At 39.9% G+C, this 72,089-nt stretch overlaps 3 protein-coding genes across 3 annotated transcripts; 2 read left to right on the top strand and 1 right to left on the bottom strand.

Moving 5' to 3' along the window:
* The first annotated feature begins 33,512 nt into the window (after positions 1-33,512).
* Positions 33,513-35,253, top strand: LOC311080131 (uncharacterized protein). The gene is made up of 3 exons (XM_084109902.1): positions 33,513-34,007; positions 34,102-34,258; positions 34,473-35,253. Exons 1-3 carry the CDS (start codon positions 33,863-33,865, stop codon positions 34,978-34,980), a joined length of 810 nt encoding a protein of 269 aa, XP_083966028.1. The 5' UTR covers positions 33,513-33,862; the 3' UTR covers positions 34,981-35,253.
* Positions 35,254-35,541: 288 nt separating this feature from the next.
* On the bottom strand, positions 35,542-37,308 carry LOC311080481 (uncharacterized protein). The gene is made up of 2 exons (XM_084110467.1): positions 36,864-37,308; positions 35,542-36,768 (listed from the first exon to the last, which is right to left on the bottom strand). Exons 1-2 carry the CDS (start codon positions 37,178-37,180, stop codon positions 35,847-35,849), a joined length of 1,239 nt encoding a protein of 412 aa, XP_083966593.1. The 5' UTR covers positions 37,181-37,308; the 3' UTR covers positions 35,542-35,846.
* A 3,679-nt stretch (positions 37,309-40,987) lies between these two features.
* On the top strand, positions 40,988-48,296 carry LOC311079850 (uncharacterized protein). Its single transcript, XM_084109578.1, has 4 exons — positions 40,988-41,201; positions 43,637-43,966; positions 45,676-45,761; positions 47,818-48,296. Exons 1-4 carry the CDS (start codon positions 41,135-41,137, stop codon positions 47,956-47,958), a joined length of 624 nt encoding a protein of 207 aa, XP_083965704.1. The 5' UTR covers positions 40,988-41,134; the 3' UTR covers positions 47,959-48,296.
* The last annotated feature ends 23,793 nt before the right edge of the window (positions 48,297-72,089 follow it).

The raw sequence follows: 72,089 nt of genomic DNA, 5'->3' as shown, positions 1-72,089 counted from the left end.
TGGTCAGTCCTTCGCGTAATGACAAAATATTATGTATGCATTTTGAGCTTCGCCAGTTTCTGCACTTTCTGCCAGATTTGTAAGATAATTTTGAGGAGAAATACATCACACTTGTTAAATGAAAGCCTGTTTTTGTGGTTTAGTTACAGCAGATGCTGAGCGATCAGGACGTCACATTTACATGGAGGAAACAACCGGACGGAAAAATCTTCCAGAAGAAAAAGACCACCAGTAATGCCAGTAATGCCAGTGCTCCAGTTTGCTGAAGTCATGTTCCTCCATGGAGTGAAACTTCTCAAACCAATGCTTCATTTCATTCTTAGTTACAGATATCTGTTACAACTTACAAGTAATTAGTCAAAAATAAATGTAGATCTATTCGTTTAGCATTTCTTCATTTAGCAGACAGATATGTACACCTGAATATGAGCTAACAAATGTAAACACTGTAAAATCGTCATGAAGAATAGCCTAAATAAAGGTCTTTGGGATGATATAAAAAACTGCATCAGATCTTCTCACAATAAAAAGCACTATTGAATTAAACACTAGTGAACTTCACACAAATGCACTGTATACAACTGTACGCTAATAAACACAGTCCTTTGCATTTGTTCTCTGATTCAGATACACGTGTGAATGAGCATTTGCATTTACAATAACAAGAGAGACTATTACGCCACAGTGTTGATTCACAAATGTAAGTGGTTTGATGGTTCTGACACAGTGACTGTTACCACAATTACTCCATAGCCTACTCATTAGTTTATTCAAGCCATTAGATTCATCCGTACTGAAAACTGGCACTGAAGAACTACTACAGCTAGTAGAGCATATTGACAGTAGCAAACTTATCAATTCTAAACAGTTTGGATTTAGAGCAGGGTACTCTACAGAAATGGCTAACTGCTACCTTACCGAGAACATTAAGAGTAAGTTGGACAAGGGTAATGTCGTGGGAGCTGTGTTTATAGACCTAAAAAAGGCCTTTGACACCATGAACCACAATATACTCTTGAATAAACTCACCAGCTTCAACTTCTCTGAACATGCTATCGGCTGGTTTGCAGAATATCTGGAGCATAGAGAGCAGCGTGTTAAAATAAACACTGAGCTCTCAACACCACTACAGTTCATAATGGGTATCCCACAGGGCTCTATTTTGGGGCCTCTGCTCTTTAGTTTATATATAAACGATTTACCAACATGCTGTCAGTCAGCCAACTGTCTAATGTATGCTGACGATACAGTAATGTATGCATCAGCCAGGACACCAAGTGCAGTGGCAGAGACCCTGACCAAGGAAATGGAGGGTATATCCCAGTGGCTTAAAGACAACCATCTGACACTCAACGTCAGAAAGACTGTATCTATGTGCTTCTCTATAAGAGGGAAAGCTAAGTGTACTATCAAAATAGATCAAGAAGCCATAGAGGAAGTTGAGGAATTAAAATTTTTAGGTATTATTCTGGATTCACAACTCAAATTCAATAAACACATTTACAAACTCTGTAAGACTGTCCGGACAAACTTGAACTGTTTCAGAATGATAAGGTCTCATATACCTGTCAAGGCAGCTTACTGTTTTTTCATGCCATGATAATGTCACATTCACCACCTTCACCGTCTGTCTTCACTTCACTACACTTCCCAGCATCCCTCGTGTCTTCACACCTGCACTCACTCTCCCCTGAGTAATCATCTTCACCTGTACCTCGTCATCTCACCCCTTTATATTCAGCACTCACCCTTCAGTCATCGTCTGGTCTTGTCTATACACGACAATTCAAGACTCACAGACTCCCTAAACACTTACCTGAGACGTGAACGCCTTCCATCTGTCTGCCAGTCATCTTCATCGATCCTCCATCGATCCTTCATCTTCGTCACCTGCAAGAAAGAAAGAGACTTTACCATTCAGCTAAGCATATTCTGATTATCTGGGTTGCTGTTACTCACCTATTGTCTTCATCTCCGATTCATTCTGCAATTAAAGCATTAAACTTACCATTTTGTCTGCATCATCTGTAAACCCTGACAGATACTCTCTCACTTATCTTATTGTGTTACTGTATGGAGCCAAGCCTCCCAGACAACAGTCAAACCCATAATATCAGTATATAAACAGGCACTGAAAATAATGGATCAGAAACCAACTATGTGGCACCACTGTTTGATTGCACAGAAATACAAGCTTTTAGATTTTGATAGTTTTATTAAGTTCTCTTTTAATAAACTGACTTTTAAATGTGCAAATAATCTAGCTCCAGCCGTACTCTGTCCTTTTGTGACAAAAATAAACAGAAGGAGAGAGGCCACTAGGAGAGCAGTGGGTGGCGACTGCATAGCAGAGGAGCGCAAAACCACTTTCGGCCAGTTATGTTTTTCAGTGATAGGGACCCATTTTTGGAATGATTTACCAACTGAAATAAAAACACAAACCGAACTGAAAACATTTAATAGAAAGGTGAAATACTGGCTGAAAGAAAACCAAACATGTGGCCACTGTGTCAGTTTTGTTGTAATGTATTGTCTGTGCTGGATGCCTGGTTGTTTGCGCATGGCTGCCAAGGATCACCCCACGGGGCGGGGTCTGGGTCTGGGTCTGGGGCTGGGGCAGGGTCTATGAGCACTCACTCATACAAAACAATATAGTCATTTAACTTTTGTAAGACACTTTTAGTGTCAGAATGGCTGTATGCGGGGAGGCGTGAAACATCATGAATAATGCAGTGATTTACACCTGAGGAAACAAAGACCCTCCCCTAGGAATATCAATGAGGAATGTGACAGAGGGAACTATAGAGAATGAATGTGAGGAGACTTAATGATTGAATGTATCGTTTGAAGTTTATTCAAAAAAGCAAGTTTAAGTTAAAAGTAGTAATCTGACTGTACATTTTCTTTACATAAAAACTTTACTCACCAAGGCTGCTCACCAAAGCTGTATTTATTTTAAAAAGACAGTTCAAAAGAAACATTCGGGCCAAAAGTGCAAACAGAGACAGTGCAAAATTAAATAAAAATAATTAAAGTGTTCAGTGCACACAGAGAGAGACGAGAGTCTTACTGAAGATGGATGGTTTGTATGAGCCCACTCATCCACCTATGTGTATAGCCTACTCGCTCACATAGTATTGCACATAAGCTTTGTAAATTTTGAAGAGAACAGTTCACAGCACACAGTTTTGAGATAAATAAATAATCAGTCGGCTATAAACAAAGCAATTGTGAGCGATAAATAAAAGTAAAGGCAGGGATCTCACAGTAAATGCTTATGCCCCGTTGATGCGGGCTCTAAGCAAATCAAATGTGAGCAAAATAAACAAAAGTAAAGGCAGATCGCTATCCTCGCAGACCACGCCTGCTATGCTAGCGGGCTAAGGCTAGTAGCGGAAGTTCGGAAAGGTGGATATAAGTAGTGAAATCAAAGCAATCCGATTGTTTTGAGAATACAGTTACATGTCTTTTGGTGCCATTTTTGAAAACAGTTCCTGTTCAACTGAAGACACAAGTGAACATCACATGCCTGGCATTTCCAAGGTGTGTCCTGCCTTTTACCAAGCTGTACTTTGCAAAGCACACAGCAATTGCGACCAACTGTGGAAATATTCTTTGCATCTGAGGTCAGCTCAGCTCCTGGAACGGGTATATGGTCACTGCTGGTTTGTTGTATGCAGTGTGTTTGTTGTAGGCAGTCTCAGGTGCAGGACATGGAAATGGCATTGTCCTCCATGTATCTTGTGTTTTCACCCTCCTCTGCACAGTCTCACCAGTATAAGCAGATTGAATGGTGGAAGAGACAGATACCTCTCATGTGTCTATCCACTTCACAAATACAAGAGGACCATCTCGAATCCACCTGATGGATCCCCTGGCAGATTTTTTGGAGAGTGAATTAGTTGCATCACGTTGGCAGTCCTTCCTGTTGTCCCTGTAAGTCCCACATGCACCAAACTTCATTGCAAAGAAGTAATTTAGGAGCTTTGGGCTTGTGTAGAATTTGTCCATGTACACATGGTACCCAGAGCCTAAAACTTTACAGTCCAAAAGAGATGTTACAGCATAATATGACAATCCATTGGCCTGTGGGAAAGTTGTTCTTTCCTGTGTACACAGAAAAGTCCGAAGTGTATCCATTCGATGAGTCTGCAAGAACAAACCACTTGAAACCCCATCTGGTTGGCTTGGCTTTCATGTACTGTGTCATACCTGTGTGTGCTTTGCATGCCACCATTCTTTCATCCACAGCTAAGTTTCTTTTAGGATGATAGATGGATTTACAAGCATGACGGATGGTGTCCATGAGAGGTTTGACCCTGAAAAGCTGGTCATGTTCAGGTGTGCCCCTCTTTCTGTCATTCTCCTTATCTGCATCTGGGTTACTCATGTGCACATTCCATGAAATGGTGCGGTATCTGTCCCGGGACATGATTGTGGCAGGAAAAGGCAAAGAGAAAATGCTGTCTTGCTGCCAGTAGTCGCTGATGGAGCTGATCTTCACCATAGCCATGTAAAAAAGCAGCCCAATGTAGTGGTACATCTCACTGATGCTGACATCAGTCCATTTATATTTGCGGCCTTTTGCAATTGCACCAGCAGCCTGAGCATTGGTGTTGTGGCACAGAGTTGACACTGCATTCTCAGAAAAAAACATTTTGAAGAGACTCTGTGGAGTGTGTGTGTCAGCAGGACTCAGCTGTGGGCCAGGTTTCCGTGCAGGCAAGAATCCCAGAGTCTGTGGAACCATATCAATGTTAGTCTCTGTTTTCCATGACAGAGTAGACTGCTTGTTGCTTGTCTGAATGTTTGTATTGGCCACAAAAGGTGTCTGATGATCACCATCATTTTTATAGCAGTAAAACAAACAAACAACTGTGAGCATGTTTATTACACAAAATACAACAACTGTATTTCAATCACTAAAGGTAATATTGGCCAGATATTGAAAAGATATGGATGGATGGATTTATTTTTTTTTTCAAAGCCATACAGACACATAGGGCCCTATCTTGCACCCAGCGCAATTGACTTTGTACACCGACGCATGTGTCATTCATATTTTGCACCCGCGCAAAGCGCGTTTTTCCCTCCACAGAAGCACGTTGCTAAACTAGGGAATGAACTTGCGCTCATTGGGCGGTTCAGCGCAAAAAAGGAGGTGTGTTCCGGCGCAAACGTTCCTTCATGCTATTTTGCAGGTTTAGAAAACAATTGCGCCACTAACCAGGAAAAAATAGTTTAAAGTCAGTGGCGCGTTGCGCATGTTATTCATATGCTATTTTAAGGGCGCATGCTTGGCCATAATCAATGAAGCGTGTGCACAACGCGCATACACTTTGATTCTCTCATCTACACAGAAGCAGCAGTTTTCATTTTTGCAAATCATTCATTATTACGATAGATAGATAGATAGATAGATAGATAGATAGATAGATAGATAGATAGATAGACAATTTATTATAAAAGCATACATATAGCTTACACATTTACCCAAATTATCATACGCCTTTTTAACCGAAGTTAATTTAGTTGGGTTTCTCCATCCCTAACCTCCCTGACGAGAGCGTTGCTCTCCTCGGCTGTGAACCGCTCCTGGCGCGCGCCTGGCAAATCCGCCGTTATGATAGGAATCCGCTTTAGAACAAGCGCGCCTGCTCTTAAAGGGAATGTGAGATGACGCTCTGATTGGTTTATTTCACGTTACGCCCAAACCACACCTATGAATAATGAAGCTGCTTCAGACCAACCCATTTTAGATTTGCGCCTGGCGCAAGAGTCATTTATCCCGCCGGGAAACTAGCAACAGCGCCAAGACCCGCCCACAAAGTCACTTGCGCTTTGCGCTTTGACACTTGCGTTTCAGATCGTTAAAATAGGGCCCCATAATGTTTGTATGGACTATGTAAAATCGGAATATGTAAACAGAATTATACTAATATCTGAAAGAAAGGGAATAAGTGTACTTACTTTTCAGTTGTTCTCAAAACTGAACGACACCTGTCGTGTGCATAGTCAAAATATAATCTAAACATACATAATATTTTCTAAATTAATTTCCAAATTCTAACTTTCATACATACTAGGCCTATGATCTAAACATATCATTTGACATATTATACAGCATAGCCTAGACCATTTAAATATAACTAAAACCTGCCTATTAAGATATATTTTAAATGTCAATAGGCTACTCTGAATTGCAAGTATGGAAATGGTCCAACCAGTAAAATATGTACATGTTTATATAAAATAGCTTGTCAACTAATGCAAGTAAATTTAAAAAAACGCACTCATCCAAAATTTTATCCACGGCTGGATCAAGTCACTCTTCAAAATGCAAACCTTCGTCGTCAGAGTCCCGCTCTTTTTTTGAGGAAAATGTGAACTCTTCGTCACTATCCAGGACGAGCTGAAGGCCTTCTTCACCGATGTATCGTGTCATCTTCCAAGCGCGCAGGAAAGTGAATGAATGAAACTTGCTGGTTTTAAGGCATTTGCCTGGGGGCGTTTACCTATTTTGCATAGATCACCTCAACACATTATCTTATAAATAGCGCACTCTGCGAGTGGGTGTGAACACATTAAAGATAATTAGCTGAGGCGGGAGAAACTGTACTTCTCTTTAGTTTCATACAGATTACATTGCATGAGAATATTTGTTTTAAATGTGAATTGTTTTATTTAAAAAGTAGAAATTTAAAGCTTTCTTTAGACGTATGTTTCATGTTTGTGTGTTAAGTATTAGCTGAGTTTCAGTTCATTTTCCAGACTTGTTTCAGAAAGATTTTTGCGGAGACAGAGTGAGCTGAAAGCGCACCCTGTTTATTTTATTTATTTATTTAAAAAAAACAAGGTTTTGATGTTAATGTGAGTGTACACAAATAAAAGAAGTTTGTAATGTTTGTTTAGAAGTTTAAATGTTTTCATTTACATTGTACATACTGTAGCTCACGCACTGTATCTAGTGGCTTCGGCTTTTTGTAATAAATGATCACGTTTCCAACACCTTGTATTCTATATGGTTATTTTTGTTGTACCCACCAGCAGTGTGATATCTGAATGTTGCGTTCCCTCTCCTAGACCTTTAAAGATCGAGAGAGAGAGAGAGAGAGAGAGAGAGAGAGAATTCTGCATTAGTAAGGTCTGAAATGTTTGCGTCCTTTTCAGGATGACGTTTCACCCGTGTGTTTCTGGATGTGGTCAATATCTGCCACCGGTTGATAGTCATGATCGCTGCCTCTCGTGTTTGGGCCTTGTGCACGCTGAGGCAGCATTCGTGAATGAGTCATGTTCCCACTGCGGGAACATGACCATCGCGATGTTAAGATCGAGACTGAGAACCCTCAGACGAGGGGGAGTCCCTTTGGAGATTCCCCAGATCTAGTTCTTCTTCTGGTTAATTTCAGAAGAAGGCTACTTCGGCTAATCCCATTGGTGGTCTGAGGATCACAGTGAGGAATGACCCGCTGGGAGAAAGACCCCCACGGGCTCCTCACTCCTCTGCATCGCTGCCATTGGAGCCTCCGCAGGAGACCGCTGGGCCATCTCGTGTGGCTCCGGTTGTTTCCTTCGGAGCTCCGCTGGAGGACCAGATGTCGATCGCTGCATCAGAGGGAGAGCGGTCATCTTCTGGGGATGACGACCCGGCTGCATTGCCCCCTTCGGGTTTGGCAACATTGTCCGAGCCGGACCTGGAAATGGCCGCAATGCTTGCCCGGACGGCCACAAGTGTCGGGCTCGTGTGGAACCCTCCAACGTGTCCCGAACCCTCGCGGCTCGATGATTGGTATCGGTGCCTGTCTTTCCAGAGGTGCATGACGAGGTGACGAGATTGTGGACAGCCCCTCTGGTGGCTTGACACAGATCAACTCCCTCCTCCTCCCTTACCACTCTCGATGGCGGGGCAGTGAAGGGATACGAGGGCATCCCCCCAGTGGAACGGTCTGTGGCGATGCAGTTGTGTCCCAAGACCGCGTCCACCTGACATGGGTAACCACACGCTCCCCTCCCGCACATGTAAACCCGGGATTGGTTTGCAGCGATCGACCTGAAGGACGCGTACTTTCATGTCTTGATTCTTCTTCGACACAGACTGTTTCTACGTTTTGTAATCGAGGGTCGAGCATATCAGTACAAGGTCCTACCTTTCGGGCTGCAACCGTTGTGTACATCAACCACCAAGGTGGTCTACGCTCACGTTGTATGTAGCGACTCGCCCGCCATCTCCTCCTATGAAGTCAGAAGCATCTGAGGTCGCTTCGAGCCATTCACATCCCTGGTGTGCTCAACCGTGCAGCCGACAAGCTCTCACGGCAGCCGCCCCTTCTGGGAGAATTGCCTCTCTGGACACGACCCATTGCCAGTTGTTCTATTCCCTGTCCGAAGGAACCCTTGGCACGGATGCACTGGCACACAGCTGGCCCCAGGGCCGTCGCAAATATGTGTTTCCCCCAGTGAGCCTTCTCGCACAGACTCTGTGCAAGGTCAGGGAGAACGAGGAGCAGGTCCTGCTCGTTGCGCCGTATTGGCCCAACCGGACTTGGTTTGCTGAACTCATACTCCTCGCGACAACCCCTCCTTGGCCGATCCATCTGAGGAAGGACCTTCTCTCTCAGAGATGGGGCACCCTATGGCACCCGCGTCCAGACCTCTGGAAACTCCATGTCTGGTCCCTGGATGGGACGCGGAGGTTCCCATCATTTCCACTAGAGCCCCCTCTACGAGGCACCTCTATGCGTTGAAGTGGAACCTGTTCGTCGGTTGGTGTTCTTCCCGCTGGGAAGACCCCCGAACTTGCCCGATCAGTGTCTTCCTGTCTCCCTCCACCCTCAAAGTATATGTTGCCGCAATAGCCGCTCATCATGATGCAGTAGAAGGTAAGTCTTTGGGAAAGCACGACGTGGTCATCAGGTTCCTCAGAGGTGCCAGGAGGTTGAATCCCCCTCGTAATCCGCACCCCATACCCTCTTGTGATCTAACTTTAGTGCTCAGAGCACTCCAGAATCCCCCGTTTGAGCCCTTGCATGCAGTCGAATTAAATATTCTGTATTAATATGGCCCTGATATGTCACTAGACGTTAAGAAATCATGTTCATTTCAAATACTTATATCACTGACAACAGTAGTCCGGCCAGGATATTGTCATTTAACCCTCTGGGGACCAAGCTGTTTTTGGGGTCCTTGAGATGTTCTGACATGCCTTGACATTTGTGCTTTTTTCAGTTATTTATAAACATGTTAATGGAAAACGTGTAAATTCACTCTATATAGCACAAACAGGGCTACCATAATATGCGAGCAACGTGTATGTAGATGTTTGTATTTTTAAGAGAATAATGTTTATGCGTGGTTATTGGAAAAAATTAAAATGAAAGTTGCTGAATTAAGACCACAAAACACATATTAAATATGTGTCCACAAGACTTTTGACTAATGGATGTTGTCCCTTTGAGTTCTAGCTTCAAAATGATGTAAAAATAGTCTTGCTTTATCGTTCACAAAAAAAAATACATTGATTTAAATGGTGTAAAACAGGTTTTGCTTGGAAAGCCAATATGCGAGGGGGAGGAGTAGTTTACACCTTAGATTATGAATGTCCCACCCACTCTGCATAATGAGCCATTCACTCAGGTGTGAAACTGACTGAGCCACAAAGCAAGGACAAAATATGTATTTAGAAGAAGACTTATATTGACCATTTAAGATTTCGCTTACATCTCTCTTGTAAATATGTTTTGCTATTTTATTAAAAATGTTACAATTACAACAATAATTACAATTTCAACAATATTTCAAGTGTACTCTTTCTTTGTAAAAAAAAAAAAAAAAAAGATTATAGGCCTACATTTTATCATATGTATTCATTAGTTTGAATATAGCCAACATTGGAACATCTAACATCTTAGTCTATTAATTTATTTTTGACAAAAATAGTATTTTTTTAGCAGTTTAATACGTTGCTTATACAAATACATTTTATTTCAACATATTCCAGTCGATTTTTACTCATCTCAGTAGGCTATAGCAAAGCAGTTTATTCTTTCACACACAGACGCGCGATTCATATTTAGGCTAAACAGTCTTTACAAATATGTCCCCTTCATTCATCTCACAGAAAGGCGAGTCATATTATAGAAATGCGATTCATCTTTTTGCGGTTTACATAGGCCTACACTAACGTTATTCCATAACGTTATTCCACACGTGAGAAAAGAAAACAGCCTACCTCACTCCTCAGCGGAATCTGCTCCTCATTTCAGGAGATATTGCTCCTCATCAGCACTGTTCTGAGGAATCTTTTCTCCATAAGGTAGGCTATAATGTCTCACTCGCGAGGAGTCGCGACGCGCTTTGTTTACAGCTGATGTGGGCGTTTCACAGCTCTGAAATAGTTCTCAGAATTTGCGTTTGAATAGCACGCGCTCTCCGGGGAGTGGTCACATTACTGTGAATGAGCTCGTAATGAGCTCGACAGGAGTCGCTCTCTTTTTATACAGATTACAGAAGCTGAGAATATTTGTTTTTTATATAAATGACTTCATTTAAAAGATGCGATCTCAAGCTTTATGCCCGTGGGTCTGTTTGCCTGTTTGACTGAATTTTCGCGGAGTTATAGATCATTTTCGAACGCGTTTCAAATGGGAGTTTACTGACAGAGAGAAGGCAGAAATAGCATCATGTTAATTTTTCTTTATTTGTCAAAAAGCAAAACACTTTATTTTTATTGTGAGTATACAGAAAAAAAATAGAAACTGAACAGGATCGATTGATGTATTACACGAAAATGAAAGATCAAAATTAACAGAGCATTTAGTGTTTATTTTCATTGCTAAAAAAAAAAAAAAGAGCAAAACGCACGGGCGCGTTTGTGGTCCCCAGAGGGTTAAAAGTGAAGTTGCAGCCCTCAACTGATGTTGATGATTAACAATCTTACATATGGTACCTTTAACTAGTTTTTCTATCATAAAACATGCATAAAACAGAATACAATACAAAAGACACTATACAAGTATACGGTAATAATCATACACATGTCCTGGAGATATGCATGTTCCTTCATAGAAGGTTTGCCTATAAATTAATGGAAAGTCTTGTTTTATGAGTTATCTGCTATGGTCCTGTTGCATGTTGGGTATACCTTATTTCATATTTATTTCATGCATTCAGGCAACTTATTTCATTATATATCACAGTATCTATTTTTTTAGATATTTCAAAATGGTATTACTGTAGAAATGTAGCAAATTTTAACAGTTTTGAAGAGTATGTAAACATGCAAATTGTCCTGTAGGTTCATTGAGTTTTGGCTGTGTTTGTGTTTGAGTGGTGTGGTGAGATCTGGTATTTATCTCATCCTCCTGAATAACCCCTAGTATCGAAGTAGCTAGGTAGTCTTTTGCTGTCAGGTCAGAATAGGATTAAATCCTCACTAGCTTGTTTAACTTATACCAGTAAATCTAGGTGTAGGTGTAGTCCCTACACTCTCATGAAATGATGTTTTATTAACAAGGTTCGGGAGGAGCACGTTCAGATAATTAACACAAGTGGAGAGCACTCAGCAATCAATGGTAAGAGGTGTATATATACTCAGCAGTCTCACCTCATTCCCTTGACAGTTTTGCAGCATCCCTCCACCACCCCTTCTCCACGCTTCTAGTCCTAAACACTTACATACGGGGGAGTACTCTGGGTTCGGGCCGAACTCCGAGCTCGGAGCCCTCACTCCGGACAGCACACCAAATACGCATTAAACTTTACCCCTTCAAATTATATGTAAGTGTGAACTCGTGAAACAATAATAATCATTGGTAAACATATGGATCAAATTCATGCTTACCCTCCAGCAGAATCGTTCCTGGAACCTTTGTGGTCCTTGGTCTTGCAAAAATTATTATAATGCTCTGTCTATTACTAATAGAACTGTCTTTGTAAGCTGAAGTAAAACTTAACAGTGTTTGTCTTTATGAAATAAAAAAAAATATTTAAACAAAAGACAAAATATTGGTTACACAAGGATTAATATTTGTAGCAATATTTGTATTTTTTCTGTATGGGTCCCCAAAAGTGTCAAAAATATATGTGGCATATGTGACGGATGTTAATATTCATGAGGAAATATTCAAAATAAGAATTAATGCATTTCACTAATAATCCTTCCTGTCAATTTTTGTTTATTTACTTTATACTTATTTGTCTAAGAAAAGGCAATAATTTGTTTTTTAATATCATTTGTATTAATTTGGGAAATAAGTTTTGTGTTGTATTTTTGCTGACGTCGTGACGTCATTACCGTTCACCTCGCGCTGCGTCCTCAGTCTGCTTTGAGTGAGTTGAGGAGAGGTAAGCAGTTAGAGGTGCTCTTCCGATTTAAGTTTATAAAAGTTCTCAGAAGGTTGATTAAGTTCATAATATGTGGTAATATTATTGTTAAGACTGTTATAAATGTCTCAGGAAGTGTTTTATGAATGGATGGATAGGATTCGATAGTTTTATTACTGAGTACAGCGATTTTGAGAATGTGTGTGCGTCAATAGAACGTGGTGATTTTAATTGATTCATTTTCTGGTCTTTAATCTGTAGGTGATAAAATCACAGAGAAAACACTTTTCATTGCTGCATTTTCTCTTTAATCCATCCAGGTATGGTTTATTTCTGTTTAATTTTCCAATGTCTTCATTTTGTATCAATTTGTTTCTTTACTAATTTATGATTGACTTAAAATTAGCTGCAAGAGAATATAATGTATGTTTGGATAAATTGTGACAATTCATTTTGCACTTGTTTGCAACATGTTTCATTCATAGTATTTTTGATATGTTATTATCATTGTATGTGTACTGAGTCTGCTTTGAGTGAGTTGAGGAGAGGTGATAAAATCACAGAGAAAACACTTTTAATTGCTGCATTTTCTCTTTAATCCATCCAGTACCATCCACATCCTCCATGATAATAAATTCTCCATGAGCAGCAGTTCCAGTGTCCGGTGTCTTCTCTCAATAAACCAACACAACGCAGATCATAACAGTGGGCAGAATTAGGCCGGTTACACATATATTCCAAATACATTGAAATATATTCTGAAATATAACAAAAATATATGATGTTAAGTGTGAAATATATTTATTGGGCCAATTTCAAATATTTGCATATATTCCAAAATATATTCTGAAAATCTATTTCAAATCTATTTCTTTTGTGTATGGCCACATTGGCATTAAACAGCAATTAATGCATGAAAATTCGTACATATTGCCCCTTTAACATGTTACATTGCACTTTCAGTGTACAAAATGAGATACAAAAATGTAAAAAAAAACAAACAAAAAAACATTTTTTAAAAGAGGATTAGTTTCACAGAGATGTAAAAACCTTCAGAAAAAAGAAAGAAAGAAGCTTCTTGAGAAACATTAACTATTTTGGCAGGTTCATCTGTGACTTTCTGGGATACTGAAACAACTCATACAAATTTGTGTAACAACTTCCAGGGCCCTATTTTAACGATCTGAAACAAGTATCAAGCGCGAAACGCAAGTAACTTTGTGGGCGGGTCTTGGGCGCTGTTGCTATTATACTGGTGGTATAAATTACTCTTGTGCCCAACGCAAATCTAAAATGTGTTGGTCTGAAGTAACTTCATTACTCATAGGTGTGGTTTGGGCGTAACGTGAAATAAACCAATCAGAGCGATATCTCACATTCCCTTTAAAGGGGGGGAGTTTTTTACACTGTTAAAGAGTTGGATTCCCATGCTAAACATGGACAAAGTTTCAAAAATTAAATTGTACGTTTGAAGGAGTATTTCTGTGCCAAAAATGCTCCTTCCGGTTTGTCGCAAGTTTCGGAAAGTTTTTTTCGAGTATGGGCATGTGTGACGTCAGATAGGGCGGAATTTCCTTATATGGGTCCTAAGGGCACTTCTATCGGAAGAGCGCGGGCGTGCGCGCAACCGTAGACCAGAGCAAGAGAGTGGAAAGCAGTTCGCCCATCATCACAGCGCTGTGCTCGGCTTTAGGGAAGTCAGTGTCACCAAAGAAGTGGGTTTTTAGTTGCCAGGGCAAGACATCTCTGCACAGATTCCCAAAAAACCCGGCGTTAAGGGACCAGTGGATGGAGTTTGTTTTTCCAGAGCATCAACGGAGTTGATGCAAGACTGTTTGTTCCCTGCATTTCGACGATGATTGTTTTATAAACAAAGCCCAGTTCGACGCTGGATTTGCAGATCGTCTAATACTTAAGGATGCAGTCCCAATGATAAAGGTTCACGGTCGTGCGTTGGAACCGTGAGTAAAACTGCTTGTCTGCTTCAAATGTCTGTGTGTTGTTAGCTATCGGCGCGTAAGCACAGCCCACACGGCACGCCTCCAGCCACTCGTTTTTTTCCGGAAAGACTCGGAACTGCCTATCTTTCTTTTATAAATATAATAAAACTAAAGACTTTTTGGAGATATGAAGGATGCAGTACTACTCTATAGGTACTCAAGATTAACATGAGATTGACTGAAAATGAGTGTTTCACCCCCCCTTTAAGAGCAGGCGCGCTTGTTCTATAGCGGATTCCTATCATAACGGCGGATTTGCCAGGCGCACGCCAGAGATGGGCACAAATACATCAAAAAGTATTTAATTACAAATTACAAATACTTACTCATCAAATGTATTTAAATAAAATTCAAAATACTGCTGTGAAAAAAGTATTTAATTAAAATACAATTAATTTGTAATTTGAAAATACAAAAATACAAACAAAATTTACAGTCTTCTGTAGTGTGAGAGTAAGTGTGGCGTTAGATACATGTAAGAGTCTAGAATATTGCAATATCATTGTTTAGTGCAGAATATGCGCTTTTAACGTACGTTGCCACATACTGTCATAATAAAAGATAATTATGCATATAACACTATATTTATATTATATTACACAAAAACTAGTTAACGCTGCTGTGAGGGTGTTTCTAATAGCGCGGCTGTGACAAAGTTGACAACTTTCTCTCTTCCGACTGCCATTTTTTTACTCTTTTTATGAAAGTTGTGAAAACGATGTTGTGGCGTTTTTCTTTTGCTATTTGAGTAAATTGGAACACAAAAAATATATTTAATGTAGTCTTTCATTCACTGCTGTAGAAGTTAACCCAACTATGACGCCTTCCACTTCTGAGAAACCCAGAAATGTGAACAGGGTCAATAGGATGTGTCACATCATGTGATTTACTTGCCAAAAACTGTGATATGCAATTTGGTAGTCCTATTTGTATTTTATGTCTATGGTCCTAGGGATAGTTCACCCAAAAATGAAAATTAGCCCATGATTTACTCACCCTGATGTCATCCTAGGTGTATATGACTTTCTTCTTTCAGAAGAATACAATCAGAGTTATATTAAAAAATGTCCTAGCTCTTCCAAGCTTTATAATGACAGTCAATGGGTATATATTTTTTAAGTCCATCAAAGTGCCTCTATCCATCATAAAAGTGCATCTATCCATCATAAAAGTGCATCTGTCCATCATAAAAGTGCATCTATCCATCATAAAAGTGCTCCACAGGCTCTGGGGGTTAATAAAGGCCTTCTGGAGTGAAGCGATGAGTTTGTGTAAGAAAAATATCCATATTTAAAACTTTATTGACTAAAATAACTAGCTTCCGGCAGACAGTCAACACACGTTGACTTGCGCCACAAGAGTAACACTTGACGATGTATGATGTAGATGTAGGACTAGCGTCAAACAAACAACAAACTCAAGCTCCTACATTTCTACATTTGTTTTAGACTTCTAATTCGTGACTGGTGTTTTGTTTTGCTCTATCCTCTGCGCTTGTGCGTTCATCATTGTGTCATGCGTCGTGTCAAGTGATACTTACACTGTTATTGTTTTTTTATAAAGTGATGAAAATGTCCTGGTTTTCATTAATTTTCATTGGGCCATTAATCGTGTACTTTAAATACACGCTTGCCTTTGCACACAAAACATATGAAACCAACTTAGGCTTTGCCCCGTCTTGTTATAATCAGCGTGTTCCTCAATCCGCAGCGGCAAGTAGAGAGCACGTCAGAATACAGAGGCCTGTGTGTGTGTGTGTTCATTAAACATGGACCTTTATGTTCATTAAAAATACTTTTTATGCTATTGTATCTCATTTTTTTAAATGTAAGCAACTCATTTAGACGTGCAAACTGGGTGCGGGTGTGGTGAGAAGTTCGAGCTCGGCCAGATTCGGCTCGAAGTCGTTCATCTTCGGATGCGGCGCCGCGCGTGTTGTTACAAAAAATGTTGCGCACACCGCCAGGCGAAATTGGGTCTTGCGAATCCAACGCGCACGACCGCCCACACTGCAATGACGTCATTTTTGCCGCGCGCTCGTGCGGACGCGTCAAGTATAAACCAGGCTTCGGCCTCATTGGACTTTACGTTCACAGAATTTTATCAGCGTGACTCGACGCTTCAGTTTACGGCCAAGTGCGAGATAAGATGTAAGTAGCTAACAGCTTAAAAAAAAGCCCAAATGTAAATTCACAGATGATTTACAGAGAAAATTCCCGTGTTTTCGTTTCGGTCGGTGTAAAGCAGAATGCATGAACTGCAAAGCTGGTACATACGTGTCAGTGTCAAATAAAGTTGCTAGCGGCCTAGAAGCCCACATAAAGAAAGTATAGGCTACAAGAGAACATCAGGAGGATTGACTTTTTTTTCTTTTTTTTTTACTGAAATAGTGTAGTAGATTTGTTATTTTAGTAGTAGATTTTTAACCTATGCTATGACCATGAAAATAAATAGTGTCATGTAAAAGGTTTTAAAAGCTAAACTTTTTAATAGTATTCTATTGTTGCGGGCCAAACATTGAATGGAAAGGATGTTTTACTTTATGTATTAAAGTTGCAAGGTTGTGAATGCATTTGTCAAGTATTTTTTGATGCATTCACCCCAAACCACACCCCCACCCATCAACCACGCCCCGTCCTGTTTTCTGAAAACTAAAATATGGTCACCCTAGTCTATCTATCTATCTATCTATTGTAATAATGTATAATTTGCAAAAATGAAAACTGCTGCTTCTGTGTAGATGAGAGAATCAAAATGTATGCGCGTTGTGCACACGCTACATTGATTATGGCCAAGCATGCGCTCTTAAAATAGCATCTGAATAACATGCGCAACGCGTTTTTATACAGTTTTTCTGAAACTGCAAAATAGCACCAGAGAAATGTTTGCACCAAAACACGCCTCCTCTTTTCACTGAACCGCCCCGGGGAGCGCAAGTGTATTTTCTAGTTTACCGACGTGCGTCTGTGGAGGGAAAAGTCTGCTGTGTGCGGGTGCAAAATAGGAATGATACATGCGTCGGTGTACAAAGTAAATTTCGCTGGGTGCAAGATAGGGCCCACAGTGTTTTTTACTTGTTGGAACTTGAAAAAGTTCAAGCTGTTCAAAGTCCAGCTGTTCTTGCTTTATACAGGAGCTCCATCTGCTGAATATGAGATAGAAATGTTTTCTTAACAGAGATTGTCAATGAGACTTTACTTTATAGTCTAAGAGTTATACTACGTACAGTGTTTAATTCCTTAAAAATGCCTCCAAATGTGCAAGTCACTTTAGAAAATACTAATTGTAAAGTTAAATTATTGTCTAAACATTTAGCAGTCGCCAAATGTATGTTGCAGGTCACTTTACAAACTTCTCTTGCTTAAACTGTATAAAGAGACATTTGCCATATTTCAAAACACACACTCTTAGAAATAAAGTTTCCATGAATAACCTTTCAGCGATCAGTTCTTAAAGAACCTTTTTGTATGTGAAGAACATTTTTTTTTAAACTCTTTCCACTATAAAGAAGCCTTTGTGAAATGGAAAGTTTCCACTGATGTTAAAGGCTCTTAATGGAAATAAGATTCAAATAAAGAACCTTTATTTTTAACCATAGAATAAAAAAATAAAAAAAATGCATGTTATTTGTCAGGGAATCGAGGTAAGCGGTCGCTTTAAAGTGACTGACAGGATTGCATTAACAGATTCCTCCTGAACTTACATTTAAAAAGTTCATAAAATATATAGCTGCCATTTTACTAATCATAAACTAATAAATATCCATGATTCCTATCTTAACTATTAAGATTAAAACAACGTTTAAAATAAACAAGAATTCAAAGGTGAACTCTTGATAAAAATGACTTATTATTGCATTTTTAAGGTCATATGATATGGATCACACTTTGCAGACTTCAAAAACATATGTCTATAGTTTTACACATTTTCTGTTGTCTTATTGTTATAATGTAATTATATGTGTTCCAGTGCAGTTCGTTTGGTTGTAAACAATATGACCAATTCATGCAAAACCTTGTGTTGTTTTAAAGATGCAAAATGTTTCCGTCTGGACACACAGACACTGATTTCCATTCGACTTTGGTTCTGTATTTAAATGGCATCGCTGAGTATGAAAATAACCAGTAACTGAGCTCGTCCAGGTGGCGATGTTAACTATATTGCTTTTGTCTATTGTAATATTTGCTCCGTGTATCAGCTTTTTTGTACCCTGGTAATCCAGAGTTCTCGCGAGAGCACAAGCTGAATTTGCTCAGCGAGTTACTCTGGTGTCGAGCAGTGGAGCTCATTAAATATGCCCCTCGATCTGAGCTGCACCAATCACAGCGGGTTATCTGATATAGGCGGGCCAGAGGCGAGATGACGACAGCGCTGTGACGTCGAAGTCATTAGTAAACATTGCAAGATGCCTATGGATGAACACCAGTTGTTTGAAATGGCTTTGGCCGCTACAATGAGCGAGTTAGACTTGGCTTTTTCCCTAAAAGAGGAACAGAAGACGGCTCTCGGGTCGATTTTCATTGACCGACGACAGAACATTAATCTTTTAGATTTAGGTCTGGATTTCCAGGCTAGCTTTTTTGATGAATGATCAGCTGTTAATGGTTTATGTTTGCTACACCCTGAAGTGACACAATAGTTACAAGTACAGAAGCAAAAAGCAATTCAATGTTTATACTTTTATAGTAAGATCGTGACCAAAAAAGCAACGTTTACAAAAAACGTTTTGGTGGCACATTTCAGCTTCCTTGATCACAGTAGCTTGTAACAGTTTAAAGTTTGTAGTTTCTTAAAGGTCGAGATATATATACAAACAATACATAGCATAAAGGACATCTTCAATTTCGCTTTACACTGCAAAAAAATTGTGTTTTCTAGTACAAAAATCTGTTTTCCTTTTGAATGAAGTTTATTGGCAGATATATATTCTTGTTTTGAGCTGAAACTAAGATTCCCTTCAGAAAGGGAACTCGCACTGCGTCCTGAGACACTTTGGGGAACGCCTCAGCGTGACTGATGGCTGGAGTACTGCGCTTCTTCTCTGGCCATAACCCACCAGCTCTTCCATAGAGCCTTCCATTCCTTCCCGACCTCCACTGTGAGGAAAAACCCGTATTCCTCTCACATTCACCGCTTCCAACACTCAAACTATGTGAATGTGGAGGGAATGCGCAAGCATGGGTGTGTGTGTGTGAGAGAGAGAGTGTGAGTGTGTCTGTGAGTGAGTGAGTGAGTGAGTGTGTGTGTGTGTGTGTGTGTGTGAGAGAGAGAGTGTGTCTGAGTAAGTGAGTGTGTGTGTGTGTGAGTGTCAGTGAGTGTGTGTGTGTGAGAGAGAGAGAGAGAGAGAGTGTGTCTGAGTAAGTGAGTGTGTGTGTGTGTGTGTGTGTGTGAGTGCAAGTGAGAGAGTGAGTGAGTGAGTGAGAAGGAGAAAATAAGCCATCTACATCTGAGTTTGCTTCAGCTTACTACAAGACGACAGCGAGTGAAGCCGCTAGGAGACAGAAATGCACATATTTCATCACAGGAATAGCGGTGAGACTTCGACTCAGATCGGCACAATGCGCAATGACTTGTTTGCAATTGATGAACCGCCTTCACAACCAGTGATGACCACATTTCCTGTATAGCCTATATCTGTTGTATATGAAGAGTTTGGTTTCAAAACGCGATAAATCCATTATGATTGATTTGAGTAATAATGTGTTTTCTTTACCAAGAGAGTGGCAAGATGAAAACCACTATTTTTTGTTTCAAACTTTCACATAGCATATTTAGGTTATAATAACATAAAAATTTCAAATCCAGATTTTGATTTTCAAAGATTTATTATAAAAAAGGATTATTTTTCCCCCAAAATGCAATAAATTCATGACACTTTTTTTTCCCAAAATGCAAATAATCCATTGAATCAATATAAAAGTTATTTTCATATTTTAACTATTGAAAATACACAACAAAGTAAGTTGATCCACATATGACAGCCTCTGAACTTGGTCAATACTAATCTTATATACAGGCACTGGACTAAAAATAGCCGACATTAAATCAGCCATCGCTAAGAAATAACTCCTGAACTTATCAGCTTTAAAATGGCTTGGTCCTGCTCGGTTTTTGTTGACTTTGAGTAAAACAATTGAAAGTTTTTCAAAAGATCCCCTGGGGTCAAAGTGTCAGCGTGACAGAAGTATGATGCTGTCGTGTGAGAACAAGCAACAGTCGGCATTTTTCCTCCCGCGTGCCTCACCTTCTTAATCCCCTTAAGTAGCTTAAATGATTAGCTTTCGATGGCTTACGTTTCTTCCCCACCGCAGAAACCACCACAGGGTCACCAACGCCATCAAAATTATTATTATTATTTTTCTTTTTTTTTGTGGATCACAAAGTAGACAAAGTAGAAGGAAAACTAGGATACAGGGTTTATTCAAAGCGCCGCCGTTATGGTTTACAAAGCGTGGAATGGTGCGCTGTGATTAGTTGAGCGGATCGCATTCTGCAGAGAAAGGGAAAAGAAAAGGGAGAAAACATGACAGAATAACACGGCGGATATCGCATTTTACGTAAAATTAAAAATGGACTTTTCAACACCGACCAGATACAATACAGATTTTTGCGGGAACTAAATATATATATGTTTTGGAACCAAACACTTCATATATTTGCTGAGTAAGATGACATCGACACTTTTTATAATCGCCCTCGCAGACTCATGTAAAAGATCATAATCGCCGAGCTATGTCGTAGGCTGCTATAGCCTAGGCTATATATATATATATATATATATATATATATATGAGTTATTAGTTATAGTTATATAGTTATATTAGTATATTAGTCCCATTTTAAGATGGGACCCCCCCAAAAATAAAATTCTGGCTACGCCTCTGGTGTGTGTGTGTGTGTGTGTGTGAGTGAGTAAGTGTGAAGTGTGTGAGAGTGTCTGTGAGTGAGTGAGTGAGTGAGTGAGTGTGTGTGTGTGTGTGTGTGTGTGAGTGTCTGTGAGTGAGTGAGTGAGTGAGAGAATGAGTGAGTGAGGGAGTGAGTGAGTGAGTGTGTGAGTGAGTGAGTGAGTGAGTGAGAGAATGAGTGAGTGAGTGAGTGAGTGAGTGAGTGAGTGAGAGAGAGAGTGAGTGAGAGAATGAGGGAGTGAGTGAGTGAGTGTGTGAGTGAGAGAGTGAGTGAGAGAGTGAGTGAAAGAGTGAGAGTGAGTGAGTGAGTGAGTGAGTGAGAGAGTGAGTGAAAGAGTGAGTGAGTGAGTGAGTGAGTGAGAGAGTGAGTGAAAGAGTGAGAGAGTGAGAGAGTGAGTGAGTGAGTGAGTGAGTGAGTGAGTGAGTGAGTGAGTGAGTGAGAGAGTGGGCCGCAGCTGTTGGTCGATTGGTAGAGCGATGGCGGCTATGGTGGCCACAGAGAGATGTGGGTGAACTTTGCGAGAATCGGGGAGAAAGAGAAGGCCTTTCTCCTCGATCCCCCAGTTTCACCTTCTGAACTTTTCGGGACCTCTGTTGGGGCCTTAAAATTCAGGGAGCCGAAGGCGTGCTCGCCTACAAATCTTATATACCACGCCGGGTCGAGTCCACACACAGACAGCCTGAGTTGTGGTGTCCAGGCCTTTGAGCTGGCTCTGGGTCAAGTCCTTCGTGTGAATCTCAAAGGTGTTTCCTCATTAAAGCATGAAGCTCGGGCAGTGGCCGTAGGGTGTAGTACCAGTAGGGGGATTTTACTCTGTGTTAAATATTTTTGTGCTTGTCACAGCCATTATTGGCAAACATCCCCTTAGCATGGCAGCGTGGGTATTTCGTTCCTCAGTGTCTCAGGACGCACTGCGGTTTTAAATACAATGACCAAAGCAATACAAAAACTAAAAAATAATGACTTGTTTCAAGGTCCTGAAATAATCAGGCCTCTTAACATCACAGACCCCAATGGAAGAATTGAGCAGGGAGATGCTGTTATTACAAGCATGTAAAAATGATCCATTTCCATGAGGAAGATATCAGTTACTGGTTATTTTCATGCTCTGCGATGGCATTTAAATTAGGATCCTTATGATGCAGCAAAGTCAGAACGGGAATCAGTCTCGGCGTCTCCACACTGAAGTTCTGATCCGCAGGAGGTTTTTTCATCAAAGGTAATGAATAAATAAACATTTATGTTAGGAATAAAGTGAGAATGCTGAAAATAAAAGCTTTGAAAGAACACAGAGGCTTAAGAAATCTTCAGTCTGTTACTGCAGAAAAATCCAAATCTGCTGTGATATTTATCATATTGTACTCGTTTGTCTCTTGCTTTATTTGTCATTATTCAAGTCAAGATTTTTGATCTGACCTTTAAAATTGAATTGGTTGCACAAAATGTTGTTACAGATCCATTTTTTTTAGATAAATTGTCATAACATACTGCACATTTTGTTACATTATTATGCTATATTAATCTTATTAATTGCTAATTGCACAACTTTTTTAACATGGCACTTCATTCCTGATGTCTCTTTTATTATTAGGGCCCGAACACTGATGGTGTGAGGTACATATTGAGGTACAGGTTACATATTGTGAGTACAATATGTAAACCAATTAAAACGTTGCAGATGATACCAATAATGTCACAGAGATTATTCTAATGCTGAAATGTGTCATTTATTTATAAACAAACTATATTATGCTCAGACACACTCGGTCTGTTCAGCGCACTCGCGGCTTTCACCTTGCAGCAAGGTGCCTCATAAACACACACACACACACACACACACACATACACACCAGAGAAAAAAACAGGTCCTATGGCTGAGAGAGTGTCTACTCGGATGAAAACCGCTTCAGTGAACTCAATTATAGTAATGCCGCATTTTATTGTCAGTAACGGTAACGGCGTTGTAACAGAGGAAACAGTAATTAGTTTGATTACTCATTATTGAAAAAAAACCCTATTATTTATTTAATAGTTTATTCTATTATTTATTCTATTATTTATAACGCCATTATTCCCATTACTGCATGGTGAGTTAGGGAAATGAGTTAACTAGCAAACCAAAACATTTCTGATGACATCCATTACCTTTAATGATGTTCGCCTGGTTTCATTATACACAAATGTTGCATATCAATATAGCTCTTAATGTTGTCATTTTATTGATTACATTACTTCACATTACAAAAAATGTCCTGCCTTACTTGCTGCACTTGGTCTTTGTCCCTGAGGCTTGCGTTGTAACATCTGCCCAGGCTTTTGACAGGTTGCTCAGACACTGTTGGTATTGGGTTGTCACCAATGCAGAACTTCACGTTTTTTACCTGTCCTTTGACAAGAACAAATTACATATGGCACAGTTTCCGCGCAATATACGACATACATAATTCAATTCTATGCCAAGGGTCCAAACAACCGCGACACATAGGGAAATATATGTGACGCAGATATTATAAAAACCATTCAAATAAAACACTTAACACTGATATTTTATTGATATCAGTGATATCAGTAGTTAAGGATTAAAGACTTGAGTCATTTAAAAAATATTCACGAGTCCTTTGGTCGAGTCAGAGTCAAGTCTGAAGTAATTTCAGGTCGAGTCCGAGTCAAGTCTGAAGTCTATTAAAATGCGACTCAAGTGCGAGTCTCTAATTCGAGTGCCCATCTATGAGTGAACGATATATCCTGCATCCTTATTATATCTTTTTTTCTATTATTTTGTTTTGTCTGTATGACAAATGTCAAGGAGAAGCGCCCAGCATGCACCTACTTGTATTTGCATAGGTAAATAACTGCAGAAGAGTCAAAAAAAACTTTTGCATGATCATACTCTGTTGCTAATCACAAACTCAATGTCATACTAGTGAAAAACAACAATGCAATAACTGCAAGTTAATTTGAGAAGTAGAACTTTAAAGGACAATGGATTTCAGAAACATCTGTAAATGATGAATAAAGCACTTTCTATCTTTCTGAGGCGACACTGATTGTTTTGCATAGACTTGTGAATCACTTTGTACATTTACATTTACATTTATTCATTTAGCAGACGCTTTTATCCAAAGCGACTTACAAATGAGAACAATAGAAGCAGTTAAACTAACAGTAGGACGACAACAAAATGCAAGTGCTATGACCCTTCTCAGTTTAATCTAACGCAGAACCTTTTTTTTTTTTTTTTTTTTTTTTTTTATAGAACAGAATAGAATAGAGTAGTAGAGAAAGTGTTAGTATTACTGGATCAAGTGCTGTCGAAAAAGAAGCGTCTTCAGCCGTTTCTTAAAAGTGGCTATAGACTCAGCCGCTCTGGTTGGGATAGGCAGATCATTCCACCAGCAGGGAACAGTCATGGTAAAGGTCCGAGAAAGAGATTTTGTGCCTCTTTGAGATGGCACCACAAGACGTCGTTCACTTGCAGAGCGCAAGTTTCTGGATGGCATGTAAGTCTGAAGTAAAGAGTTAAAGTAAGAGGGAGCAGAACCAGTGGTTGTTCTGTAGGCAAACGTCAGTGACTTGAATTTGATGCGAGCAGCAACTGGCAACCAGTGCAATTTAGTGAGGAGATGAGTGACGTGTGCCCTTTTCGGCTCGTTAAAGACCACTCTAGCTGCGGCATTCTGGATCAGTTGCAGAGGTTTGACTGTGCAAGCTGGAAGACCGGCCAGGAGAGCGTTACAATAGTCAAGTCTGGATAAAACAAGCGCTTGGACAAGGAGTTGAGTAGCATGTTCTGATAGGAAGGGTCTGATCCTCCTAATGTTGTACAAGGCAAATCTACATGACCGGGCAGTTCTAGCAATGTGGTCTGTGAAGTTCAATTGATCATCTATTACCACACCAAGGTTTCTGGCTGACCTAGATGGAGTTATGGATGACGAGCCTAGCTGAATGGTGAAGTTGTGGTGAAGTGTTGGTTTGGCCGGGACCACGAGTAGCTCTGTCTTCGCAAGGTTTAGTTGAAGGTGGTGGTCCTTCATCCAGCCAGAAATGTCTGTAAGGCAGGCTGAGATGCGAGCAGCTACCGTCGGATCGTCGGGCTGGAATGAGAGGTAGAGTTGTGTGTCATCAGCGTAGCAGTGATAGGAAAAACCATGTTTCTGAATCACAGATCCTAGTGATGTCATGTAGATGGAGAAGAGAAGCGGTCCCAGCACTGAGCCCTGAGGCACTCCAGTAGCTAGATGCTGTGTCTTAGACACCTCACCCCTCCACGACACCCTAAAGGACCTACCTGAGAGGTAAGAATTGAACCATTGGAGTGCGGTTCCCGAGATGCCCTTCATCTTTAGGATTGACAGGAGGATCTGGTGGTTAACTGTGTCAAAGGCAGCAGACAGATCCAGCAGGATGAGAACTGAGGATTTGGAGGCTGCTCTTGCCAGTCTCAGAGCTTCAATTACTGAGAGCAGGGCAGTCTCAGTTGAGTGTCCGCTTTTGAAACCAGATTGATTGTTATCCAGGAGGTTGTTCTGTGTAAGGAAGGAAGAGATCTGGTTGAAAACAACTCGTTCAAGTGTTTTCGCGATGAATGGAAGGAGAGATATCAGATATCTGTTTGTCCTTCATTTACAGATATAATAAGATTACACACATCACAAAGCCACCCAAAACAATTAAAGTTTATCTGTTTATCTCTTCATATTAATTTTTTTATGTCAAAATTATAGGAAATATTTACTCTGGTTGTTATTATAGTTATGGAATCATGGCTATTATTATCTGTTCAATGTTTAGATGCTAATTTATCTGCCACTGAAAATCAATCTAAGATCAATCTGAGATTGATACTCTGCAGAGGTATCCCGCCCGCAGGGTGGAATATTTCATCCTCGTGATAGCAACAGAGGTCTTGCAGGAGACTTACCACTTATCATGGAAATACACACGTGGGGGTTGCCCAAGCGGGGAACCATGCCCATGGAGGCACCTAGCCAATCACGAGGGCTGACCAACCAGGCATGAACTCTGGTGATGGCATCAACTGTGCAGGAGGAACTCAGGATCTATGGAGAACTGATTTGAGTAAAATAGCGCACATATCCAGTCCATGGAATGGAATGGTGCAGCAAGCGATGACACCGAGCAGGTCCTACTTACTGGCCACTGGGAGCGAGTACATGAGAGGACACTGGCTCTACACTGAGATTGTAGAATCTCGCGAATATGTTAGGTGTCGCCCAGCCTGCAGCTCTACAGATGTCTGTTAGCGAGGCGCCATGCACTAGTGCCCAGAAGGAAGCAATGCTCCGAGGGGAGTGTGCCTTCACTCCTAGGGGGCATGACAGGCCCTGCGCTTGGTAAGACAAGACAAACCACTATCCAGTGAGAAAACCTCTGCTTGGAGAGAGCCTACCCTTCAGCTTCCCACTGAAACAGACAAAGAGCTGGTCTGAGGTCCTGAAACACCGTGTTCTGGCGTACTGGACAGATCAGTGCCAAGGTTGGGTCTGCCTCCTCCAAGGGCAGCGCTTGCAGGTTCACCACCTGATCCCTGAAAGGAGTGATGGGAACCTTGGGCACATATCCAGGCCAGGGTCTCAAGATCATGTGAGAGTTAGCCGGCCTGAATTCCAGACATGCTTCATCAACCGAAAATGCCTGCAGGTCCCCTACTATGGACTGCCACTATGGATGCCATATGCCCCAGGAGCCTCTGAAACAGTTTCAGTGGAACCGCATTCTTGCCCCTCGAATTGACTCAGCATTGATTCAGTAATGACTGTGCGCACTCGCTCGTAAGCTGCGTGTACATGGCGACCGAGCCGATTTCCATACAGAGAAAAGGGATCCTCTGCACGGGGGAGAGTTCGCTTTTTTCCCAGTTGACCCGAAGGCCTGGACGGGAGAATCAGCCAGTCATCGAGATAATTCAGAATGCAAACCCCGTGTTGCCTGAGTGTCACAAGGGCTGCCTGGACGACCTTCATGAAGACGTGAGGAGACAGGGCTAAACCGAATGAGAGTACTGTGTACTGATATGCCTGCCCCTCAAAAGCAAATTGTAGAAACAATCTGTGTCAAGGAAGAATGGAGACATGAAAGTACGCGTCTTTCAGGTAGATCGCTGCAAACCAATCCGACGGATGAACGCATTCTAAAATGCGTTTAGCTGTCAACATCTTGAATGGATGCAGTGCAGGGTTCGGTTCAAGACACGCAGGTCCAGGATTGGTCGTAACCCACCGATTTTCTTGGGCACAATGAAGTAAGGGCTGTGGAAGCCGGACTTCATCTCAGCTGGAGGGATGGGCTCGATCGCACCCTTGGCCAGTAGGGCGGCGACCTCCGCACGCATGACAGAGGCAATGCCACCCACCACGATAAAGCGGACTCCCCGAAATCAGGGAGAAGACCGTGTGAACTGAATCGTATAGCCAAGGCTCATCCTTCTCACAAGCCAGGTTGGGAAGCTCTAGCAAGGCTCCCAAGGATTGAACCAGCAGGGTCATTGGAACTACAGGCGTACCCACGATGGGGCAGCGATGCGGAACGACTGGCCCAGACATGGTAGGGCATAGCGTTCCGGTGTGGTCAAGTTCAGCGTCCTGACAGAGGAGGCCAGGGAGGGACGTTCCGCGGTGGCCTGCTCTGACAGGAGTCTGGTGACAGAGGGGGACGAGAGTGGTGAGAGATAGCGTTGCACACCGTCATCCGCGGCCTTCTTGCTTTGGCCCGGGTGAAGGCTGCTGCTTGGGCCGAGCAGGAGGGACGGGAGCCGCAGGAGGCCGGCCTCGGTGGTAAGTAGATTGAGGGGGCTGCACCAACGGCTGGGTGGAGGCAGCAGCTGGCCGTCGGGGAAGGATATGTTTTATCGCTTCAGTCTGCTTCTGGGCTGCCAAGAACTGTTGGGCAAAGTCCTCAGCAGCACCGCCGAAGAGCCCAGCCTGGGATATGGGGGAGTTGAGAAAACGGGTTCTCTCAGCCTCCTGCATATCGGCCAGGTTGAGCCACAGATGGCATTTCTAGACCACACATGTGGAGATCACCTGGCCTCTGATGGACTTCCAGGAAGAAAGGCACTGGGGGCGGGTGCCCACAAAGGTCATTGAGTCTTGATCTAAGCACCACGATACCCATTTTCCCACAATGAGAACATGACTCATCCATGAGTGCTGCCTGAGCGTGATTAAAGCCCAAACACGCGAGGCAGCACTCCTGACCGTCAGGCGAATGGACCATGCTCCCACAACCAGAAACACACAGACTAGACATCTTTAAAAATACGTGTCCATAAAGCTCTTTTGGAAGAAAAGCTCCTTAGTAGGGGAGAAACACGAGCCGAGTGCAAGCCACTGCACAGACCAGCAGCAGGATCGTGAATCAGCTGAAATGCGCCATCACACCAAAATATGGTTTTGTCCATCTGTCGAATTAACAATGGTGTTGTTGAATTTTTAAAATAAGTGCATTGTTTATTCCTACCTTAGTTACACATGAGCACGAGTTTTGATTAGTAATATACACTCACCTAAAGGATTATTAGGAACACCTGTTCAATTTATCATTAATTCAATTATCTAATCAACCAATCACATGGCAGTTGCTTCAATGCATTTAGGGGTGTGGTCCTGGTCAAGACAATCTCCTGAACTCCAAACTGAATGTCAGAATGGGAAAGAAAGGTGATTTAAGCAATTTTGAGCGTGGCATGGTTGTTGGTGCCAGACGGGCCGGTCTGAGTATTTCACAATCTGCTCAGTTACTGGGATTTTCATGCACAACCATTTCTAGGGTTTACAAAGAATGGTGTGAAAAGGGAAAAACATCCAGTATGCAGGAGTCCTGAGGGCGAAAATGCCTTGTTGATGCTATAGGTCAGAGGAGAATGGGCCGACTGATTCAAGCTGATAGAAGAGCAACTTTGACTGAAATAACCACTCGTTACAACCGAGGTATGCAGCAAAGCATTTGTGAAGCCACAACACGCACAACCTTGAGGCGGATGGGCTACAACAGCAGAAGACCCCACCGGGTACCACTCATATCCACTACAAATAGGAAAAAGAGGCTACAATTTGCACGAGCTCACCAAAATAGGACAGTTGAAGACTGGAAAAATGTTGCCTGGTCTGATGAGTCTCGATTTCTCCAATTGGGCATCGTTTAAATGCCACGGCCTACCTCAGCATTGTTTCTGACCATGTCCATCCCTTTATGACCACCATGTATGTACCCATCCTCTGATGGCTACTTCCAGCAGGATAATGCACCATGTCACAAAGCTCGAATCATTTCAAATTGGTTTCTTGAACATGACAATGAGTTCACTGTACTAAAATGGCCCCCACAGTCACCAGATCTCAACCCAATAGAGCATCTTTGGGATGTGGTGGAACGGGAGCTTCGTGCCCTGGATGTGCATCCCACAAATCTCCATCAACTGCAAGATGCTATCCTATCAATATGGGCCAACATTTCTAAAGAATGCTTTCAGCACCTTGTTGAATCAATGCCACGTAGAATTAAGGCAGTTCTGAAGGCGAAAGGGGGTCAAATACAGTATTAGTATGGGGTTCCTAATAATCCTTTAGGTGAGTGTATGTTTTATAGGTGTACTTGTGGTAACTGTGACAAAATGCCAACGGAAGTTGAAAACATCTGCTGCAAAGAAATACAAAAAGTACTGTAACACCTTCTAATTAAATACTTTTTTTAATAAATAATTTTTTGTTGTGTATAGTTCTTTTGAAATTGTTTTCATCCAAACAACTTTATATAAATAAAGCTGCCATGTTGTGTAAAAGAAATCGTTGCCATGCATTACAATAATTTATTTATTAAAAGTTGAATGTTACGTGACTGCACATTAAATTATGGATGAAAATAACAGCGTCTCGACGACATGGCGACAAAAACACTCTACAAACGCAACTCTTCCTCTTCTCCGTGGGAGCGCAACAAGACCACGCCCCCTTTTTTGTGTATTCCTGTGGGCGGAGGTTAGTCAAAAAACTGTTCTAGTGATGTCATTAAAGAAGGAAGTAGAGGGATGTTGTCCAAACCGGCCGTTCGCTGTAGGCTTTGAAAGGGGACTTCTGTTAAATAAAATATCTCGCTTGGCATTGAACTTTGAGCTTTATAATTTTACAGGTATTATTTATGCTCTAACAGCAAAATTACACACTAACTAAAGTTTGAAAAATGGGATCACGAAGAACAGGACCTTTAATTCAAAAGAGAACTGGTAATTATTGCTGTACTTTTAAAAGATGCAAGTTTACACTTTCTCCTCTGATTAATAATGTTGTAATGACAATTCCATTAACAGATTTTATGGATGTTTTGTTATTAATCTACTCTCTTTTCTGAGCATCACCTCTTCTTGTTGTAGATAGACATGCCATTTTACTATTTTATTTTCTTGTTCTTGTTTATTTTCACGTTGATAAAACATGACATTATGCACTTTTCCTCATACAAATTGAGATGGATTATCACGATTAATACCGTTCCAAATTACCCTACATCCTATCCAGGACATATAGATAATCCCACGGTAACTAAAGAGCCTATCCTTTAGTCGTGTCCTCAAGAGTTAGGCGATCAGTCTATACAAATTCGTATTCTATTATAAAGATAATAGATTTCCCCTTCGTATTATAAGTCTACCTTTTTAGGTACTCTTCAACCGTGTTAGCTATACAACAATAACCCTGTCGTAAACTGCCTCTTGGCTAGGCTTTGTTAATCAATCAAATCTCACAGTGATTATTCTTATATCAAAAGAATGCTCACCCTCTTGTCGTTTCCTCCAGTTAGGATCTTCCTGATCCAGATAGAAGAATGTGACACGTACCCAAGAATCCAAGGTCCAGTCAGATGATTATAATAAATGTTTAACAATATTTATTAAAATAATCAAATGAAAAGAATACTTGTTAAGGTTACAAAATAAGTACTAACTAACAGAGAGATAATAGCTAGGCGTAAAGCTTCTTGCATCTGATAACTGCTGGCGTATCAGACTGGAGATTGCAAGGAAGAGCGAAGAGTCCTGTCCAGGTCTCCTCTTTTATAGTCTGAATTCAGCCGTCTTCATCATAGTTGATATAAGACGCATGACTGCTGTTTCAATATCATGCGTATGACTGCTATTTCTGTGCAAGCATGACTATGCCTAGCCAGCGGCTTGTTCTCCAGCAAGCAGTTGAAGATCAATCAATCAATCAATCAAGTATATTTGTATAGCGCTTTTCACAATACAGATTGTATCAAAGCAGCTTCACAGTATTAAATTAAAATAAAATAATACAACAAGGTTTGTTTCTAGTGGAATTTATTGATTGATAAAATTAAATTAAATATCCCCAAAATATCCCCAACTGAGCAAGCCAAAGGCAACAGTGGCAAGGAACCGAAAAAACTCCATCAAGTGACCTAATGGTGTCCTAAAACTCCATCAGGTGACCCAATGGAGAAAAAAAACCTTGGGAGAACCCAGGCTCAGTCGGGGGCCAGTTCTCCTCTGGCATTTATGAACTAGAGGCCGGATTGTAGTTTGAACAGTAAGATTTAAAATGTTATATGAATGCCTGGCCGAAAAGATGCGTCTTTAATCTAGTTTTAAACTGGGAGAGCAACGAACAGTCTCAGGAAGACTATTCCAGAGTTTCGGAGCCAAATGTGAAAATGCTCTCCCTCCTTTGGTTGATCTGGATATCCTAGGTATGACCAAAAGCCTCGAATTTATTGATCTTAAAGAGTGCGATGGATTATAGGGCGATAGAAGATTCGTTAAATAGACTGGATCTAAGCCGTTTAGGGCTTTATAAGTCAGTAGCAATACCTTATAATTAATACGGAACTTTATAGGTAGCCAATGTAGTGATGATAAAATCGGTGTTATATGATCATATTTTCTTGATCTAGTAAGAACTCTAGCGGCTGCATTTTGGACCAACTGTAGCTTGTTTATTGAGGATGCAGGACAACCAGCTAATAAAGCATTACAGTAATCTAGTCTCGAGGTCATGAATGCATGAACTAACTTTTCTGCATCAGAAACTGATAGCATATTACGTAGCTTAGCAATGTTTCTAAGGTGGAAAAAGGCTGTTTTTGTAACATACGAAATATGATTTTCAAAAGACAGGTTACAATCGAGTATAACACCCAGGTCTTTTACTGTAGAGGATAAAGTAACAGGACATCCTACGATGTCAAAGTTGTATTGTGAGAGGTTCTGTGGGCGGTTTTTTGAACCGATAAGTATTACCTCTGTCTTGTCTGGATTTAATAAAAGAAAATTACGCGTCATCCAATCTTTTATATCTTTAACACACTCTGTCAATTTGGATAATTTAGCGTTTTCATCCGGCCGTGATGAAATATATATATTTGAGTGTCATCAGCATAACAATGGAAACTAATTCCATTTCTGATGTTTTCTATTTTCTCAGTGAAGAAGTTCATGAAATCATTACTACTAAACTGTAACGGGATATTTTGTTCGGGTGACGTCTGTTTATTTGTTAGTCTAGCCACGGTGTTAAATAAAAACCTTGGATTGTTTTGGTTATTTTCTATTAGTTTGCAGAGGTACTTAGCCCTGGCCGCTTTTAGGGCCTTTTTATAACGTGACATACTGTCTTTCCACGCGATTCTAAAGACCTCTAAATTAGTTTGTTTCCATTTACGCTCTAAATTACGGGTTTCTCTCTTTAGAACATGCGTAGTATTATTGTACCATGGTGCTTTAATTTTCTCTCTGACCTTTTTTAATTTAATGGGTGCAACAACATCCAATGTTCTAGAGAGAATGGTGCTCATAGTGCTAGTTAGTTCTTCTAGTTCATCTGTTTGTTTGGGTTCAGGCAGCAGCTGAGACAGATTAGATAAGCAATTTGAGAAATTATCTATGGTGGATGGAAGGATTAATCTGCCTGGTCGATAACGCGGCGCAGCATGACATATTACAGCAGTACGTAATATGCAAGTTACCAAGTAATGGTCAGTGATATCATCACTTTGTGGAATGATATCTATATCGGTTGGATCGGTTCCATATGATATAATTAAATCGAGTGTGTGATTAAGACGATGAGTTGGTCCGGTGACGTTTTGCTTGACCCCAAAGGAATTTAATAAATCTACAAACGCAGCCCCTAACGCATCATTTGAATTGTCTACGTGTATGTTAAAATCTCCAACAATTAATGCTTTATCGACATTGACCAATAGATCTGAGAGAAAATCTGCAAACTCTTTTAGGAAATCAGCGTAAAGGCCTGTTCACACCGGGACGAATTTCGCGCGCGATATTCGCCGACGTTTAACGCCTCGTAACTAAACAAAGGGCGCCAATGTGAGTGTGCACACCGACGCGAAAAACGCCACGCGTAAAAGCGTCATTTTTTTTAAAACGCCTCGGGTTCGTTTTTTTGGTTTGACGCGCCGCGTCAAAAACTATCCGACCAATGAGATTGGCGCTTTTGCTCACGTGTCTGGAGCTTCTAAAGTTACAGTAAAACACAACTTGGGGGCGCTCAAACACAAAACGGTCTTGCCGAGCACACATATGTAACGGCGAAGAAGATATACGCCAAGTAGCGTCTACACTGCGGGAAGAGAGGAAGATGCAAGGAAAGATGAATGTGGAGCTGCTGGTTTCCTTAGTTTCGGAACATAAAGCACTTTATGACAAACGTGACAGCGACTACAAAAATATTGAAAAAAGAGAACTGCTATGGTGTGTAATTGCAGAGCAAATGGGCCTTGATGGTGAGTTTCATTTCACTTAATTGTCTTTCATGTACATAGGCTTGTAACTTTTTCCAACAAACGTTTGACAATCGCCATCGTTTGTGTGATGTAGTGGAGGAGGTAAAACAGAAATGGAAAAGCCTGCGAGATACATATACACGAAAAAAGCGCGAAGATGACTGCCGAAGTGGACAGGCTGCTAAAAACAAGAAGCCGTGGAAATTTATGAAGGTCATGGAGTTCCTAGCAACATCAACTGAATTTCGAAGGTATTATCATTAGAACATTACAATACATAGCTGTGTGAGCTACACTATAATGCATTGACATTAAACATTGATTAACATGATATAATTGCATGTTCCCTGTTCACCATACGATCACAGCTCTAGTTCAGTATATTAGTTTGTGTTCTGTGTATAGGTAACCTCTGCTGAAATTTGATGTAAAAAACTCTGATGTAAACTGAATTTGTCTTTACAGTGTTCACAGCAATATTTCTCCTGAAAATATGGATGAAGGGGTTGACCAAGTGGTGGTCCAAAAAGAAGTGAGCGACAGTGAAGAAGCACCAGCAAGCACGTCTCCAGGATCATCCTTCTCCAGCCAAACTGTGACAAGGTCTACTGTAAACAAAAGAAAACGGCCAGAGACACCAGACTTCTTGGAACGGTACCTCTTATCCAAAGAAGCCAGGGAAAGTGAGAAAGAGGAACGCAGAAGAGAGAAAGAGGAGCGCAGAGAGCAACAAAGAGAGCAACAAAATGATGATAATTACTTGTTTGCTCTTGGCTTGATACCAGCACTAAGGAGATTGTCCCCTGCCGTACAGTCTTCGGTCAAAATAAAAATACATCAGCTGTTACATGATGCTGAGTTTGGCCAGGCCTCTTCTGCTTTTTTTCCTCAGCAGTCGCCGGTGTCCTACCATCAGGTCACCCCGCAGACCCCAACAAACTATGGCTGCTCTACAACTTCTTGGCTACCCTAATAGATGTTTATTATATGCGTTTTAATTCTGTATTTTTTAGTTGTTGTTTTTTTACATTCAAGAAATATAGTTGTAAATAACTATTTCATACATTTTTTTGCACTATCGTTCACTTGAACTATTGTTATTGTGACTTATTTGCACTGCTGTTTTTTTGCATATATATGTGCAAAACCCCCCCCAAAAAACCAGCAGTATAATTGTTGAATGTGTACGTGCACTACTGTTTACTTGCACTACAGTCATTGTGACTTATTTGCACTACCTTTTCTGACTCCCTTTTATACTTTATGTTTGTGATTGTTATTGCAACTTGTAGTTCATTAAAAAAAGTTTAATTTTTCCAAAAGAAATTGTGCATAAGTGACTTTTACTTGAAAATAATATAACATATTTTGGGATTTGGCATATTTGTACATAAGTATTCTTGACCTCTTATTGAAATAGCTATGTGCCTAAATACGGAGTCACTGCATTTATAGGCAACAGTTATCAATCTACAGGAACATAACCATTTTGGGCATAGCATTATGCAGGGAATGAAAACATTTTAAAGAAAATGCTTGTAAAAATGTTTATTAAAAATACACATTTTCAAAATCACAACTTAAATTTAGCTGTAAATAAGTATATGTTGAAGTGACAAAATAGTTTACATTTTGCAAAAAACTGCTTTAACTTTGATAGAACATGTTACATCAAAAAATATGTAATTTGCTCTGATGAGTACTGGCATATTAATGAAGAATCAGATGCAATAGATTTGATAGTGTATTCAAGTTCACAGAAATTGTATATATACACATACGCTAGCGGTTTTCACAATGGGAAATGTAATGAACATGGCACAAATTTACAGTTTGATTTTATCTGTTCCCCAGACCATGGTTCACATGGTCATACTGCCAAGTAACTTCTCCTGCTGGTGAGTTGAAGTACTCTTTGTACAGTTCTCGGACATTTTGTGCCTCCACAGATGCCCGCTGCCCCCTACAATGGTCAAAACCTTGTAGTGTTTGCTCACAATCATGGTCATCCTCTGTGGCATGATTCTGGTCATTTCCGTTCGGGCGCAAATAATTGCACAATACACAAGCAGCTTTGACAACTTTGTCAACCACACTTGGTTGAACCTGTAAAGTTCTTTGAAAAACCCGGAAGCGTTGACTGAGGATGCCAAATACATTTTCAGAGATGCGCCGTGCCCGAGACAAACGATAATTGAAAATTCTCTTCTCTGTGGGGAGGCGGCGTCCAGGGTATGGCCGGAGGAGATATGGTTTCAGCGGAAAAGCTTCATCCGCCACAATGACATGGTTAACTTTTCCCAGCTCAGGAGCACCTGGAAGTTCACTTGGTGGGGGAACATTCAGAGTTTCATCTCGGAGTGCCTTTCCCAGCACAGAATTGGCAAAGATGCCTCCATCACTGTTGCTGCCATAGCTCCCCACATCAACCACCAGGAAGCGGTAATCTGCATCAACTAAGGCCAGCAATACAACGGAGAACGTACCTTTATAATTAAAGTAGAGAGAACCAGAGTTTGCAGGGGCCTGGATGTATATGTGTTTCCCATCCATGGCTCCCAAGCAGTTAGGGAAATTCCATCTTTCATGGAACCTCCTGGCTGTACTCCTCCACATCTCTTCAGTAGGCACTGGCAAATGTTCATCTCTGAGGCAATGCCACAATGCATCACAGGTTTCACTCACTATCGAAGCCACAGTTGACACACCAAGTCGAAAGCTGGACGCAATAGTGTGGTACGAGTCCCCAGTGCTTAGAAAACTGAAATGGAAATAGACAAATACTAGTTTTTAACAACGCTTCACTTATGTTTTTACAACATTCATTTAAGTGAATAACAATGTAAACGAACTCACCGTAAACACACGGCCAAACGCTGTTCTGGGTCGATTGGTTTACGGAAGTGTGTCTGTTCTTTTGTCAGCGAGGGAGCCACTTGTTGAAGTAAATTTTCGAACTCACTGACGGACATTCTAAAATACCCCCGAAAACGCTCATGATACATTTTCAGCTCTTGTACCAGTCGATAAAACTCCCCATGTTCTTCTCTTCTCGTAACTATGGGATGTATCCAATATCGGCGTCTTTTCTGGCGTCTTTCCTCATTCAACAGAACAATAATTTCTTCATCGCTGGAGCTGGAGCTGGAGCTACTGGTGCTTGAAATATCCATGTTTTCTTTGTATGATTTTGGACAAGCGCGTAAATACTTGCTCTCTTCTTCTGAGTGACAAGCGAGTGTCAGAAGCGTAAAGTTGCGCAGCGCCACCTTGTGTACTGGGGTGTTTCTGTTTTACATTAAGCGCCATCTAATGTCAGGGAATGAATTTGCATGTTCACTCGGCTTATCGTCAGTGAAAATCGCTTGGGTGTGAACACAAAAAACGCGTCGAAAAACGCTGGCGAATAACGCGCGCCGATATTCGTCCCGGTGTGTACGAGCCTTAAGGCCCAGGCGGTCTATATACGGTAGCCAAGGCTAGAGATAATATGGATTTTTTTTCTAACATCTAAGAGCGTAACATTTAGTACAAGTACTTCAAACGAAATAAACTTATAACCCGTTTTCTGAGTAACATTGAGAATATCTCTATAGATTGTTGCAACACCGCCGCCACGACCAATCAGACGGGGCTCATGCTTATAGGAGTATCCAGATGGAGTAGACTCATTTAGACCGAAATAATCATTTGGTTTAAGCCAGGTTTCAGTAAGGCAAAGTACATCAAAGCTATTATCTGTGACTATTTCATTTACAATAACTGCCTTAGGTGTGAGTGATCTAATGTTTAGAAGACCTAGCTTTAAAAATTGTTTTTGTTTACTAATAGCAACATTTTCTGTTTTAATAACAATTAGATTTTTCCTAGATCCTGCAGTAGAATTATTATTTGATCTCACTAAACGAGGAATAGACACAGTTTCTATGCAATGTTCTACACTAGTATTTATATCATTTAAATTGGTGCAGGAGAGACTATGATTTGGACTTTTGGTTACTAGTCATCTAATGGTATTTAACATTTTGGAGATGTTATCCGACAGAAGATCCACTCCGAATCTGCTTGGGTGTAAGCCATCGGCACGGAAAAGCCTAGGACGTTCCCAAAACAGATTCCAATTATTTACAAAGAGCAGTTTCTGCTCATTGCACCATGACATTAACCATTCATTTAGCGCGAATAGTCTACTAAACTTTTCATGTCCTAGTTGGTACGTGGGAAGCGGTCCTGACACAATGATCGTTATTTCAGGCGATGTGCTGCGTACCGTATCGATCAGATTCCTGAAGTCTTTCTTCAGAACCTCTGTCTGGCGCAGTCTGATGTCGTTCTCTCCCGCGTGCAAGACCACAGTTCCGACGCGCTTGTCACTGTTCAGAATCTCGGGAACGCGAGCAGCAATTTCAGAAACACGAGCACCAGTGCAAGACTGTGCACCTTACTTTTACCTAACGTAGCGTGTACGTGCCGAACGATGGAATCGCCGATGATCACAGCATCGCGTTCGGTTTTGCGAAGAGGGGAGAAGCGGTTTTGTGTGGATAACTCGAAAACCGGGAGGGGCGGAGAGAGTCTTGGTCTAGACCTGACTCGCGTCTTCCGCTGCGGAACCATCCAGGCTTCGTGGTGGCGTGTTGGAGCCGGAGTGAGCGAGACCATGGCTGATCGCGACCTCGGCGCTCGGGACCGATGCTGAGTAACGCACGGAGTAGACGAGGTCGAAGTCAGCGGGTTAGTAACGTTAATCACTGATTTGTGTGCATCGGCGCGTGATGTTTCAAGAGCTAACCGCCGGTCTATCAGCTCGGCCTGTCTTACTAAAAGGTTGTGGATCTGTTTCTCAACAGCTTCCAGCTCAGACTGCAATGCGTGCAGTTCAAATGTATCTTCACCTGCACCAAGAGGTAGACTACTTACATCTAATATATTCGCCATGTTTGTTTGTAAGTGAGTGTGGAGAAGACGCGTTCAGCCGTGATCCACGGACGTAACCTATAAGAGTATCCGGCGTTGGATCACCAATAGGCTTGAGACGCGTCTGCTCAACAGTCCGCGTTGTAACTATGAGGTTTGAGCAATAGTGCTTCTCAGTGAGGAAAAGTAGAAAATGTTCGTTGTAAGTGAGTTTAAAGGGAAAAATCAAGAATTATAAATCAAATCGATAGAGCTCCAAAGACAACAACGCGTTCAGACGCGACACATGCGCATTCGAATTCCGGAAGAGGAAGGCAATACAAAGGCAATAGTTCCTTTGTATTTGTGGATAATGACTCTTATCACTGCTCTCTCATGTGGTTTGAGAGATGCAGAGATGAACAGCAACCTCTTTATTCAGCAGAATATTTTTAGATGGTTATATTCTTTATTAACCAAGACAGCTCGTTGGCTGCATCATTAGTTACAGATTTCTTATTGTGACCCTTTCTGCGTTGACGTCGAGTTGGAGGTGCAAATGAAGCGAAGGAAGTGCCACTCTCAGGTGGACCTCCTTCAACACCCCAAACAAAATACATAAAACCTAAGAAAAATCAAGTCAATTTGTTAACCTAAATGCAAGATATGTATATTAGTGAACTACTGTAATTCAATGTTTTGTGTTTGTACTTTTTTCCAGTGACAAACTCTCTGGCAAGATGATGGACCAAATTTGTCTTCATCTGCTTTCTCTTTCAGGTAAAACATTATGTAAAACATTAAACACCAAATGATTTGCATATTTGTTCCATTTACGTAGTGATATTACAACAAACTGTTCTGTGAAATATCCTACAAATCTTTGTAGAGGAAAGTGAGATTTGTCCGCATAGAGAATTCATGTCTATGTAATCAAGCCAATAATAATTCAGGTTGTCTAATATCAACTGACAGTTAAAGAAAGCATCTATGAAAGAGAGCCAAGGAAAAATTACTTCTCAAAAATCAAAAAGCTGTCCAGACAAGATCCGTCACTAGCGGCCGATTATTCTGAAGGTTAATCAAGTAATAAACAAACTTAAATGAACAACAACAACAAAAAAGAAGCCTTAACTTAATATATACATTTATATTAATAAGATATAATATTATTGAACAACACTGTTAAAATACAATGTATATTGCAAGTTATATAGTTTATGTTATTTTAAGTCATTAATTGTTATGATTGTTTATTATAATAATAAAACTGTGGATGGACTTCTTAACCAGAAAACATTAACACACTGTAATTGTTGTTTTACACTTTAAAGAACTATATTAAAATCAAATCCTTATTTAATCGTGGAAAAAACGTCTATTATGCTATTTTAATTTCCTCATAATACACGCAGCTCTTTTCTCTCAATGAGAGCTGCTCTGCTCTGATTGGTCAGATTACTTTTAAAGATCCCTAAATCTCGTATATTAGATGTTGTACTACACTGGGTGTTTTTAAATCACGGTTGAGGGCACATTTACTTGCCCAGGCTTATGGTTAAGCTAGCGGTTTAGTATATCTTGTTTTACTGTTGTCTTGCATTTTAGTTGTATTTTGGTTTGGTGTGGTGTTTAATGTTTTTTTTTTTAAATATATGTTTGGCTATCCTATCTATGCTGTCCAATATATTGCCTGTCTCCAATATTTTAGCACTGCTTTACAACAGAAATACTACATATACTACTAATGCTGTAATTTCGAAGATTTCGAAAAAATCGAAGACAACAAGAACTTGTTCAACAATGATAATAAAATAAAATAAAAATCCAGCCAAATAGAAACAAATACATTGAGTTGAACCTTTAAGAAGGACACTGGGGAAAATAATATATACAAATCTGGAAATGAGTGTATTCTGTCGACAGGATTCCTGTCACTGACTCTGTGTGATCCACACAAGTATGTTCTGATCCAAGAGTCGATGCCGTGGGGAAAAGCTCAAAATTACTGCAGGGAAAACCACATCGACCTGGCCACGGTTCAGAGCGATGAAGACTGGACCACTCTGCAAGAAGTCGAACATGAAGAAGATTTTTATACATTTGCCTGGTTGGGACTCTACAATGACATCAACAGCTGGCGTTGGTCTTATCAAGACGAGAGTGTAGTGTTTCAGTACTGGGACTCTGTCGAGCCGAATAACAACGGTGGGCACCAGGAGTGTGTCGCAATGTATAAAACTGGATACTGGTATGATGACAACTGTGATCACACTAAATATTTCGTGTGTAGTGACGGTGAGAAACACTCTTTATTGATGCTCATTATTTCAGTTTATGCATTTATTACATATCTATCTATATTTATTTATTTAGCAGACACTTTTATCCAAAGCAGATTTCAAATGAGGAATATGGTATGCATGAAGACATTAATATAATGACATTAGGGGTGGGCGATAGAAGTAAACATTTATATCTCAATTAGGCAGGATCATGAATTTTGTGCAGATGAATAACTGTAAATAATTGTGATTAAAGTGCAACAACCCAATAGAAGGATGTGCACAATCATATTTAGACTGCAATTACATTCACAAATCGAGTAAATATAATTTTTAATGTTGTGGCGCTGGAGATTCAGCATCGCAGTTTTACATATTTGAATGGTTTATCGTTTTATCCAGTCACCCACCCTTAAATTACATTGTCATAGGATTTAATTATAATAAATTAATAAATTCATAATCAGTTAAGAACACAATGACCTCAACTGGAACTCTAGTGGCTGCATTGGGATTTCAGTCCATGTCAAACAAAAAATATATAAATTTTATTAGGGATGCATGATATATCGGCCACCATATCGGTATCAGCTGATATATGTCCTTTTTTTAATGTTATTGTTATCGGCCTGATTATAAAATTTTGCCGATATATTAAAGCAGATAAATAATGGATTACTTCCTTCAGCTGAGACACTTCAGATGCGCACTGTTTGAATTACGTGAAATATGATTGGAATCACTTCAAAAAATTAAAATACAGTTAAGTGCCACAGTAGTCTGTCATATCGGCTACATAACAGTATTATGAGAACTTTAAAATTGTGTGTTTGGGACATAGTGAGACTTTTGTTTTTGTAATCAAGCTCTCAAAAACTTTAAAAATTTGGACTTAGATTTAACAGCCAATATATCGGTTATCGGTATTCAAATATAAAGAATTATCGGTTATCGTATCTGCCAAAATGTTCATATCGGTGCATCCCTAAATGTTATACTTTAAATATTCTCAAAATAGACATATAAAACTCAAAATGGGAGATTAAAGGGATACATGTAGTTCAACCAAAAATACAAGTGTTTGTCAATAACTGACCATCATGTCATTTCAATCTTGTATTAACGCTTTCATGAACACAAAGGAAAACATTATACAGGTTTTAACACTGAAAATATTCGGTGTAAGATTTACAACTTTCAATTCAATTATTTTTTATTTATTCATTTATTTGACATGGACATTGCAATTAAACATAGTACAAAACAAGTTTGTAACTGATGCTATGCAAAAAGAGTTTATAGCTAGTGCTAATTTACAACTCCAGTCCCTGGTTGGGCCTTTACACTACAACATTTTCTATTTCATCATAAAAACGTATCTATAGACACACCATATAAATCACTTACATACACAAACTAGCTATTTACAAATGGGTACATTCCTGTTTCGATTTCATCCAAGACTTAGCTCGAGAAGTGAACATTCTAAGTCATGGTTTTATATTCAGTGGGTAATGAGTTCCACAACTTTGCACTTTTATATGAAAAAGCAGACTGACCAAATGAAGTCTTACGGTACGGAACTATGCAGTTGTTATTGATAGAGCCTCTGGAATTCAATTCAATTCAAATTTATTTGTACAGCGCTTTTCACAATACACATTGTTTCAAAGCAGCTTTACAGAAAGTGCATTTCAGAAATGTACATAGAAAAATAAAGTTAGTTAATCATGTATTAATTTAGGGCATAACATCGCTGGTGTTGAGTCGTCTCTTCACGGGTGTTGGGGCATCTGTAGTTTCCATGGGAGGCTGGATACAAACTGGAGCTGACTAGCGTCCCGAGATAACAACAGAAAAGCAGATGGGAAATAATTAGCATAGCTGCTGTTCATAATATTAATGCATTTGATCCGATTTAACTGTAGTATAAAAGGTAATCATTATGTGAATGCTTGGCTAAAGAGATGCGTCTTTAATCTAGTTTTAAACTGGGACAGCGAGTCTGAGCCTCGAACAATATCAGGAAGACTATTTCATAGTTTTGGAGCTAAATGTGAAAACACCCTCCCTCCTTTAGTGGACTTAGATATCCTAGGAATGACCAGAAGCCTCGAATTTAGTGATCTTAAAGAGCGCGATGGATTGTAGGGTGATAGAAGTGACATTTTTTTCACTCAAAAATTGCTAGTAAATTTCACAAATAATTACAAAGAAATGCCAAGTAAATTAAACATGATATTTTGAAGTAGAATAACTGAAATGGAGTATAAAGGGGAAAAAACTCTCATTTTATCCATGCTGGGTCCATATAAACTATGGAAATATAATAAAAAAATTGACTTCTGGAAACAAATTTTGGCAGGTTTAAGAGGCTCACACTCGTTAAACTGGAGAAAATGATTTAGTCTTGTCATGCCTTTGATGTCTTGACTCTGTTTTTTACAGAAAGAACCAATGCAACAAAGAAAATGGTTTTAGTCAAAACTTTAAAGACGTGGCTTGACGCCCAGACGTATTGCAGAGATCATTACACAGACCTGGCCACTGTTAGGAGTCTAGAGGACAACAATCAGATCGTCAGCTTGTATCAGTCCTGGATTGGACTGTACCGGGACTCGTGGAAGTGGTCAGATCAGGCCAGCTTTACTTCCTCAACCCAACTCGCTGCTCAGAGACTCAGCGGGACGGGACAAAACTGTGCCGGTGTATATTATTATAGTAATTCTATTACCGGTTACAATTGCACTGGACTTTATTACTTCTACTGCAGCACTGGTAAGTCCTTTACTTTCCTTCTTATAGTTGTTTGTTGACAAAAACTGAATATGACTGTTCATTTAATAAGAGTTTCCCAAACTGGAGGTTTATGAGAGAACTGTCAAATCAAATCAAATCAAGTATATTTGTATAGCGCTTTTCACAATACAGATTGTATCAAAGCAGCTTCACAGTATTAAAATAAAATAATACAACAAGGTTTGTTTCTAGTGGAATTTATTGATTGATAGAATAAAATTAAATATCCCCAAAATATCCCCAACTGAGCAAGCCAAAGGCAACAGTGGCAAGGAACCGAAAAAACTCCATCAAGTGACCTAATGGTGTCCTAAAACTCCATCAGGTGACCCAATGGAGAAAAAAAACCTTGGGAGAACCCAGGCTCAGTCGGGGGCCAGTTCTCCTCTGGCGTTTATGAACTAGAGGCCGGATTGTAGTTTGAACTGTAAGATTAACAATATTATATGAATGCCTGGCCGAAAAGATGCGTGAACCAGAACTGTGAAAAGCTAATAATTACTTAAATCATAAAAATATCAATATTTAATATTATACATATATTTTTTATAAAAACACAAAAGCTAAAATGTATGAATATAGGGATGCACTCCAAAACCATCTGAAACACGAAAATAGCTGTTTCGGCCGAAATGTTTCAGTAGTCGAAATTTCGGTGCATCACTATTTATATATATAATTTATAATAATAAAACAACACATTCACATATTCACAGTTCTCTGATGTTGGTTAATGGTCATGTGACATGCAGATAAACAACTAAAATATTTAATATTTTTCTTAGTAAGTGTTTTATTTTAAAATCATTCATTTTAATTTGACACTTTCATTTTAATTTGATTTAATTATATACACCCATCTTAAAGTCAGTTCCACATTTTTGGTTAGGGGAGCTCTGATTGGTCGTCCACTGAATGCTATCGGCCGATAATGGCTTTGGGAAGTTCATCTTCACATCAGCACATCGTCTGCACTATAAGAGCTTGCTCAATCGAGGCAGTGTTGCTTCGTCACTAAACAGAATTACAGAATTAGAAAGTTGTGTATCAGTATATTGGATCTGTGCAGCTCTTAAAGTGACAGCAGCCGAATAATCCTGCCACTGTCTCTGATTATTTCTCAGTCTTTTGTTGTTTGATTAACATTAATGACACTAACTGCTCTTGAATGACACATTTTTGTAACCTTAATTGTAATGATTAATCTATGTTTATTTTTAAAAGATCATCCAGTATTATTTTACATTTGATTCATTATTAAATTTGTTTAGTATTCTTCCCTACTGTTACACCTACCTGAAAAAAACTTACAGAACTGTTTATTTTACTAATCTTTATTCTGTTTTATTTATTTGTGCTACTGCTAGTAATTTGTTTATTTGTTTTTTTTTTTGTTTGTTTTTTTTTGCAATTCAGTTCATAGTTTGAAATCAGGCTTGTTCTGTGTGTGTAAGCTATTGTGCAATTGCCCCATTTTAAAAACAAAAATGCACTGCATAATCAAACATTTAGATCATTTTAAATATCAAAAAATGTTAAATATATATTTATATTATTATAAATATATAATATTTGGTCTTATCAAGACGAGATAAGATCCGACTGACAAGAAGAAGTTTGGGAATCCCTAATCCACATTGTCATTTCAGTAAAACACAAAGTAAGATATTACGTGTGTTGTCCTGCAGTGATGAGAAAGCAGGTGATCCGAGTGCAGGTCAAAGCCAGTGAGAATGCGGACGACGCTACACTGAGTGCACTCGTCTTAAACAAGGTGGGTTTTATAACACTCAACAGACTCAAATTAACCCTCTGGGGCTCTTCACTCATTTTTTTACAGACAAATTTTACACTTGTTTTTGTGTTGTTTTGTTTATCAGAATGGTACGAAACTTGGCAAAGGTTTTGGCACTTGCAGTGTGAAAAAAATAAAAAATCATGGACATCATTTGAACAGGTTAAATGGTCCTGAAAAAAATAGTCACACTTGTGCTCCTTGCGGTCAAAAATGAGCGCATTGGGAAAATAAATGGGAGACGAATTTCCTCTAGTGGAAGCGTCTGGAACTGCAGCCGAACACAGTCTCACTGAAAGCTCATTTTTTGAGATATCAAACTTGTTTAGATTTATAGCTTTGATTTTCTCACAGTTTTAGAATAAAACATGTACATAAAAATTTTAAATAGTATTTTTGCACATTTTTCATAACAATAAACGTAAAATTCTGTAACTTTTTTAAAAACTTTAAAAACTTTAAAAAGAGATCAAACTGAAGTCTGTGCTTTAAAGCACTCAAGATTTACCACAGTTTAAGTTGGAAATTGAATTGTCAGGTCTATGCTCAAAAAGTGAATAAATGGATTATAAATACATCATAAATATAATTAAGTGCCATAAAATCCCCTAAAAAAATAAATAAATAAAAAAATAAAATAAAAAACATTATCGAACTAAAATATAGTAGGGGAGAGCCGGGACAAACACTTTTCAGATAAATGTCGTTTTCTAAGATAAGGTTACAGATAGATTTTTTATTGTTTCTGATTAACAACTCACATATGTGTTCTCCTATTAACATATGTGTTATTCGGTACAAATATAGAATGATTTAAGTAAAATTTGACTTTGAACGGTAGTTGTGCTTTGTTTCAATTGCAACACAGGGGTGGGACGGATGAAACATAAGTTTAAACGGCACCTATTCATCTAAAGCTTATTTTTTGTGAACAATACCTGACAAGTAACTTGTGTACATATTGTTACAAACATATTTTGTAATTTATTTTAATTTAAAGGTTCATATTAACCATTTTTGTTATGTCGCCCAATAAACAATAGGCGATAAGCCTATGCGCATTTTGTAATCTTTCTAATGGGCTATTTTGACGAAGATAGACAAATCCGTTTACAATTCATTTTCTTACTTTCTTCCTTGAGTCATATTGAGTGTTTGCCAGTTGAATAGCCTGTTATTATGAAGAAAACAAGGTCAACCGGAAGATGATAAATTTAATTTATTGAAGATTGAAGATTGGACAATTGAAAATTAATTTGCATTAAAAGAAACACAAGCCTAGGAACAGTATATGAATCTATGAACAGTATAGGCTATGACCAGGTTTAACTGGCACGAAGCGCTGTCGGGATGGTTTAAACACTTGTTTCAACCGTCCCGACAGCGCCTCCTGTCATTTAAACCTCTTTTGCCTTAAAAAACTCTGATATTGCACACTTAAGGCTGTGTTTCAGTACTAATACACCTGCGGTATTATCATTACAATGGCACATGAAACAATAAATCCAATTTGTCAGTCAAAAAAGTACCGCACAAAAGAATTCACTTACCGCACTCAAAAACAGCTTGGCGGCTTTAACTCCAAAACGGCACGACGTAAAGAAGAAATGTTTTCGCGGGTATGGTAGGCATTGCGCGCTGTACATGCTAACGAAATTTGACGTATATGACGTGATTGAAAATAAAAAATACATTTCTGTCATTTTGACCGACACGTGAAGAGCTCCAGTAATGTATTAAAATGATGTGCTGGCTTGATGATTTCCATTCATGTATGACAGTAATGAGCGTCTAATGAGAATCATCACACATGTATTATTTATTAAGAGCTTTTGCGACATTTGCTTTTGGTGACGAATGTGTTCAGATTTGTAAGCATTTGTTCAATGAGTTGGTCAGTCCTTCGCGCAATGACAAAATATTATGTATGCATTTTGAGCTTCGCCAGTTTCTGCTCTTTCTGCCAGATTTGTAAGATAATTTTGAGGAGAAATACATCACACTTGTTTAATGAAAGCCTGTTTTTGTGGTTTAGTTACAGCAGATGCTGAGCGATCAGGACGTCACACTTACATGGAGGAAACAACCGGACGGAAAAATCTTCCAGAAGAAAAAGACCATTCGGAAAACCAGTAATGCCAGTAATGCCAGTAATGCCAGTGCTCCAGTTTGCTGAAGTCATGTTCCTCCATGGAGTGAAACTTCTCAAACCAATGCTTCATTTCATTCTTAGTTACAGATATCTGTTACAACTTACAAGTAATTAGTCAAAAATAAATGTAGATCTATTCGTTTAGCATTTCTTAATTTAGCAGACAGATATGTACACCTGAATATGAGCTAACAAATGTAAACACTGTAAAATCGTCATGAAGAATAAATAAAGGTCTTTGGGACGATATAAAAAACTGCATCAGATCTTCTCACAATAAAAAGCACTATTGAATTAAACACTAGTGAACTTCACACAAATGCACTGTATACAACTGTACGCTAATAAACACAGTCCTTTGCATTTGTTCTCTGATTCAGATACACGTGTGAATGCGCATTTCCATTTACAGTAACAAGAGAGACTATTATGCCACAGTGTTGATTCACAAATGTAAGTGGTTTGATGGTTCTGACACAGTGACTGTTACCACAATTACTCCATAGCCTACTCATTAGTTTATTCAAGCCATCAGATTCATCCGTACTGAAAACTGGCACTGAAGAACTACTACAGCTAGTAGAGCATATTGACAGTAGCAAACTTATCAATTCTAAACAGTTTGGATTTAGAGCAGGTTACTCTACAGAAATGGCTAACTGCTACCTTACCGAGAACATTAAGAGTAAGTTGGACAAGGGTAATGTCGTGGGAGCTGTGTTTATAGACCTAAAAAAGGCCTTTGACACCGTGAACCACAATATACTCTTGAATAAACTCACCAGCTTCAACTTCTCTGAACATGCTATCGGCTGGTTTGCATCATATCTGGAGCATAGAGAGCAACTCTCAACGCCACTACAATCCATAATGGGTATCCCACAGGGCTCCATCTTGGGGCCTCTGCTCTTTAGTTTATATATTAACGATTTACCAACATGCTGTCAATCAGCCAACTGTCAAATGTATGCTGACGATACAGTAATTTATGCATCAGCCAGGACACCATGTGCAGTGGCAGAGACCCTGACCAAGGAAATGGAGGGTATATCCCAGTGGCTTAAAGACAACCATCTGATGTTTAACGTCAAAAAGACTGTATCTATGTGCTTCTCTATAAAGGGGAAAGCTAAGTGTACTATCAAAATACATCAAGAAGCCATAGAGGAAGTTGAGGAATTAAATTTTTTTGGTATTATTCTGGATTCACAAATTGAGCGTCAGCGTCAGTTCTGGCAGGCCAGTTAGTCAAGACGCTGCTAATGCTATTGCTTCAACACTGTCCCGCCAGCTGATCTGCTTCAGCTGATCTGCTTCAGCTGAGCTGCATTAGCTGGGTAACTCCCCTCGCTGCTCAATGGCCAAGCTCAAACAAGGCGCCCTATTTAAAGCACATTCAGTTTGCTCATACATGCTTGCTGCTCGCTACTGCTGCCCGCCACCTCCCCAGCTCCTCCTTATGCATAACGTGGCATTTTGCTATGTCATGTTGCCTGCTCTGTTCACAGGGGGGATATTTTAGCTCTCACAGTCCTAAACTGTGTGAACGTTCCCTAATGCTGCTGCTGCTGTCCTCTGACTCTCTGCTATTTCATGGTGCTCATGAAAGGTCAGAGGACTCCCTGAACAGAGCCATACCGCCAAATTTCAATTCAGGAACATCAACCTGTTTGCAATCTATTCAATAATGGACCTGACAGAACTCAAATTCAATAAACACATTAACAAGCTTTACTGTTTTTTCATGCCATGATACCCTCTCACTTATCTTATTGTGTTACTGTATGGAGCCAAGCCTCCCAGACAACAGTCAAACCCATCATATCATTATACAAACAGGCACTGAAAATAATGGATCAGAAACCAACTATGTGGCACCACTGTTTGATTGTACAGAAATACAAGCTTTTAGATTTTGATAGTTTTATTAAGTTCTCTTTTAATAAACTGACTTTTAAATGCGCAAATAATCTAGCTCCAGCCGTACTCTGTCCTTTTGTGATAAAAATAAACAGAAGGAGAGAGGCCACTAGGAGTGTTTTTGGACGGAATGTTGTGGTTGAACCCGGAGTAAACAATCTTTCTACGGGAGCTTCGATAGATGTAGCGGGGGCGACGTAGAAGACCGAGTTTTTTGATGATGGTAATACAGAATGGAGATATAGGGGTATTCAGCTTGTACAGTTGTAATATAGAGTATGTAAATGACATAATTAGTTAGGAAGGGTGAAGACTACAGTCACAGAGGATGAGCAGGTCGACAGTGTAAGCCACTGTCAAGTAGCCGAACCTGCCGAAGCCAAAACTGTAGTTCGGTTGATAGCGGCTAGCAGATGCTAACTGGAGGCAGCCGTCCCAGGCAACGAAGCCTAACTGCACCCGGACAGCAGCAGACTGTCCAGGGGTCTACCTCGCAGTAGCAGTGCTAGAGAAGGAGATGAAGTGGTGAGGAAATCCAGGTTGTAAGCGTCAGGCAAGCAGCGGGCGATTTAAAATGGCGATAGCTGAGCCAGCTAGCGTTTCCCGTTGAGAAGGGCAAATAGTTTGTGGAGTTACCCAGAGATGAGCTGCCGGTGGCGTTTCCACAGAGAAATCCGGATGGCAGCAACACGAGTGCTGATGGTGTTGGTCAAGGGTAGAAGCCGTCGAAGCTGCCGTAGGATGAAAATGATGGAAGGTAAATTGACATCCAAATAGATATAATCCATGTACAGATGAAGAGGTACCGGATTACAGTTGACAATCATGGTCAGTAGAATTGAAACGATAATGCCAGTTTAGCATAGGAATAGACTAGAATAGATGGAGAAGCGGCGAACAAACAACGCCAGCGTCCTCTCACATCCGGTGTACGCCAAAGCGAACCCCCGCTCCCCAACGGCCCGCTGCAGGGATGAATGAGGCATTTATATAGCGCTTTCATATGTACTACTGTACACCCAAAGCGCTTTACAATCATATCAGGGGATCGCTCCTCAACCACCACCAGTGTGCAGCATCCACTTGGATGATGCGACGGCAGCCACAGTACAACGGCGCCAGTGCGCTCACCACACACACACACACACACACACACACACACCAGCTATAGTGGAGAGGAGAGAGAGTGATAGAGCCAATTCAATGTAAGGGGATTATTAGGAGGCCATGATTGGTAAGGGCCAATGGGTGGAATGTGGCCAGGACACCGGGGTAACACCCCTACTCTTTACGAGAAATGCCATGGGATTTTTAATGACCACAGAGAGTCAGGACCTCGGTTTTACGTCTCATCCGAAGGACGGGATAATCTCTCGCAGATGCTGGAAGAAAAGTTGTCTTTGGAATGTTGCCAGGGATTCTGCATTCCGGATGAGGGTGGGGAGAGCAATCCACCAGCATGGAACTGTGAATGAGAATGTTCTGGAAAGTGATTTTGTGGCTTTCTGTGATGGAACCATGAGACGTCGCTCGTTGACCGATCGTAGGCTTCTGGTAGGGATGTAACAACACAAGCACCCAGCCGCTCGTGATAGCGACCCATTTTTGGAATGATTTACCAACTGAAATAAAAACACAAAACGAACTGAAAACATTTAATAGAAAGGTGAAACACTGGCTGAAAGAAAACCAAATATGCGGCCACTGAGTCAGTTTTATTGTAATGTATTGTCTGTGCTGGATGCCTGGTTGTTTGCAGATGGCTGCCAAGGATCACCCCATGGGGCGGGGTCTGGGTCTGGGTCTGGGTCTGGAGCGGGGTCTGGGTATGGGAGATAATCTTGTAGCGGCCTAGGCCCTCACTATCGGGGTGGGTATAGGTGAGCAGGTGCGAGCGGCTGGGTGCTTGGGGCTTGTGTTGTTACGTGATGTGCTGTTTTGTGGTCACGAATCTGTGAAATGCTGATGTTAGTATATAATGTATCTGCTGCATGATTGTGTAACTCACACTATGTAGCTCTTTTAAAAATTATATATTTGGATTATCTTTTTAGAAAGGTCTGACCAGGGACTGGGGTTGCAAATTAACCTATTGGCTAGAAACCTTTTATGCAACACATCTACACATATTGTTATGGCTCTGACTGTGATAATTTTGTATGTAATAATATGCGCTGCATTGTCCCTGACAAATAAACTAATAAATAAAAATAAAAATTGGCGCGCGGCGCGCTCTTGCTTCAGTCTGAGCAGAGCGAGGAGCGGGCTTGATTACTCAAACTTGATTATATGCAACGGTTTAACTGCATTTTCCCAACTCATGCAGATAAGAGAACCACTGAACCAGCACTTCGACTCCAGTCTTTATTCAGCATCACACCACCACACAACACAACGCAGAGGGGTTGCTGAGACGTGGCGAAAGACAAATGCGCGCGTCCAGACCGGCTACATGTGCGTGCGTGTGTGTGTGTATGTTGCGTTCTATACGTGTTTGTTGTTGTGTTTTTGTTTTCCACTCCCTCTCTTGTACGCCTCTCTATTCGCTCTCAGGTTCCTGTGATAGGCCGTGTCAGCTGTCAGTCATCAGGGCGGCTCTTCTGCGTCCAATCGGCTGTCGCCCCGCTGCTTTAAAAGACTTCCAGCGTGTTTCGTTTGGCAGCAGTGTGTGTTTGTTCAGACTCCTGAGATACGTACTTTGTATCAGTTTAATCAAATCCCATTTGTGTATGTGTAGTCTAACATTAATTTCCTAACATTTTATTTTATTAGGTTAGAGGTTGTGTGGAATAGTTTAAGGAAATTATGTTATATTTGGTTCTTTAATTTGGCAGCATTTTAAGTTCCTTTTCCCTATAATTCCAATTTGTATGTTCTTTTCCTTCTGTGTGTTTTCATTTACATTGTACATAGCTATTGTTATGTTTGTTGTACCCACCAGCAGTATGATATCTGAATGTTGTGTTCCCTCTCCTAGACCTTTAAAGATCGAGAGTGAGTGAGTGAGTGAGTGAGTGAGTGAGTGAGTGAGTGAGTGAGAGAGTAAAAGAGTGAGAGAGTGAGTGAGTGAGAGAGTGAGAGAGTGAGTGAGTGAGTGAGTGAGTGAGTGAGTGAGTGAGATAGTGAGTGAGTAAAAGAGTGAGTGAGTTAGTGAGTGAGAGAGTAAAAGAGTGAGAGAGTGAGTGTGAGAGAGAGAGAGTGAGTTAGTGAGAGAGTAAAAGAGTGAGAGAGTGAGTGAGAGAGTGAGTTAGTGAGAGAGTAAGAGAGTGAGTTAGTTAGTGAGAGAGTAAGAGAGTGAGTTAGTGAGAGAGTAAGAGAGTGAGTTAGTGAGAGAGTAAGAGAGTGAGTTAGTGAGAGAGTAAGAGAGTGAGTTAGTGAGAGAGTAAAAGAGTGAGAGAGTGAGTGAGAGAGTGAGTTAGTGAGAGAGTAAAAGTGAGAGTGAGTGAGTTAGTGAGAGAGTTAGTGAGTGAGTGAGAGAGTAAAAGAGTGAGAGAGTGAGTGAGTGAGTTAGTGAGTGAGTAAAAGAGTGAGTGAGTTAATGAGTTAGTGAGAGAGTAAAAGAGTGAGAGAGTGAGTGAGTGAGTGAGTGAGTGAGTGAGTGAGTGAGTGAGTGAGTGAGTGAGTGAGTGATACAGTCACATATGCAGTATATCTCACAACACACAGAAACGCTGAAGTGCGAATAATCCAATAATCAGACTCGTCTGGACTGTGGTTCCTTAGAGAGTCAAAGCTGGACATTCGGACCGTCTGCATTCGTTTTGGACCTGCAGACATATTTCATATTCAAACACTCGAGCGGACCAGAAGAAGGGGAAACACACATCAGCAAGAGTGGATCAGGATCATCCAGGATGGGTGTCTGCTGGTTCTGTTTGCTGGGCTCCTGTGTGTGACGGGCTTCAGGGTTCAGGGCCAGAATGGGAAAGTGTTTAGTGGTGTGTGACTACACTCCCACCTCGGAGCCGGCCGGGAACACGTTGGGAATGTCGGTGCGTTCGGGAAAGCGGACAGGTCGCATTCTCAGCCGTCAGGAACAACAACCACGAGCCCTTGGAGATGAGCAAACGCACCATGACCATATACTTCGACCAGGTAGAGGGAATATGTGAGCCTAGACCACAAAACCAGTCACATGGGTCTTTTTTTATTTATTGAGATTTACTCGTCATCTGAAAGCTGAATAAATAAGCTTTCCATTGATGTTATGGTTTGTTATTTGGCTTGAATATTTGGCCGATATACAACTATTCGAAAATCTGGAATCTGAGGGTGCAACAAAATCGAATCCCTATGTATCGCTTTCTGCCAGAACTTTTACGGGCTTTTCCCAAATCACGGAAGTGACCTCGACGTCCGGGTTAGCAGTAGCATTAGCCATCAGGCAAGTGTTATTTAAATAAACTCCTGATGTACTTACAAACTTTCCAATGCCTCGTTTTATGAGTGCAGAACCTATTTGTACTACTGTAGATGTTTGGTACCATTCTGGGCATTATTAGTGGGGTAATTTACCAGATACAACCTTGGATCTTGAAATTTTACTCCGAACCATCCCTTTAAATGATGTAGTCAAGTTAATTCACATTTATTTATATAATGGTTTATACAGTACAGATTAATGTAAAATTCAAGTTCAACTCTAATGCAGCTCTACAGAAGACAAGAGTATTGTCATTCAACTCAATTCGGTTCACTGTCATTCAATTCAGAAACAGTTTAATGATGCAAAGTTGATCAATCATTAATTAAATTGAAACTTTTTAGTGACCAAAGTAAAAAAAAAAAAAAAAATCTAAATCTGCCGTCGCTAGGACACATTTCTGAATGTCGCTTTTTAAAAACTCTTCATACATTTCTCATAAGCTTTCAGCTTCACATTCAAAAATGCGCTAAAACTACCAAAAAACTACCACTACCACTTCATTCTTGTGTCAAATCAACTGTGGCAAATTAGCTTAAAAGGTAAATATGAATAATTAAATATAACTTGTAATAATTCATTATAAATATTTGGTTCAATTAAATCGATGTAGCTGAATTAATATGACAATAAATGAATCTGTTTGTCCAGCAAACACTCGGTACTGATCATCTATCAACTCTCAGAAATGATATTTTTTTGTGGCAACAGAAAAATGTCAGTTTTATGTAACTAAAATCAGACACACATAACTAATCTAAGCAAACACATAGGCCTACACACAAATCATGCACACATGGGTAAAACCAATAAACAGAAACAGGGGAATGGAGCAATGAAATGAGTCATTTAACCATCTGAACTGAACCGTGTTCGGATGTGTTCGGATGCAGTCTCGGGAGAAAGTCTTGATGGTTTAGTGAGTCGATGGTGTTGAAGTTGCAATCAATTTCTTCTGCATTGGACGAAGAAATTATGAAATTCTTTTGTTAGTTTGACTCTCATGGTCAAGGAAGTTAGAAAGCATGGTATAGATAAGGTCACATTAACTAGTGTTTCTATCATAAAACATGCATAAAACAGAATACAATACAAAAGACACTATACAAGACGGTAATAATCATACACACAATGTCCTGGAGATATGCATGTTCCTTCATAGAAGGTTTGCCTATAAATTAATGGAAAGTCTTTTTTAATGCGTTATGTGCTATAGTCCTGTTGCATGTTGGGTATACCTTATTTTATATTTATTTCATGCATTTGGGCAACTTATTTCATTATATATCACAGTATTTCATTTTTTAGTTATTTCAAAATGGTATTACTGTAGAAATGTAGCAAATTTTAACAGTTTTGAAGAGTTTGTAAACGTGCAAACTGTCCTGCAGGTTCATTGAGTTTTGGCTGTGTTTGAGTTTGAGTGGGGAAAAAAAGATTTGATGTCATTTGAACAACGTCGTCACTGAATGTATGTTGTGTTGAAGCAGTGATAAATGATCCATAGATTAGCGATCATATTGAGAAATGTGTCCTAGCCATTGTAAACACACACACAAAAAAAAACTGGAACTATTGTGAAATATAATATTACAATATCATTATGAGTTCGCTTAGGAAAGTTTTGAGTATTGCGAGTAATCTACTTGGTATCCCTCTAAGAGGTCTAGAACAAAGTTATCAGACCAGATGCCTTAGTAAAGCTGCGAAAATCATATCAGACAAAGACTTCTCAGGGTTCCTTGTTTTTCCCCTGTAGAAACAGAAGTTTGTGTGGAAAACAGAGACACTGATTGAAATGATTGTGTGATGATTCTTCAACCTGTTCTTTTCATTTAGGTCTACTTACTTTCACAGATGGACTTCTTCCTCTGCAAACTTTCTTTCTTTATGCATGAACCTGCTTCTTAAAGGGATAGTTCACCCAAAAAGATAGTTCTGTCATCATTTACTCACCCTCAAGTTGTTCCAAACCTGTATGAGTTTCTTTGTTCTGCTGAACACAAAGGAAGATATTTGGAAGAATGTTTGTAATCAACAGATCTCGGTCCCCATTGACTTCCATAGTAGGAAAAAAATATACTATGGTAGTCAATGGGGACCGAGATCTGTTTGGTTACAAACATTCTTCCAAATATCTTCATTTGTGTTCAGCAGAACAAAGAAACTCATACAGGTTTGGAACAACTTGAGGGTGAGTAAACAATGATAGAATTTACATTTTTGAGTGAACTATCCCTTTAATACATGATTAACGGGGCTATATGTAGAATTCAGAAACCCTTGTTATTAGCGACACTGGTAGTCATTACATGAACTGCAGCAGCAACTTATTGTTCGCACTCGAAACAAATGTGATTCAAAGCCCCGATATATACACTGCAAAGGTCTTTTTTGTTCTTCTTTTAGAAGTAAAAGAAGTTGGAAATACATTTGCAGCGATATGCTGTTAACGAACATCTCGACGCCGTCCACTGCTGAGAGATTTAGATGAATATGTGAATATGTTCTGCAGTTTTTCTCTCGATAACATAATAAACCCACAACAAAAATGAGAAACATAAGTTCAGAAAGTATGTGGATGTTTGCAGCAGCTCTGAGATTCACCGGCATCACGACAACAGATGAGGTTTGATTATTTATTATAAAGTGTATTTGAGACTATAGACTATATCTGTCTCTGTGAGGCTGTAGTTTGAATGAATCCCTTTTCTTTGCACGGCACATTGACATTACAGTGCAGAACGGCTCTTTCGGTGTTATCCTGAACATTGCATAAGCATTCGTTCGTTTTCATGTGTCACTGATTGGAGGAGAGGCTCTCGGGAGCGTAAACATCATATCCTTTTGATTTTCCCGCCAAAAACATCCCAAGTCCCTCACATAAAAATCAATCTGTCTCATTTTTTTTATATTTTTCCTTGCAAGCTGTTCACACATTGGCATTAACAAGCAATTAATACATGAAAATTCGTACATATTGCCCCTTTAACATGTTACATTGCACTTTCAGTGTACAAAATGAGATACAAAAATGTAAAAAAAAAAAAAGGATTAGTTTCACAAAAATGTCAAAACCTTCAGAAAAAAAAGAAGCTTCTTGAGAAACATTTACTGTTTTGGGCGGTTCATCTGTGACTTTCTGACTCTGGGATACTGAAACAACTCATACAAATTTGTGTAACAACTTTCAGTGTTTTTCACTTGTTGGAACTTGAAAAATGCAACTTGATGAGTGACGTCAGAATAACCTCTGTGAGTTACAGTAAACACTTATAAGGAAACAAACATCTTTGATCATAAAGGTGCACATGCAGTTTTTCTCTGATTTAACCCTTGTATGGTGTTCGGGTCTGTTGGACCTGTTTTCATTTTTTATCAAAAGAAAATTGATACAATTAATTATTTTTTCAAACTGAGACTCATTGGCCTTGGCTCATTTTCTGTGAGGAATATATATCAGAACACATTTTCAATGAAAACACACTGTACACCCCCCCTACACATTTATATTACACACAGGATGTTCGGGTCCACTGGACCCGGGGCTAATAAAAGTGTGGGAATTGTAGGTCCTGTGTACCTTTACTCTGTCCTCCTCCTGTCAGGGCCTGCTGTTAGTGTGTGTATGTTCTTGTATATGGTTTATGAGGACACAAATGTGTATAATGACATGGGTATTACAACGTAAACATGGTTTATGACGACATCTGTGTCCTCATACTAAAACATACTAAATGGTGTTTTTTGAAATTCAGAAAATGCCAAAAGTTGTCTGTGATTGGTAGGTTTAGGGGTAGGGTTAGTGTAGGGGGATAGATTATACAGTTTGTACATTAGAAAAACCATTATGCCTATGGAGAGTGACCGTACACCACATATCCAAGTGAGTGTGTGCGTGTGTGTGTGTGTGTTTTGTGTGTGTGTGTGTATGTGTGTGCATGAGTGTGTGTGTGCGTGCGTGTGAGAGAGAGATTGTGTGTAAGTGTGAAAGAGTGCAAGAGTGAGTTTTGTGTTTCTACTCCTGCCATTCCCACACGAGGTTGCAATTCTTAAATGTGATCTAACAAAGGTAAAGAGAAAATATTAACCATAAATGCTGTTTATATTGCTTGTAATTGGGATGAAGTAAACATCTGTTGAGTATTTTAACATAACATTTTTGATTGTGTTGAATTAAAAACCCAAAAATGCAGCGGGTCCACCAGACCCACGAACACTGGCTGAGTAACAAAAATATGAACACCACACAAGGGTTAAAAAAGCTACAGTATGTGCATACTTAAAAAAAATATATATAATGTGTTTTAAAGTCCAACTGAAATCAAAATTGACCCTATTTACTTTGTTAGCGCATATTACTAGTCTTGTGGTGAAAAATGAATGCGTGCAAGTTAATACACAGAAAAAAATAGTTTGCCGTCGTAATCTTTAATCAAAGTCTGAAAAGTTACTTCCGGTCTGGAATGGCTGATCATGTATATACATAAAACATAGTAGAGCAAAGTTTGTTCAAATCAGAACCAATGCACTTTGGTTATGTTGATTTAAACATGATGTCCCCCTTTCTATGACATTAAAGCTGTCTTTGCATGTTTTTAGATAAACACCTTCATGCTTTAAAAAGAGTTTTGTAGCTTTGAGGTCAATTATGCAAATACAGTTTCTTTTCATTTTAAACAATTTAACAATTTAAAATGTAAATACTTTTAAACCAAATGCACTTCCTGTCTAGTTGTTAAAGTAAAATATTTAATAAATAACTTTTAAACAAATTGTTATTTAAGGTTACACTTTGAGTCCACTTTATAACTATAAGTGACTTTGCAACTACATTAGAGTGATTCGAGTGTTAGGTCAGGGTTTGTGTAAGTTGACATGTAGTTAGTCGAATGTCTGTTGGGAGCATCAAAATAAAGTGTGTATAATTATTCTGTCTTTGCTTCTACCTGAAGGAAGATGGCACCTTTTTTTATTCAGTTTATTCAAGAATATTCTTAGAGAAAACCAGTTACATTTTTCCAGAAGATTCTAAATGTGTGTCATCCGTGTTCTAGAGGAAACTAGTTTGCATGTGGATGTTGTGTGTGTGTGTGTGTGTGTGTGTTTTGCTTAAAAACTGCCATTTTAAGCATGAGTCTGCTAAGTTGTACATTGTCTTCCTTGACTTCAGAGATGCCTTTGGCACATTGCCTCATAGACTCATGATTGATGCATTGGAAGATATACAGCTCCCTAAGATCTTTGTGGACATAATAAAAGATATATATTGTGATCTGTGGAAAACACCTCACCAGACCAATACCACTGGAGGTAGGAATCAAAACTGGTTGTCCATGGAGTGCTGTAAACTTTATCATTGCAATAAATCAGTGGCTAAAATGGCTCTGTGCACGTCCCGTCACCGAACCCAGTCCAGGGCTATGCTGATGATGTGGTCATCGCATCCGTGATTAAAAACATGTTGTCATGCGCTGACAGATTCCTGATATGGTCTGGCCTACAAGCAAAGCACAGTAAATGTGCAGTTTTCTATGAGAGGAGGAGTGGTGGCAACCGTTGGTATAGATCCAGGGTTGACCAACCCCCCTCCTTTACCATCTTAGACCAGCCACTCAGAGTGTACACTAGACACGAAACCTACAACTATCTGGGTCACAAGTTTAACATCGCCGGAGAGTGGAGTCTGCAAGTGACTGACATGGCACATCAGTTTATGACCAGACTGGATCTTATTGACGTATCACCTCTTCCTGTTACTCTAAAAGTGCAAATGTGGCAGTTTGCAATTTTAGGTTAAGTCCGACTACGCCACCCGGAAATATTCCGGGAACCCACAGATTATTCAGGTACACAAAGCACGCAGATACGTAGTGGCTGAGTCAGATAGCAGACAACGATGATCGTACAAAAGTTAATTCAAGAAAACACCATTTAATAAATACAACACGATCTTCAATAATAAATCGTAGAGTCAAATAAAACAACAATCACACACACACGCACACACACACACACACGCCTACCACCTCAGAACCTGGGGGATTTGTCCTGACTATTAGATCAACACAGCAACCACTCGTGCTCTCACAACACTCCACCCACTGTGAACACTGCAGACTGTCAGTCAAACCACCACCACACCCAGAGGACTTCAGGAACCACGGGTACCCCAGATTCTGAAGGGAAAAGACAAGAACAATCAATATAACAATAAACACATACACTTTCCACATAAAACTCTTTCCACATAAAACTCTATCAATGAAGCATATAATCACACCCGGCCGTAAAGGCCTGTCTTTCTCAGTAGCAATACCAGCCAACCAGCTCGTGCTCGTGGACCGCGATCAGCAAGATAGCGGGCGTTAATGGGTCATTCCCCTATGTCTTGACAAACATATTACTCACAAACAGAAAATCAATTCAACACAAACAAAACAAAAATACAAAAGAAAACCAAACATTCCTAATAATATACAAATATAAGGGTGACACACATAAACCTTCGTCGCTGTAAGATTACCCCTCCCCCGTCCTCAGTCCACCCGTCGAGAAACACTGTGACAGCCCCAATTTAGATGTATCCTGGCAGGCTGTACACTCGGCGCGTATTTTGATCAGCTCTGACGTCGTCCTTGGCCGGATGGAGACCGTCGCACTGTTGAATTAGAATTCGCATACAAGTTCACAGAAACTGTAGTTCGAATAAGAGACGGAAGGGCGGGCGAACACAGCGACTAGGGGGTGAAACACAATCCGTCCGAAGTCGTTCAGCGTCACACACAAATAAGAGTTACAGAAAGTAGTACGAGCCGACAGCGTCTTCAATGCTCCCAGAATCTGCAAAGCCGGCTAAGCCTGTTAAGCCTGCTAAGCCTGCTGCAACACCTCCACGCCTCATACCACTATTAAAACATAACATTAGGTTTAGGAGATGATCATCTCGTTAGCTTAGGCATAAGAAGAATGCATCACATACCTGCGGTAATTAACTCATGCCGCGCAGTGCACTCGAGGCGTGCTAATAAAAGGCTCGCCATGATAAGAGTTCACTCCACGTTCTCCTCCACCACACTGCAAGTTAAGCGAGTCCCAAATTACCCTTTCTGATCCAAACATTCATGCACTTGCCACAAAAGCACTTACCTCCTAAACCTAAACCGGCGCCCCAGAATGACGTCACCTCCCGGACTCGGAATAGCACGCTTGTCTAGATGCCTGCCGCATCCCTTTTTATACCCGCAGAACACCATATTTGGGAATTAACCCTATGATGGCTGATTACATCACCACACAAGCAATACGAGACATAGCGTTTTCTAAAATTCAACATCTTTTTGCAAATGTCCATATTCAACAAAAAGTATTGCGTGAAATGGATAACAAAACCGTAAGCGTGGTTAGGAAATGGCTTTGTCTCAACACACATTCCACAAGATGTTTTATCTTTCAGAAAAGACAGGACGGGGGGCTTGTGGGAGTACACCGCCACAAGACAGTCCCACCTTACCAACATGCTGAACTGTGATGATGCCAGCGGGAGGTAGATGGCCAGGGCATCCTTATTGCTGGATTTTGAAAAAACGGAAGGTGCTGCACGCATGCGGCGGGGAAGATAGCTTCCTGGGCTTTAAAAGAAAGACAAATGGAAAGCTGGATGGACGGGCACAGGGATTTGGTGTGTCATCAGACTGGCCAGACTTATGCTGGAGGACAGGTACTGACTTGAAGTGGACCTCTCACTGCCGACCTGTAGAGGTCTCTGATCCAGTCGTAGAGGACTCATCTGTCATCGTGGAAGCCAGACTGCACCATAACAACACTGTTCTCCTGCTCCAACCTAAAACATCAAGGCAGACTCTCTTGTCTATTCAAAGAGCCCAAAATATGGAGCACTGGTCCATTCTGAAACTCCAGGGAAAGTTGGCAAAATTGCCCTGCGCGGACCACTCTGTGTCACACGCCATCTACAGCAGTGCCACCATCAGTGAGGAGATCCTCACCTTCTGCGTAAAAGCACGTCTGCAGGTTCTTCCTACAAAATACAACTTATCAGTGTGGTTTCCCCCCCCCCCCCAACACCAGGAGTCAGTAGCCCGTATCATGAACAGTTGTTCATCACTTAAAGGACTATATATTGCCAGACATGATAGACTTGTGGACCGCATTGCTGCTCAGGTTCCCTGTGTGGGTGATGAGCAAATTTTTAAACACACTACTGTACAATCTAAGTGGTTTATCTCATCTGCAAACACTTTTTTAGGAATTGCTAATACACCCGATATTGTTAAAATCTCTCAGAATGGAAAACAAAGTTACACTATTTGAGGTGTGATGTGCATTTGACTTGTTTATGGAGGATTCTTACTGCTGTAAGATTCTAAAGTATCAGTCATTGATATCGATCATTGAGAACCTTGGGTACTGTTGTAAAGTTTTCTTCGTCAAAGCAAGAGACCAGGAGACGTTGGGGATCACGTTCAAACAAAGTTATTCTTTATTGAGGACTTCGCGTTGACGCGGCTGCAGTTCTTCCCAAATCAGTCTAACTAATGTAACTTTACATGGTTTCTTTATAGGCATTTCAGTGGGCTGTCCCTAAAGGTTCTGAACTTACACACAGCCTTTAGGGATGACTACTGCTAAAGACAATAGAGGCAATTACCCCCAACTGAGCTCCCCAAATGGTATAATCACAAATGGTCACGAGAACTAAGACTAGTAACATTCACACACAGTTCAACTCTTAGTTGGAAGATCAAAGGCTAACAAAACCCCTGACTATTACAATGTTTAGACAGCTGACTTAAAGCTAACTTCTGATCAGTAAATTGATGCCATCATGTTCACCTTGAATGCCCAATACAGTGTAATTCACCTTAGTTTTTCATGTGATGTTATGCAAGGAAGTAAGATCAGCAGATCTTAAACATATTCTTAAATTTGGATCCTTCAGTCCCCCATTTGAGAGTTCTTAAAAACTCTCACAAAATACAAATTTAAACACATAAAGTTAATTCTTGTAACTGGTGTAAGTTACAGGCACATCGTATATGTTCATTCTTGTAACTTGTGTAAGTTACAGGCACATATAACTTGCTCTGTGTTGTTCATCTGTAATTGCATGTTGACACAGAAACAAACATGCACTTAGGGTCCGTGAAATCTTACGGGTGTGCTGGACGTGAGTCATTTGCTGGTTGACACACTTGATACTAACAGGTTTCCGAACCATGAAAAGTTATCTTCAGTCATATTAACCAGGTGCAGCACTCAGATAATGGTGCAGGCTTGTAGTCTTGATCATATCGATGGATGACTGAAGGTTTTGTATTTCTGCGTTGTGTTTTTTTTTTTTTCTTCTTTTTCTTTTGTGATTGGCTCGTTCAGCAGTGGGTGTAGTTGTCTTCTTGAGGTTGTGGCTTCATATGCAGGTGAGACGTCGTTGCATATGGATTTTTGGAACAGCCATCAAGTGTTTATCTGCACAGAGGAAGAAAGAAAACAAAAGACGACAGAGCAGTATTTGTCCCAACACTAGGGTTGTAGCAGTTTAAACACTATGGTTCTATCGTTTTCAGAGTCTACTGTTGTCGTTTCATTCTTTCCCTATTTCTTAATTGATTTGACACCTATGGACCAGTGAGGTAAGGATGGACTAAATGGGGAAAGGCCTATGAGGTTGTCTTCACCCTGGATTGGCCCCCGACGCCTGTTGCGTCAGTTCTTTCCAGGGCCCTCACTGAACCGTGTCCTATTCTGTCCCTGTGTTGTGTACACACTGTACAGTGTGTGAGAAAATTGGCACATTTTCATTCTCCAGTGAAACATCAGTCTTAATAGACATCATATAGAGCATGGAGGTCTGATTGTAATATTTTATGGCATAACATTAAAGGCTGTGAGTTTTCTGAATGTCCCCCAAACAAAGGCTGTGACAAAGGCTGTGACAGGCCAAGTCTTTCATCTTTGTTGTGAGTTATTGGGGAGATTAAGCAATCACAGCCCAAATGGTTAACACCTCAAAAAGCTTAGCCACGAGTCCAATGACGAGGGGAGGGGTTGCTTTAAAGTAGCAAACAAATGTAGTAAGAGCTGCATAACATTGTTAACTTGTCTTAAGTTATTTTTGTTTTTTCTACATTCTTTTCCAAAATGTCCGTGCTTGCCACAGTAAGAACAACTGGCTTCTCTAGGACTTTTGCGTTTCTTTGGCTTCTCTGAGTTGACCTTAACAGAAACTGCTGCACTTCTTACTCTCTCTTTGACATCAGAATCTCTTTCCCAAATCGCCAAACTTTCTAGGTTACTTCTGAGAGTTCTTTTAGCCCACGTAATATCTAGGAATGGCAAGGCTGTTCTGTACTCAGCTACAAGACCATCTGCCCAAATTCGGATTAGAGCTCCTTTGTCAGCTAACACACTTTCGGAATCATCCACTATTCCACTGTACGTTACCGCTACCTGACAGAACCTCTCAGTATATTCACTCACAGTTTCTTCTTTCTCTTGTACACAGCTAGTAACTCTCGACCAATCGATTTTGGGTCCTAAGATATTCTTTAGGATTTTCAAAACACCTTCTCTCAAATCGCCTTTACTGACATGTTGCAGTTCGGAAGTAACAGCAGACTCAAAATTGTTGAATTCAGATTCAGTTAGAATTTGTGACATCAGCTGTGTGACTTCCGGCAACGACATGTCGTAAAGATGCATTTTGCTGAACAATGCTCTTCTAAATTCAGAAAAATTTGTACGTGCTGAGGGTAAACTCTGGGAGAGTCTATCTATATCCTTAGGACCTAAAGATGTTTTGGCAACCGTTTGTATTTGGACAACAGAAGAGTTCGGAGTAACACTTTCAGTTCCCTGAGATCTTCTCCTAGCCCCACAAACCTGCACTGAATCTACAGGCTGATCAGTTACTGATTGGATGGCTACATTTGTTTCAACGAAAGCTTTTAAGTCAGGATAATTGTTATCAGGCTGACTAACTTCTTCCACATCAGTTTTTTCTGCATCTTTGTTGCGGTTTACTTTCTTAGTCAACGAAGATACTCTAGCACGGAGCTCTTTGATCTGTTTCTCTAGCTCAGAGTTGCGCTTAGACTGTTCTGTAGCTAGGGTTAAACCGAATTCTCTGTGACAGAAGATAATGCCTTTGACACTGTTCTTGCGAATACTTTCTCCTAGTACCTTCTTACAATCTTCGATTGACCAAACTCTGCCTGGATCAATGCTAAATTTCTTTGTTAAATTCAATCTGACTTTCTCAGTCACGATTGAGTCCATGTGCTCTGATAACAAAGACTTGAATTCACTATCTGTCCAAAAAGGTGTAATCTGTCTAGTACTTTTCCTAAACATTTTGTGAATTTTTGTTACCACAAACAAACACTAAAAAAACTTCTCTCTACTGTCTTGCAAACAGAGGGTACAATCTTATTAGCACATGAGGCTAAATCTAATTCTAAAGCTAATTCTCTAGCTCACAGATAGGTCTTCTCTAGCAAGAGCATACTATTAATCATGTAACTGTTAATCTTCCCTGTCAACAACAGAGGGTAAATTTCATCTCTAAAAGAAAAACTTTTTAGAGGCTCATCTTTAGTTAACCAAACTCTACAGCTGTTTGTTAACTACTTCTCTGAACGGCGCAGAGGAAAACATTTGTACTGGTCTGCATTGGTTCTTTGAATGGAGTGTAAACTCACCGAATCGTTGGTTGTACAGAAAAATTTCGTCTGGAACTCAGTCAGCTTTGTTGAAATCTTTGAGCTTGAAGTTTCAAGATTCAGTCTGGAACTCAGTCAGCTTTGTTGAGATCTTTGAGCTTGAAGTTTTCAATCTGGAGGAAGCTGGAAAGATTCAGTCTGGCAATCTTTGTCAAATCTTTTGTTGAGCTTGAAGTTTCAAGATTCAGTTCATTGAGCTTAAAATTCTTTGAGTTTCCTTCTCCATCCGGGTCACGGCAGCATCTGTTGTAAAGTTTTCTTCGTCAAAGCAAGAGACCAGGAGACGTTGGGGATCACGTTCAAACAAAGTTATTCTTTATTGAGGACTTCGCGTTGACGCGGCTGCAGTTCTTCCCAAATCAGTCTAACTAATGTAACTTTACATGGTTTCTTTATAGGCATTTCAGTGGGCTGTCCCTAAAGGTTCTGAACTTACACACAGCCTTTAGGGATGACTACTGCTAAAGACAATAGAGGCAATTACCCCCAACTGAGCTCCCCAAATGGTATAATCACAAATGGTCACGAGAACTAAGACTAGTAACATTCACACACAGTTCAACTCTTAGTTGGAAGATCAAAGGCTAACAAAACCCCTGACTATTACAATGTTTAGACAGCTGACTTAAAGCTAACTTCTGATCAGTAAATTGATGCCATCATGTTCACCTTGAATGCCCAATACAGTGTAATTCACCTTAGTTTTTCATGTGATGTTATGTAAGGAAGTAAGATCAGCAGATCTTAAACATATTCTTAAATTTGGATCCTTCAGTACAAATGCCAGCTTATTGTGCTGATGTTTGGTGGTCTAGGTCATGTACACAGGCTGCCGATCCGTGGACTTTGCATTGGGGGGATTTTTAAAACAAGGACCAAACAGTTGGCAAAGTACTGTTCAATCTCAGCAATTATAGGAAGCATGTTTGTTTGGAAAAGGCGATGTTTCTTGTACCCTTAGAACAGGTTTAATCCATAACAATGTGCTGATTTGTTTTAATCTGTTGGATTATTTAAAAAATTTGATTTCTAATAAAATGTGACTTGTAATGTGGAATCAAATAAAGTATAAAATGTGTGTGGTGAAATACGTATAACCAATTTAACTTGGCCAATTTACTTTTCTTTTTGTTCTAAAATCATCTGAATATATATAAAAAAAAAAAATAATTACCTTCAAATAATTCTGTGTATAAAATAAAACTGATATACACAACTGATATCTGGCTCAAAGCTGTTCTTGCTTTATACAGGAGCTCCATCTGCTGAATATGAGGTAGAAATGTTTTCTTAACAGAGATTATCAATGAGACTTTACTTTATAGTCTAAGAGTTATACTACGTACAGTTTAATTCCTTACAAATGCCTCCAAATGTGCAAGTCACTTTAGAAAATATTAATTAATTAATTAAAGTTAAATAATTGTCTAAACATTTAGCAGTCGCCAAATGTATGTTGCAGGTCACTTTACAAACTTATCTTGCTTAAACTGTATAAAGAGAAATTTGCCATATTTCAAAACACACACTCTTAGAAATAAAGTTTCCATGAATAACCTTTCAGCGATCAGTTCTTAAAAGAACCTTTTTGTATGTGAAGAACAATTTTTTAAACTCTTTCCACTATAAAGAAGCCTTTGTGAAATGGAAAGTTTCCACTGATGTTAAAGGCTCTTAATGGAAATAAGATTCTAATAAAGAACCTTTATTTTTAACCATAGAATAAAAAAAAAGAAAAATGCATGTAATTTGTCAGGGAATCGAGTTAAGCGGTCACTTTAAAGTGACTGATAGGATTGCATTAACAGATTCCTCCTGAACTTACATTTAAAAAGTTAATTTAAATATGTTTGTTTTTATAGCTGCCATTTTACTATTCATAAGCAAATAAATAAATATTCATGATTCCTATCTGAACTGTTGAAAGAAGTGAATTATTGCATCTTAAAGGTTGTTACAGAGCAGGCTCCCGCACCGCCTCCTCTTCACCACCAGAGGGAACCATCCCCGGAATATTAACTTTACTCATTGAACTCCATTTCCCATAATACCGCTTACCTGGGACATATAAACCACTTCCACACACACATTCAGTGTGAAGTCTTGATTCTGCCCCGGCCATCATTTTTGAGCGTTTATTCCCGTGTTTGATATTCTGTTATTGACCTTGGATTGTTTATCGTTTCTGACTTTCTTCTGCCTGCCCTGACCTGGATTGTTTATTGATTCCTGATTCTTGCTGCCTTCCTCGACCCTTGCATGTTCACCTGGTTTGTCTCAGCCTAGCCTGCTTTGCCCCGTCTGCTGTGTTTGACCCTGCCTGTCTTGACTACTCTTTAATAAAGCTGCAAATGGATCCCACTGTCTCTGCCTCATCACAACAGGTCCTATGATATGGATCACACTTTACAGGCTTTAAAAACCAACGCCTGTTCAGTTTTACACATTTTCTGTTGTCTTATTGTTATAATGTAATTATATGTGTTCCAGTGCAGTTCGTTTGGTTGTAAACAATATGACCAATTCATGCAAAACCTTGTGTTGTTTTAAAGATGCAAAATGTTTCCGTCTGGACACACAGACACTGATTTCCATTCGTCTTTGGTTCTGTATTTAAATGGCATCGCTGAGTATGAAAATAACCAGTAACTGAGCTCGTCCAGGTGGCGATATTAACTTTATTGCTTTTGTCTATTGTAACATTTGCTCCGTGTTGCAGCTTTTTTGATGAATTATTAGCTGCTGTTAATGGTTTATGTTTGCTACACCCTAAAGTGACACAATAGTTACAAGAACAGAAGCAAAAAGCAATTCAATGTTTATACTTTTATAGTAAGATTGTGACCAAAAAAGCAACATTTACAAAAAAACGTTTTGGTGGCACATTTCAGCTTCCTTGATCATAGTGGCTTGTAACAGTTTAAAGTTTGTAGTTTCTTAAAGGTCAAATTATATAAACAATACCAAGCATAAAGGACATCCTCTCGGTTACGTATGTAACCCTCGTTCCCTGATTGAGGGAACGGAGACGTAGTCGACTGATTGGGATCGCGCTAGGGAGCCTGTCATCTTCGAGTATGGTAAAAACGAGCCAATGGACATTGTCGTGCGTGAATCGCATCACACGCCTCGTGGGTATAAATACGAAAGTGGATACACGCACCAGTTGTTTGTCGCTGAGGAGCCGAGTGGACCCCGGTCAGCGGTGGTACAGCAATAGTGGCTGGGGGACTACGTCTCCGTTCCCTCCTTCAGGGAACGAGGGTTACATACATAACCAAGACGATCCCTTTCAGTCATAGGCCTTTCATAGGACAGGGCCACTGGGAATCGTGCCTTTCGTTGGAAGGCATACGCTGCGGAAGCCACATCCACATCCAGTGACCACAGAGCAGGCTCTGCCAAGGGAAGACATGGGCTCGGCACATGGAGTCAAACCGTGGAAGAATACAAATATGGGATCACAACATATGGACCCCACCTATACAAGTACACAAGTACACAAGTGATAGGTCTAGCATCGGACGCTCTGCCACGTCCAACACCGACGGGGTGAGGAGGAACTCAACAGGGTTTGGAAGAGGGAACTCAACTGGAGCAAAAAGCTCATTTATCCAGTCCATAGGAGGGGAATGGCGCAGCCGACACTACAAACCGGGCTAAGGTGAAGCTAGCTTTGTGTGAAGGGAGCCCACGGAAAGCAACCGGCTCAAAAATTAGGCTAATTTCCTAGCGAATGTGCTGGTGTCGCCCAGCCCACAACTCTTAATCTGTCAGTGAGGAACTCGTGTCAACACCCAGGAAGGAGCTACACTCTCTTTTCAGAGGAGCTCACTACCCAGGTGGATGATGGCAACCACTAATTTTGTTAGTAGGCCAACCTCCGAATGGAAACCACCTTCCCTTCTGCTGGTTTCCGCAACAGACAAGAGCTGGAGAGGTCATGAGACTTTGCATTCTGTCTTAAAAACCGCACTAGAAGAACAGAGAAAGGTCAGGGCTGGGTCCACCTCCTCCAGGGCAACACTTGCAGGCTCACCCCCTGGTCCCGGTTTAAGGGAGAGGTAGAAACCTTGGGCACAATCCAGGCCGGGGTCTCAATAATGAGAGTTAGCCGGCCCGAAACCAGGCATGATTCGTTGACCGAAAATGTGTGCAGGCCCCCTACCTTCTCGATAGAGTAAGCAAGTAGGAGAACTGTATCTTTAAAAACAGATTTTTAAACTCAACTACATGTAGTGCTCAGGGGAGGTCAGTGGCAATGGCCAACAATGGCGTCGATGAACAAGGAATACCCACGCGGTTCACTATAACCCCGGAGTAAAATGTGACTCAACAATATTCAATCAGCTTCTCCATACACTCCATACAAGAATCAATTTAACACTTTTCTGCTTTTCAGAAGGTTTCTTTTAACTATATTCCTTTAACTTAGATTGCAAAGATCAGCTCACGTCTTTTCTCCTCTATCATGCTCAGCTTTTTTCCCTCGTTACGCAGACGTGTCTACACACACACACACACACACACACCCAGGGCGCGTGATGACAGAGCGCTCTCATTGGTCAATCACCAATCAACTAAATAACTTAAAACTTCAGCTTTGTTTTCTTAAATTACTTTTACACTTCACTTTTCAACCGTTATTAGGGAAATAAGATGTTAATAAAGTGTGAATAAATTAAACTTAATTTCCTTTTATTTATCCGGGGTTATACACTACAGGCCAAATGTTTGGACACATTACTATTTGTAATGTTTTTGAAAGAAGTTTCTTCTGCCCATCAAGCCTGCATTTATTTGATCAAAAAAATGTAATATTGTGATATATTATTACAATTTAAAATAATTGGTTTTCAATTTATTATACTTTAAATTATCATTTATTTCTGTGATGCAAAGCTGAATTTTCAGGATCATTGTCGATCACATGATCCTTTAGAAATCATTCCAATATGATGATTCATTATCAAAGTTGGAAACAGTTCTGCTGCTTAATATTTTTTCATAACCTGTGATACTTTTTTAGGATACTTTGTTGTATAAAAAATTAAAAAATTTAAAAAAAAGAAAAGAAAAAAAAGAAGAAGCAAATGATTTAAAAATAGAAATCTTTTGTAACAACAATAAACACTACTGGTCAGTAATTTGGGGTCAGTAATTTTTTTCTTTCTTTTTTTGAAATAAATCAATACTTTTATTCAGCAAGGATGTGTTAAATTGATAAACGAGTAGAAGATTTATATTATTAGAAAATATTTTTTTTATTTTGAATAAATGCAGTTCTTTTTAACCTTTTATTCATCAAATATATTCGGCAACAGAACTGTTTCCAACACTCATAATACATCAGAATATTAGAATGATTTCTAAAGGATCATGTGACACTGAAGACTGAAGTAATGATCCTGAAAATTCAGCTTTGCATCACAGAAATAAATGATCATTTAAAGTATAATAAATTGAAAACCAATTATTTTAAATTGTAATAATATATCACAATATTACTTTTTTTTTCTGTATTTTTGATCAAATAAATGCAGGCTTGATGAGCAGAAGAAACTTCTTTCAAAAACATTAAAAATAGTAATGTGTCCAAACTTTTGGCCTGTAGTGTATAAAACTAAGATTTTCTTATCATAGTGATAAATGTTGACTTATTTCTTTGCACAAAATAGCACAAGAGGATGACCAACTCGGTTTTAAATACAAGTAACCAAAGCAATACAAAAACTAAAAAATAATTACTTGTTTCAAGGTCCTGAAATAATCAGTCCTCTTAACATCACAGACCCCAATGGAAGAAAAGAGCAGGGAGATGCTGTTATTACAAGCATGTAAAAATGATCCATTTCCATGAGAATGATATCAGTTACTGGTTATTTTCATGCTCTGCGATTGCATTTAAATTAGGATCCTTATAATGCAGTAAAGTCAGAACGGGAATCAGTCTCGGCGTCTCCACACTGAAGTTCTGATCCGCAGGAGGTTTTCCATGAAAGGTAATGAATAAACATTTATATTAGGATATTAGTTCATACGTAAATATTTTACTTTTAGTGCTGTAAATACGT

The sequence above is a fragment of the Abramis brama genome (genome assembly GCF_963993115.1).
Source record: "Abramis brama genome assembly, chromosome: 3".
In the NCBI taxonomy this organism is placed as follows: domain Eukaryota; kingdom Metazoa; phylum Chordata; class Actinopteri; order Cypriniformes; family Leuciscidae; genus Abramis; species Abramis brama.
The sequence above is the reverse complement of the archived record's forward strand: the minus strand, read 5'-3'. Positions and strand labels throughout refer to the sequence as shown.

Excerpts from the sequence above, each read along its gene's own strand:
- LOC311080131 (XM_084109902.1), top strand. The coding sequence starts at position 33,863 with ATGCAAGGAAAGATGAATGTGGAGCTGCTGGTTTCCTTAGTTTCGGAA. Across the intron at positions 34,008-34,101 it reads AGAGCAAATGGGCCTTGATG|TGGAGGAGGTAAAACAGAAA; the intron begins GTGAGTTTCATT and ends TGTGTGATGTAG. Across the intron at positions 34,259-34,472 it reads ACATCAACTGAATTTCGAAG|TGTTCACAGCAATATTTCTC; the intron begins GTATTATCATTA and ends TTGTCTTTACAG.
- LOC311080481 (XM_084110467.1), bottom strand. The coding sequence starts at position 37,180 with ATGGATATTTCAAGCACCAGTAGCTCCAGCTCCAGCTCCAGCGATGAA. Across the intron at positions 36,769-36,863 it reads CGTTTGGCCGTGTGTTTACG|TTTTCTAAGCACTGGGGACT; the intron begins GTGAGTTCGTTT and ends TTTCCATTTCAG.
- LOC311079850 (XM_084109578.1), top strand. The coding sequence starts at position 41,135 with ATGTATAAAACTGGATACTGGTATGATGACAACTGTGATCACACTAAA. Across the intron at positions 41,202-43,636 it reads ATATTTCGTGTGTAGTGACG|AAAGAACCAATGCAACAAAG; the intron begins GTGAGAAACACT and ends TGTTTTTTACAG. Across the intron at positions 45,762-47,817 it reads GTGCACTCGTCTTAAACAAG|TTACAGCAGATGCTGAGCGA; the intron begins GTGGGTTTTATA and ends TTTGTGGTTTAG.